This window comes from Cnephaeus nilssonii (assembly GCF_951640355.1).
Source record: "Cnephaeus nilssonii genome assembly, chromosome: 2".
In the NCBI taxonomy this organism is placed as follows: domain Eukaryota; kingdom Metazoa; phylum Chordata; class Mammalia; order Chiroptera; family Vespertilionidae; genus Cnephaeus; species Cnephaeus nilssonii.
In genome coordinates this window covers 28,404,296-28,461,299 of record NC_137073.1, presented here as the reverse complement: position 1 = coordinate 28,461,299, position 57,004 = coordinate 28,404,296, and the positions used below count along the sequence as shown (strand labels likewise).

The window sequence follows — 57,004 nt, the reverse complement described above, 5'->3', positions numbered from 1 at the left end:
AAGGATGCAGAAATGATGTTCTCCAACTTTGAGCATAGTCCATAAGAAGCCTTGCAGCTTCAACCTGGGCCTCTCGGAATGCTCACTCTGGAGGAAGCCAGTTACCATGTGAGAAGTCTGACAGCCATGCTGTGAGAAGCCCAAGCACCCTGAAGGCCCAGAAGGATGAGACAGCCCACAGAGGTGCTCTCCCGGGGAGTGGAGAAGCTATCTTGCAGGTGGATCCTCCAGCCCCAGCTGCCCCAGTATAGGTTGGGGATGCACCACCCAGCCAAGCCCTCTCCTGCCTCACAAAAGCATGATTAAAATAAAATGCTTATTTTAAGCCACCAAGTTTTGACGTACTTTGTTGCATGATACTAGATAAACAGAAGAGATGCCTTTTCTTGAGACTTGCATTTTGAACCGAATTAAGCAGAAAGACAGTGTCATGCAAGGCTCCTGAGGGGCAGAAGGTTGTTTCCTGTTTGGGTGTCTTGAGGCAGATGTCTGATATGCAGGGCACATTCTTCTTAGGCTTCTACCCTTAGCAGGTGTAAGAGGAGGGCAAGCTCCAGGACAGGGCACTTGGGAACCAAGAGCCATTGCGCTGAGAAAATCCAGAGACTAACACTAAGGACCACCATAAAGCCAACAGAGCCAGAAATGAGCAAGACACAGTGATACCTTCGGACAGCTAACATTTGTTGGACACTTACTATGTGCTGGGAAAGCATCAGCACTCTGTGAACATGATTTCATTTGATCCCCCCAGCTATCCCGGGAGGTAGCTACTATTATTCACATTTTGTAAATGAAGAAATAATTCAAGACACAAAGAAGTTAACTAATTTCAAGGTCCCACAGCCTATAAATGGCAGAGCCTGGACTCATCTGACCTAAAGCTTGTGCTCCTATCAACCACTTGCACTGGCGTGGCTTCCAAAAGCAAGGGCCAAGTCAATCAAATGAGGTTGAAACCAGAGCAAGCACGAAAGGGCATGTGAGGTGGGTGTATGTTCTTGCACAAAAGCACAGACGGGATTCGGCCACACGGAACAGCCCTATTGCAGTTGTTCTTTACTCAAGTTAACTCCTGGGGGTGCTGCCACCCTTCATTCTCTAAGACATATGATATGTAGCCTCCATCACTGTTCCCACACTATGAGTGCCAGGAAAGTTCCTGTTGGGACCCTAAGGCTCCTCCATTCATGGTGGCCAGAGACTGAGTTAGCCTTGGCATTGCTCAGAGCCCCAGACAGTTCAGACTGCTTATCCGGGGCTGGTCAGGACAACTGCTAGGAGGGCTGGGACTTTTAAGATGGCCCCTATAACCTTAGTCCCCTGGTGTTACTCCCATGATTATGCTATGTTATATGGCAAAAGGGAAATTATCCAGGTGGGTCTAGCCACACTCCTCTGAGCCTCTTATCAAGCGGACATTAATCTCGGCCTGTAAAGACTTGAACAAACACTAACATAATTTCTAACTGCTCAAGGCCACATTTGTAGGATTACCCTAGCCCCCTAAAAGTACCTGCCCAAGAAAGCTCAAGACTGCCAAAGAATTAACTATTTGTTCCTGTCAATACCAGAGAGAAGGGCCTCTTTCTCCCAGTCTTTCGGGGGAGGATAGAATCTTAACTTCAATAATTGCTGGCTAGCAAACAGAGCTGGCCTAATTGCATTTACATTAACTGGCCCTTTACAATTTGTCACTTCCCTGACTCTACTTGAACCCCGCTTACTCCCTCCCCTCCCATCACTCCACCTCATTCTCCCTTTAAAAACCCAGTCAACTCTGTACAAATCGAAGTTGAGTTCAGTTCACGTTGGACTCTTTTCCCTATTGCAATAGTTGTTAATGATTAAACTCTGTCCTTAACACTTCAACTAGTGCCCACCTCTGTTTATCTTTGACAGATGTTGGAGAGATTCCAAGCGAGAATGATTTCACCCACTATGGCTGTTTTGAAGATGGAGGGGGCCATGTAGCAAGGAATAGGGGGCAGCCACTAGAAGTTGAGAGCCCACAACAAAATGGGGACCTCAGTCCTAGGGACTGAATTCTGCCACTGAATTTCCTTGGAAGTGAATTCTTTCCAGAGCCTCCAGGTAAGAGCTCAGCCAACATCTTAATGTTGGCCTTGTGATAATTTCACCAGAGAACTTGATCTCTATCCTTCACCACTAAACGGAATCAGGCTCCTTAAAGGAATGGCTGAGTCTAGGGCTGGTGCAAGATATGCTTGGAATCCCTTGTTATACCAGAAAGTAAGGAAGTGCTAAAAATAAGAATAATGCCCTGGCCAGTTTTGCTCAGTGGATAGAGCGTCAGCCTGCTGACTGCAGGGTCCTGGGTTTGATGCTGGTCAAGGGCACATACCTTGGTTGCAGGCTCAATCCCCGGCTCATGTGAGAGACAACCAATTGATGTGTCTTTCTCACATCAATGTTTCTCTCTCTGTCTCTCCCCAACCCTTCCACTCTCTCTAAAAATCAATGGGGAAAATGTCCTTGGGTGAGGATTAACAAAATGAGAATGAGAATAAGAAGAATCAGAATCAGAATCAGAATAGGAGGAGGAGGAGGAACTGGAAGAAGGAGGAGGAGGAGAAAAAAAAAAGAAGAAGAGGAAGAGGAGGAGGAGGAGGAGGAGGAGGAAGGAGGAGGAGGAGGAAGGAGGAGGAGGAAGAGGAGGAGGAGGAGGAGGAGGAGGAGGAGGAGGAGGAGGAGGAGGAGGAGGAGGAGGAGGAGGAGGAGAGTCGTCAAAGGAGTTCCCACTAGCAAATCAGGGACAATTTGAATGCCAAAATAATTAAGAATTAAATTGTAAACCATGGAAAAAATTTGAATTCATGAGTCCATACCATGAGTTCATCAATACATAAATGAGAGAACATCTCTCGTTCACAGAAGAATGCTGAGGGCAGAATGGAAAGCATGGAAGGATTGTTGGAGTTAGCAAATCACTATTTTGCAACTATCATGGTAAGGACTGGCATAGGCAAGAATCATCAGTGGATGCTCAATCTAGGAGGCAATTTTGATAAAGAACATGATATTTGCATGGTCTCCCCACACTGCTTATTAGTTGCAAAGAAGAGAAAAAACAGCAGTAATTATACAGTGAAGTACTAAAGGGTAAATAAAGGGCCAAGATGTACTTAACTCACCTTAAGATGGTTCAGGAGGGAAATGAGTATTTTTATATTGTGCTGCTTTTAATTTTGCAACTTTTAAACGTTTTAAATTATTTCCAGATAGTTTAAAGACTAAAGAGCCACTATACGGAAAGTCTCTGAGAGTAAAGCTCTTGAAGAATGCAGTTTTCATCCAAAGAGAGGGTGGAGGCCTGACTGAGTAATCATAGCAGATGAGGCACGGAGCTGGGTGACTCCAGCTGTTAGGACACAGAGCTGCACCCCAGGTAGCAGAGGTGGGTCTAGGCCTGAGGGGCCCGTTAGAGATGTTCTATTGTAACTGAAGAGGTGGATGTCTACCATGAAGCCTGATCCAGGAGGGCATCACAACTAGTGCACACTCCTGGCTTGATACCTCCCCAGCCGGGGCCAGTCTACCAGACTTAGGCCACTGTCAGGCGTGGGGAGCCGGCCTCCAGCACTGGAGATCTCTGGGCACAGGGTCAGGATCTCCTATAGCAGCCCTGAGTAACCCTGACCTGCTGGAGCTTGTTCCTGGCTCTGGTTCTGACTCAGTCCCCTCCTGTGATCTTGCCTGCATCTGGTGACTTCTCCCTCCTCCCAGCATTCAAACCATGGCATTACTCCAGGTTTTCTGGCTCAGCATGTCTTGCCCTGGCCCTGACTCTTTGGTCTCCCTATGACTCAGGGCTCTGGCTCCCAGCCCTAGGACCCACCCTGCCTATGTTCTGGTCCTCTCAGCTAAGGCCCCACAAGAGGGAAGAATGGGGATATTTAACCCAGAACCTGCCAGGTTACCAGGACCTGCCATCCCGTGTCCTGTGAAAGGACAGCTTGGGGCTTCTGGTTCTGTGAACCCAGCCATGCCTGCAGGGCACTGTAGATACAGTGACACATGAGGCTGCAAACTGGGGGTCAGTCTGAATGGCTCTATTTGGGGAACTGCCTACCGACTGCAGAACACACCCAGCAAGTTATAGCCCACAGCCCAGAAGTCCGCCTGCCCTACCCGCTCTAAGTCAGGGAGTGTATGGGAAGCACAAGGGAGGGACATCAGAAACAGGCTTGCTCCATAGACCTGATGCTTGGAGTCCCAAGATTCCGCTAACACTTGCTTCCCAACTTGGAGCATGTGAGCTTGGAGCAGATGGTCCTGGAGTCTACCCCCATTTCCACGCTTGCTACTTGAGTCCTTGTGCCATTGTTTCACCTCTTCAGCTTCAGTCTCCTGATCTGTGACATAGAAATGATATATGTTAAGCAGTACCTGGAACATGGTTGGTGCTCAAAAATAGTAGCTGTTGATTTGAGAAAGAATCATCAATAAATGCTTAAACTAATAAGTGAAAATTTGATGAGGAAGAGGATATTTATATAACCTTAAAGATTATTTTTATGATCTCCCTATAAATTGCTAATTAATTGGGGGAGGAGGGGAATAACCAAAGGGTACCCTCTAGTGAGTGAAAACACAACCCACAAATGGGAGTAAATATTTTCAAATTGTATATCTGATAAGGAATTAATATACAAAATATAAAAAGAACTGACTTTCTGCAACTAAACAACAAAAACAATGCAATTCAAAGTAACTGAATAGACATTTCTCCAAAGAAGATATACAAATGCTCAATAGGCACATGAAAGGATGCTCATTATTAATCATTAATCATTAGGGATATGCAAATCAAAACCACAAAGAGATACCACCACACACCCATTATGTCAGCTATTATGAAAATAAAACAAAAAAACAGCCCAGCTAGTGTGGGTGAGTGGTTGAGCATGGATCTATCAATCAAGAGGTCACCGGTTCAATTCTGGTCAGGGCACATGCCCAGGTTTCAGGCTCAATCCCCAGTGTGGGGCGTGCAGGAGGCAGCCAATCAATAATTCTCTCTCATCGTTGACGTTTCTATCTCTCTCCTTCTCCCTTCCTCTCTGAATTCAATTAAAAACAATTTTTTTAAACGTTGGCAAGGGTGTGGAGAAATTGGAACCCACATGCACTGCTGATGGGAATACAGAATAGAACAGCCATTGTGGAAAAATGGAAAAGCCATTGTAGCAGTTCCTCAAAAAGTTAAAAATAAAATTACCATATGATCCAGTAATTCCACACTGAGATATATACTCAAAATAATTGAAAGCAGAGACTCAAACAGATATTTGTATACCAATGTTCTTAGCAGCATTATTAAGTAGCCAAAACATGGAAATAACCCAAGTGTTCATCAACAGATAAATGGATTAGCAAAATGTGGTATATACATACAGTGGAATATTATTCTGCCATAAAAAGAAATGAAATTCTGATAATGCTACAGCATGGATGATCTTGAAAACATGTTTAGTGAAATAAGGCAGACACTGAAGGACAAGTACTGTGATTCCACTTACGTGAGGTCCTAGAATAGGCAAATTCATAGAGATAGAAAGTAGAGGAGGGGTTATGGGAGAGGGGGAAAACAGGGAGTAATTGTTTAATGAGTACAAGTTCCAGCTTGAGATATTTTTAAAGTTCTGGATATATATACTGAAGATGATTATACAACATTCTGAATATTCTTAATGCCACTGAATTGTTGATTTTGAAATGCTTGAAATGATAAAGTTTAGGTTATGTATATTTTACTACAATTTTTAAAATATGAGCAAGGGGTGCTAAGGTCTGAAACAGTATGATTCCTTGTGAACTTCCCAAACTCACTGGTGCGGGTTCACTTATACAATAGTGTCCCTCACTGAAAAGACACTGCTAGGAGTAAAATCACAATTGAGCAGAATAGAAAATAGAAACAAAGACAAGAATACAGATAGATAGTCCTAACTGGTTTGGCTCAATGGATAGAGCATCGGCCTGCGGACTGAAGGGTACCAGGTTTGATTCCGATCAAGGGCATGTACCTTGGTTGCAGGCACATCCCCAGTGCGGGTGTGCAGGAGGCAGCTGGTCGATATTTCTCTCTCATCGATGTTCCTAACTCTCTATCCCTCTCCCTTCCTCTCTGTGAAAAATCAATAAAATATGTTAAAAAAAATAAAATAAAATAGTCAATATTTAAATTTAAAAAAAAGAATACAGACAAAGGAAAAAAGGTCTAAATCAGGAATCTTAAAGGGCTACACAGTAAATATGTTGCAATTTCTCAACTTGCTGATTTGGCCCAAAAGAAACTATAAGTAATATGTAAATGAATGGGCAATGCTGTGTTCCAGTAAAACTTTATTTATAAAAACAGGCAGCCATTGGTCTAATTCTTGGTCTAACTAAAAGTATGGAAGGGGACCAGAGTCATTAAGTCACCATATATATTTTTTTAATTTCTTTATTGATTAAGGTGTCACATATTTGTCCTCATCCCCCCATTCCCATCCCACACCCCTCCCCATGGATGCCCCAACCCCCTGTTGAACTTAACCATTGGTTAGGCTCTTATGCATGCACACAAGACCTTTGGTTGATCTCTCCCTTCTCCCCCCACCCTCCCCTATCCTCCCTCTGAGGCCCGATAGTCCGATCGGTGCCTCCTTGTTTCTGGTTCTGTTCTTGTTCATCAGTCCATGTTGTTCATCATTTCCCCTAGATGAGCGAAATCATGTGTCACTAGAGATGTACTTATAAGAATTGAATGTGCGACGGGCAATAATAGTTATGCTGACAGGCAAAAAATCAGTCTGTAGTGAGTTTCTTTCTGGACCAACAGTTCTTTTGAGACCCAATATCAATGTCCACCAGTTCCTTATGAGTACATGTCGGCACTGACCCCTCAGCTCTGGATGGTGGACAAATGGTGATAATGCAGGTCCGACTCCCTCTGGTTTGGTCTCGGCCGGACCCAGGGGGGGCACGGCTTCACCCGGACCCGGGACCCAGGCTCACCCGGATCCAGGGGCCCGCGGCCTCGCCCGGACCCGGGGCCCAGGCTCACCCGGGTCCAGGGGCCCGCGGCCTCGCCCGGACCCGGGGCCCAGGCTCACCCGGGTCCAGGGGCCCGCGGCCTCGCCCGGACCCGGGGCCCAGGCTCACCCGGGTCCAGGGGCCCGCGGCCTCGCCCGGACCCGGGGCCCAGGCTCACCCGGGTCCAGGGGCCCGCGGCCTCGCCCGGACCCGGGACCCAGACTCACCCTGACCCAGTTCCCAGCCTCACCCGGACCCAGGGGCGCGCAGCTTCACCCGGATCCGGGACCCAGCGGGGTTTCGTGTTCTTGATCCCATTTCCTGTTGGTCAATTCCATCTCAGTAATTCCTTCGGCCATTTTCTCAGAGCTCCAGGGCAGCCGCTGCAGAACTCGTTGGGCGGCGGGCTCGGCGAAGCTCCGGTGTGCCCGGTGCGCGGCAGCGGGCTGGTCCGGGGTGGCTGCGTCGGCCCTTGGGTCTGCAGCGGTGGCCAGTCACCGAGCGTGCGCACCTGGCCGCTTCCGGGGCGTTGAGATTCTTGAAGGACTCGGAGGTCAGCAAGCGCGGGGTCTCCCACCCCATGTCTCCCAGGGGCTCGTCTGTCCGTGCTCGGCAGCGAGTGGGGCCTTCCCCTCAGCCGGAGACCGCCGGGGGAACTGCGCCGAGCACGTTCCAGGCCGCCACTGTGTCATCTGAGCCGTAGTTCTTAAAGTGTGATCTTTGGGTCACCGGCATCAGCATCATCCCGAGTACCCCTCTCTTTTATTCTAGTTGTAGAGCATCTGCTCAGTCAGCCCTCCGGTGGTTCTGGTTGGTGTCTGCTCCGCTCTCCCGTCGTAGACTCAAAATTGTTGTGGTAGGCAGCAATCAGGCTTCCGCCCTATGCCTCCATCTTGGTCTTCCTTTGTATAGTTAAGTCTTGATTGTTGTTGGTGTCGCTGGGAAGAATTGTCTTCCAGGCCAATTGGCCGTGCAGATCCTCTGTGTCTATAAAGGAAGAGTTGCTGTGTAGGAGACAGATTTATGGGCCGGGTCTTGGTGCAGCAAGGCTTTGGCGCTCATTGATTCTGCCTCTGGAATGTGTCCTTTATGCGAGTGGTTGAAATCTGGTGTCATCTCACACCGACCACTAGATGCCCTCGTTTCTGGGTCTCCAATGGTGTGTAGGTCAGCTACTACCTGAGACCACTCAGCAGGACTTACGGCAAAAACTGCAGTTTCCTCCTCCTGTCTGAGCGTCCCTAGAGCAGTCCAACTAGAACCGCAGTTTATCTGGTCAAGCTGCCATAGGGCAGGCCACCCACATGCAAAAGCCGTTGCTTGGAGCCCAGGTGTGCCTGCAAGACGTGCGGGGCGGACCTGCAAAACGAGCGGGGCGGGTCCCAGGGCGGGGCGGGTCTCAGGGCGGGGCGGGGCGGGGCCTCAGGGCGCCACCAGGCCATGGCGAGGCGAACCGCACTGGCTGCAAGTCTGCTTTTTCTGTTTTCCACGTTTCCAAGCCCCCTCATTCCGCACTCCAGCGCAGCAAACACTGATTGCTGGGCGCACCTCCACAAGGAAGTCACTCCCACTCTCCGACAGGAAGGCCGAGAGTCCAGCCTCTTCCCGCAGGCGTCTGGGGAGCTAATCTCCCCTAGGGTTGGAACAAAAGCCACAAGTCCCTTCCCCCGACCCACGCGCCTCCGCACCTCAGCTTCTCCAGAGTTCGCTCTTTCCTCTTCTCTCTTAGCTGTAAATCCACCATTCAGCCAGCTCTCCTGTGGTTCTGGGTGGCAGACGCTCTGTGCGCGGCGAAGTTCCTTTGTTTAACTTTGAAATTGCTGTGCGCGAAGTTCCTTTGTTTGACTCTGCTGCCTTCTTGGTCCTCCTCTCTCAAAATGGCTAGAGGACTTGAGTGTAAGACAGGAAGTCTTAAGAATCCTCTAAGTCAGTGTTGGCGGTCTCCGGGGCCCCGAGGATCTCAGTGGGGAGCTGGGCCAGGTCGGTGACGCGGGTGGGCCCGTCTCGCAGAAAGATGGTCTCTTCCTTCACCGAGAGCCGCTGCGCCGAGTCCGCGGCCGCCGCCACAGCAGCAGCCGCGGCGCCCACGAGCTCATGGCCCCGGGTGCGGTGCTGGCTGAGAGGAGCCGCCGCCCGGTCTGGGGAGACGCGAGCAGGAGTCGCCGCGCTCACCAGTCCATCTTTTAGTTGTTTTTCCGAAACTGCCATGCGAGGCAGCAGATCAGCCGTTCACCTCCGCCGCCATCTTCCCAGACCAAGTCACCATATTTTTTGACATTATATGAAAACAACAAAAAAGGGAGCTCTGTGAAGTTAGAGAAACCAACCTTAACTACAAAACTCCTAAAAGTTCCAGAAAACTAATTTCATATAAAAATAAACACTAGAAAAGTATTGAGGTCAAATTCTATATAAAGTTATTAGGAAAAAAAGAGCAGAATAATAGTTCTATAAGATAGCATGCCAGAAATACATGCCCACAAAACAGCTCAAATTACTATTCGTAAAATCAGCTAAAAATAATTCAAAACATGAAAGATGCACAGTAAATGACATTAGAAAAACTCAGAAATAAGTGAAGAATTAGAAATAAAAGGGAAAAAAAAAACCAAGGACTACATTAGAAGACACACAATAAAATGTCTTCAAGGAAATAGGAGGAAGGGAAAAAATTAATGGTACAGATGTCTTTAAAGAGAACAAAAGGATTTGAATGAAAATGACAAATATGGAAGACAAGCAAAGAAGAGCCAATACAGAATATACAAATCTCTGAAGCAAGTAAACAGAATAAACATAAAAATCAAGAAAGTATATTTTAAATCAATGTATATATCTTAATATAAAGTATGTAATATATCAAGAAAATATGTAAAATAAACAATTCAAGAATATGTTCCTGAATTTAGGAAAAAAATATTTGAAACTACATATACACCATGTGCCCAAGAATACTGGACCCAAACAACTACTACCAAGATATAGTCTAGTAAGTTTAGTAGACTATCAGAAGAGAAATCCTTTGGGTATCCTAGGCCAAAAAGAGCAAGTGGCTTATAAGAGAAAATAAAATGAGGATATCACCAGACTTTTTAACAGCGATGCTTGATGCTAGAAGAAATTACAGTAATATATGTAAGATATTCAAGGAAAAGAACTGTATATCCAGCAAAACTGACTTTCAAGTATAAAGAGCACATACTATTATCAATATGCAAGAGCTCAGAGAATATTCCTCCCATGAGCTCTTACTGAAAAACACTAAATAACAGCCTGGCCGGCGTGGCTCAGTGATTGAGCATCAACCTATTACCTGGGAGGTCATGGTTCAATTCCTGGTCAGGGCATATGCCCAGATTTCAGGCTCAATCCCCAGTGTGGGGCATGTGGAAAGCAGCCGATCAATGATTCTCTCTCATTATTGACATGTCTCTCTCTCTCTCCCTCTCCCTTTCTCTCTGAAATTAATAAAAATATGTATTTTTAAAAATACTAAATAACAAGTTTCAGGTAACCAAAATGAGAGATAAGAACATAACATAACCCAAACTAGAGAGATAGGAATTTATATATATGAACTCAGTTGACTGAAAAGGCCTAGAAACAATGTTCCATCAGTAGCAAGGCAGATGTGGTCCTGAAACCAGGGCTTTTTGAAAAAATGGATGATTTCAGGGTAGGAAAGGTACAAGATGGCCTGTACCTCTTCTCATACCAGACCACAAAGTAGCTCTCAAAGCCCTCTACAGTGAATCAAAAGGACACAGGAGCCAACTTTGAAGAGGCTCCCACTGGCCAGTGGACAATTTGAACTGCATTAAGGATAACTGCATAGAGTGAAGCTCATCTATAATGGGTTAAGTACCGGAGTTAATAATGGTATTTAAAACAAACAAACAAAATTTATTGGTCACCTCTGGAGAACTATTAGTTTTTCCCCCACCTTCCTTCTGCCCAGGCTTTCCTTTAGGAAACTTGAAATTACAAATACTTTCTGTCTCTTTGAGATGTATGTAAATCTGTTAAAAAGTTAAATTGACTTCTTGCCAGTTTTTCATGCCAGAAATGTCTTTCCTAAGGCCTACGAGCCATCTCCTTGAAATGTGAACTATTGTGATAAGGGATGCACACTTAATAAAACCATAAGAAACCCAAAGAAGTGGTTACCATAAAAGTCACAATTGAGGATATTTTAAGTGGAAGGAATGTGACTATATCTGGGAATGGGCAAAAGGAGAGTTTCTGGAGTGGCTGGCAAAGTTCTATTTCTTTTTCCTTTTTCTTTAGCAACAGTACTTATACTGTGCTATAAATTCTAAACTATTTCACAATACAGTGGAACCTTGTTTCTCAAACTTAATTCATTCCGGAAGGCCATTTGAAAACCGAATCATTTTTTCCCATTAGAAATAATGTAAATTGAATTAATCTGTTCCAGACCCCCAAATGATTCCATTTTAACCTTTCTTATATACAGTACATGTCTATTGTACTGTTTAATCTATAAACAAACACTTTAAAAACAAACAGGACATGAAATGTAAATGAAAATTTAACAAAAAGGAAATGTACAGTAAAAAATGAAAATGTAACAATTAAAATCAGGAACAAAAGCAAAAAAAAAAAAAACCACACACACAAAAAAAATATTCACAGCACAATAAGCCTGAGATTTTAACAGTGGTACCTTTGTCACCTGAGAGATGCATAACTGATCATACAGGTATCAGCATGAAAGGGTTGTCAGGTTAAGAAGCGAATTGTTCGAGATGGGAGACGTTCGAGAAACAAAGTTCCACTGTAATTAATTAGAATGACATGATAAATGCTAACTACACACTTTCATTTCAAAAAAACTACCATTGGACTAGGACTTAATAGGAATGAAATCAGCCTAGACCTGACCTAATTAGAGAACATTTCTGTATTAATATACAGTTCTGAATACTCAATAATAATTTCCAGTGGATAAGTTTCCACACTATGATCTAATAAAAATCTTACAGCTATTTAAAGTGTTAGAAATATAAATTTGTGACTCAATACTTATACCTTGGAGCATATTTTCATCTAAAAAAATTTTTTTCTTTCCTAATTTATTATTTTCCCTTTTACCCACTCCCCTTCCTCCCCTTTGGCAACCATCAGCGGATTCTCTTTATCTATGGGTCTTTTTCTGTTTGTTCATTTGTTTTGTTGTTCAAATTCCACATATAAGTGAAATCATATGGCATTTGTCTTTCTCTGACTTATTTCACTTAGCGTAATACCCTCTAGGTCCATCCATATTGTCCCAAATGGCAAGATTTCATTCATTTTTATTGCTGAGTAATATTCCATTATTTATATACTAGAGGCCCAGTGCACAAAATTCATGCGGGGGGGGGGGGGTGGTGTCCCTCAGCCCAGCCTGTACCCTCTCCAATCTGGGACCCCTTGAGGGATGTCCAACTGCCCGTTTAGGCCCGATCCCAATAGGATCGGGCCTAAACGGGCAGTTGGACATCCTTCTCACAATCCAGGACTGCTGGCTCCCAACTGCTCACCTGCCTGCCTTCCTGATTGCCCCTAACTGCTTCTGCCTGCCAGCCTGATCACCCCCTAACCACTCCCCTGCCAGCCTGATTGATGCCTAACTGCTCCCCTGCCAGCCTGATTGCCCCTAACTGCCCTCCCCTGCAGGCCTGGTCACCCCTAACTGCCCTCCCCTGCAGGCCTGGTCCCTCCCAACTGCCCTCCCCTGCTGGCCTGATCCCTCTCAACTGCCCTCCCTTGCTGGCCATCTTGTGGCAGCCATCTTGTGTCCACATGGGGGCAGCCATCTTTGACCACATGGGGCAGCCATCTTGTGTGTTGGAGTGATGGTCAATTTGCATATTACTCTTTTATTAGATAGGACTAGAGGCCTGGCACATGAAATTCTTGTGCGAGTATGGTCCCTAGGCCTGGCCTGCGATCAAGGCCATCTTCCCCAGCTGCCTGCGGCCGGCCCCGCCCCCTGCCACAGGTCGCCCTCTGTGTGTGGCGCATCCAGCGGGGCAGGGGCCTTGACCTAAAGCTGCCCATGTCCACCGCCACCCACCCCTGGCTCCCCATTCACCATCGGGTGATTGGAGCCTGCTGGCCGGGGAAAGAAACCAAGAGGTGGTCAGTGCACCTCATAGTGACTGGTCCAGCGGTCATTTTGGTTGTTCCGCTGTGAGGGTCAATTTGCATATTACACTTTTATTATATAGGATATTTTTAAAATTTATCCATTAGTATATCAATGAACACCTAGGTTGCTTCCATATCTTGGCTATGGTAAATAATGCTCCAATTTGGTTTCTTGAATACCCAGAAGTGGTATTGCTGGGTAGTTCTATTTCTTGACCTGAGTAGTGGTTTTAAGGATATTCTCCTTGTAACTCATTAAGCTATGAATCATAATATAAATTCTCTTTACAAACCAGCTCCTGTAATTTATGTTTGATGTGGGGGGTTTTATATCTGTTTTATTTTACAATTTTAAAAAGGTAAAAAGGTTAAGATTATTTAGTCCTTTAATCATTGCTTTCTCAAAAAATTCTGCATGGAACTAAAAGAGATGTGACTTGCTAATGGATTAGATGGAGGTTGGAGATAAGGGTGACTTCTAGATTTATGTAACAGGGCAAGGTGAGGATTGCAAAAATATCATAAGTCCATGCATAGATGGCAGCTAAAAACCAACAAATGTGTCTAGTTTATAGTGAGGAGAGAATACTTCAGCAGAAGATTACTAGGAAGGGCTTTCTAAAGAAGGTGGGATATGAGCCAAATCTTGAGTTAAAATCTGGATACTTGAAAAAGGCATGCAGTACAAACAGATGGCACAGTATACACAAAAGCACAGAGATGGGAAAACACAAAAATATCTTCAAGGAATATTCTTTCATTCACTAACTTCTCCTTATCCATCTACTCATTCTCCCAGACTAGGTCAGGTTTTTTATTTATATACTAGAGGCCCAGTGCATGATTAAATCATGCACGTGTAGGGTCCCCTACACGCTTTCGCTTTCGATCACGGGGGAACTGGGTGCCTGTCCGCTGGTGCACCAGGCCTTTCAGAAGCCTCCGGCGTGGCAAAGGCTTCTGAAAGGCCTGGTGCCTGAGCGGACAGGCACCCAGCTCCCCCGCTTTTAATGGTCCGCTGCGGGACGTGAGCTCGCTGCCCCAGAGGCCCCTTCTGTGCTGCAGCACAGCCATGGTGCAGACGCTGAGCTCGCTCCGCCGCTGGCAACGTGAGCTCAGCGTCCCGCCGGCCCAATCGGCCACCCTGGCCAACCCGAGTCCCGCCCCCCCCCCCCCCCGTGCCTCCTGGCCAATCATGGGCATAGCGAAGGTACGGTCAATTTGCGTATTTGTCTATTATTAGGTAGGACTAGAGGCCCGGTGCACGAGATTCGTGTACTCAGGGGGGTCCCTCAGCCCGGCCTGCACCCTTTTGCAGGCTGGAAACCCCTGGGGAGCAGGCCTAAGCCGTCATTCGGACATCCTTAGTGCTGCCACAGAGGTGGGAGAGGTTCCCGCCACCACCGCTGCGCTCCCCAGCTATGAGGCCAGCTTCTGGGCTTCTGGCTGAGTGGTGCTCCCCCTGTGGGAGCACACTGACAACTAGGGGGCAGCTCCTGCTTTGAGTGTCTGCCCCCTGGTGGTCTGTGCACGTCGCAGTGACCGGTCGTTCCAGCGTTCAGTCGATCTGCATATTACCCTTTTATTATATAGGACTAGTACTCTCTTAGCTCATTCTCATTTCTAACTCTAACTGTAGTTGTAATTAAATAATGAACTATGAAACTGGTCATTTAGCATCTCTCCCCCTAGAATATAAAGCTTCCTGAAAGCAGGGACACTGGATGACAGTCATATCTTATCCTCACTGCCCAGCCCTTGGCTTTGCATGATAGACACTGAATAAAAATTTGTTGATTAATGAATGAGGGAACCCATTTGGCTGGAATGGAGGGTTGTGCAAGACTAATAAAGTTGGAAATTTTACAGGTGGCCAGACTGTGAATGACCGTCCTAGAATACTTAGATTTTCATTGTTTTCTTTTTTTAACTTGAACAACATAAATATATTATCTCACAGTTCTGGAGGCTAGAAGTCCAAAATCAATTATATTCACCAATTACACCTGTCAACAGAGTTGGTTCCTTCCGAGAGCTTTTTTCAGGTCTCTCTCCTTAGCTGTCCATGGCCATCTCCTGCAGGTGTCTCTCCACATTGTCTTCCCTCTGTATCTGTGTCCAAACATCCCTCACCCCTTTTTTTGTTTTGTTAATCTTCACCAGAGGATATCTTTTCCATTGATTTCCAGAATGAGTGGAAGGGAAGAAGGGGGAGAGAGAGGGAAACATTGATGTGAGAGAAACACATCAATTGGTTGCCTCCCGCACGCACTCCAACCGGGGCCAGGGATTGAACCTGCAATCCAGGTACGTGCCCTTGACCAGGAATTGAACCTGAGATCCTTCTGTCCACAGGCCTACACTCTAACCACTGAGCAAAGCTGGCCAGAGCCAAATGTCCCCTTTTTATCAGGACACCAGGCATATTGATTAGGGCCCACCCAAACAACCCCATTTTTTATATCTTTATTGTTGAAAGTATTACAGGCGTCCCATCTTTTTTTTCCATTGACCCCCTCCATCCTGCACCCCCCGGGCCCCATTTTTACTTTGTTTTCTCTGTAAAAAGAATACTATGTCCAAAATAAGGCCACATTCTGAGGTACTGGGGGTTAGAACTCCAACACATCTTTTTTTCTGGAGGAAACAAGTCAATTCATAAAGCATGGCTAATTCACACTCAACATTTAACATTCAGAGGTTTTATTTACTTAACATAGATTTCTGTGAAACTCCCTCTTTTCTTCCTGAGCAGTCTCCTTGTTTCATGCCTCTCCAAATGTGTTTGCACAATATGTTTCCTTCCCTCTCTCTTGGTATTTATTTAGCAGTATTAATAAGGAAGTGCATATTGTCTCTAAGAGGACTCATAAGTGCCTTTAAAAGCAGAGATACTCTGCATTATCTTTGTATTCCATATGCCTAGAACTACTTTTAAAATAAAATATACAACAATTTATACTTTTCTAAATCTTAATTTACCTTGGTCACAATAGCAAAATAAAATACCTTTAATATTTTTCAAATAAATATATTTCATATTAAATAAACATACAAATCTTTTACTTTTTAATTTTTTAAATTACTTTACTTTTGAATATTGCTTAGGCAAATAGTACAGCTTATATTCTAAAAACAAATTAATCAGCCCTAGCTGGTTTGGCTCAGTGGATACAGTGTTGGCCTGCAGACTGAAGGGTCCCAAGTTTGGTTCAGGTCAAGGGCATATGCCCGGGTTGCAGAGTGGATCCCTAGTAGGAGGCGTGCAGGAGGCAGCTGATCAATGATTCTCTCTCATCAATGATGTTTCTATTTCTCTCTTCCTCTCCCTTTCTCTCTGAAATCAATAAAAATATTTTTTAAAAAATAAAAACAAATTAATCAGAATATTGAACTTCATATTCTTAAGTAATAAGATTCCAATTCTTTTTTTTTTTTCAGAGAAGAAGGGAGAGGGGGAGATAGAAACATCAATGGGAGAGAATCATTGATTGGCTGCCTCCTGCACGCCCCCTACTGGGGATTCGAGCCCGCAACCCGGGCATGTGCCCCTGACCGGAATCAAACCTGGGACACACACACACCCCAACCCCGTCTGCAGGCTGATGCTCTATCCACTGAGCAAAACTGGCTAGGGCAAGATTCCAATTCTTAATTCAAAGGTATATTCTATGTATGATAAGTGGTTTTCAAAGTACATGATCCCACAATCAAAGAAAGTCTAAAGCATAATTGGATTGACTATTGGAATGGGTGCCTGTAGCCCTACCCCTTTTCCTGCTCTTGAGACCCAGGAGTAGGCTTCTCAAGTTCTCTCTTAGTAGTTTAAAGGTTGAATAGAATGCAGTGCAAAAATTCCTAATCTATAGCACAGAAAGTAAAGACATTAAATATACAGTAGGTCCTCGGGTTACGTCGGAGATCCATTCCTACGGCGCGACATAACGCGAGTAAGTCGGAACCCATGTATATTGCTTTCTAAAAATCCTTGTTTGCTCTATTAACCAAACAAGTCATAATTTCTGAATTTTAGTCTATGTATCTTTGTATTCTATATTTAACTTTCTACTGTCATGATCTAATATTATATGTATACAATTCAGAATTTCAGCTGCCACAATTTAAACCAGTGCAATAGTTTCCATTAAACTATTAGAACCAATCAACACATTCTTGGCATTGTGTTAAGAGTAACTCTTCTGTTCTAGGAGGGTCAGAGCCAAAGTGGTGCTGAGTTTTAACTACACCAATAATCTGGGTTACTGTATCTACTCCCTCTGCCTTCCATACCACGGTTTTCAAAATTTTTTTATTAGGGTAAAGTATGCATAATTTACCATTTTAACCATTTTTAAGTGTACAGTTCAGTGGCAATAAGTACATTCACACCGTTGTGCAAGCATCGCTACCATCATCTCCAGAACTTTTTCATCTTCCCAAACTGAAATTCTGTACCCATGAAGTAGTAACTCCCCATTTCTCTCCAAGGACTTTGAATCAACATTTCTTCAAAGAAGATATTCAAATGTTCCATATGCTTGTGAAAGGATGCTGAACCACACTAGTCATTAGGGAAATGCAAATCAAAACCATTAAAATCCACGCCCATTAGGATGGCTATTATAAAACAGAAAGTAACAAGTGTTGCTTAGAACTTGGAGAAATTAGAATCCTTGTGCATTGCTTGTGGGAAAGTAAAATGGTAATTATGTAGGTTTTTTTCTTCTTGAGTTGTAGGTGTTCTTAATGTATAAAGAACTCCTAGAGTTCACTCTTCCATTGTCTTGGTTCATAAACTAGTAATTTCACTCCAAGATTGGTTCAGTAAATGGGGAGCTGACCTTACTGCCTGCCTTGTGTCCCCTCCCGCCAATGCAGGCTTCATATTGCAATTAGAGTGATCTCATGTGTGATATAAGCACATTCCTTTACCAAAGAGCTATCTATTCCTAGTTTCCTTTTCCAGTCTCATGTTCTATTACTTCTCACCATCCCAACACATACATATATCCCACCATTCACATGCATACGCCCCATGACAGGATACTTGCCCCTGTATCACTGCCCATGACTATGGAAATAAGTCAGGGTAATTTGGGGATTGCTCATGTCCCTCTAAATAAAAAGGTAAACTGAGGTAAAAAAAATGGTTCCTGGTTCAATTTTTCCTTTTATTACTTTAGATTAAGTTTGAAGATAGTCTTGATACAAAACTTGTTTATTCCAAAAAGAACATATTTACTAGTATAATAAAACTAGAGGCCCGATGCACAAAAATTCATGCAAGAGTAGGCCTTCCTTCCCCGGGCTGCCAGCACCGGCTTCCCTCTGGCACCCAGGACCCGGGCTGGCTTCCCTCTGCCCTGGCTTCGTCAGGAAGGATGTCCAGAAGACGTCCAGTCTAATTAGCATATTATTCTATTATTATAGATCATTGTAGAAGCTCTAAAAAAAGAAAAAATAATTACTTATCAGATGTACTAGTATAATTTGCAAATATTTTCTCCCATTCTGTTGGTTCCTTTTCATTCAGTGTCTTTTGGTGCATGAAAAGTGTTAAATTTTGATGATGGCCAATTTATCTATTTTTTCTTTTGTTGCCTGTGCACATCCAGGAAATCATTGTCAAATCCAATGTCATGCAGCCTTCCCATTTTACAGTTTAAGCTCTTACATTTTGGGATTGATTGGAAACATTCTGGAATTAGGTAATGGTGATGGTTGTACAACCTTATGTGTATACTCAAAAGCACTGAATGGTACATTTTAAAAGGGTAAATTTTATGGTAGGTATATGAAATATATCTTAATTTTAAAAAGATATAAAAGGATCTCCAGGCAGTTTTGCTTCCTTTTATCTCCTTTGTCCACTGTGTAATTAAATAAGGTTGCTGATTCTTTTCAGGGTATGTGATCCAGTTTATAGTTTACTGAGAAATAATCAATTTACACAGTGTTAATTTGGTTTCAGGGGAGAAAATGATTTAGCAAAGAATATACTGGAGCATAAATTTATTCAACTCTGACAAGGGTACAAGCTCTTGAGAGCTGGTATGGTTACATAATGATTGATTTGGGAAATGGTACCCATTATTTTATAAACGAGCCCTGAATAAATGGGAAGTCATCTGAGGTGGCAGTGGGTCATACTGTAACTTAAGCAAAGAGACAAGTTAAATATTTGGGTAAAATCTAACTGGGAATCAACTTAATTTTTAAACAGCTCAGTAGCACCCTCCTGACAGATAACTAAAAAATCTCTCCATGTTAAAAACCAGAACTTTACCCTAAAAGAAAAATAGAGCCCTGGCTGGGTAGCTCAGTTGGTTAGAGCATCATCCAGATACACCAAGGTTTCTAATTCAATCCTAGTCAGGACACATACAAGAATCAACCAATGAATGTATAAATAAGTGGAACAACAGATCAGTGGCTTTTTTTTCTCTCTCTCTCCCTTCTTCTCTAAAATCAATTTTTTTAAAACAAACAAAAAAAAGACATCTGTTTAAGAAAAAAATTTTTGAGAGCCTACCAAAGTCAAATAACAAAGGCTGGTAGACCTAAAAATCTAGTCATTGGGCCAGAGGCTGGCATTAGTTCTCAAAAACCTTACCTTCTTCATATGCTTGTTACACAGTAACCTTTGAGGCCGAAAGTTTTCCTGAAAGGGTTTACTGAGCCAAATGCTAGCCAGAAAAAGCACCAGTTCCTGGTGTGTGTAGCCTAAACCACAAGCAGCAGGGGTCGATGGAGACAAGCACGTCCACCATCCTGGAGCTGACAGTGCTCCTTTACACAGAAAGTTTGGGGAAGAAAGACGTAGGTTGTTTTGAAAGAATTCACATGGCTATAAAGGGATTGCGAGGTAAAACTGAGAAGTTCTGGAATAGGTGCATAGTCCCTAAAAAGAAGTACTTGCTACTTTTGGATTGGTTGTGGGCAACAGCCCAGAAACAAGATGTGGTAGCATATGGTGGTTGTCTATTCTCTCTAGATAAAAGTACAAAGTGCAGCCTGGAAGTTGATTCAAAATTTCAACATAGAGAAAAACCAAGATGGCGGCATAAGGTAAACACCTATACTGCTGCCTCGCACAACAATTTTAAAACTGCAACTGGAAGACAGAGTGGACATCGTCCAGAACCACTGGAAAGCTGGCTGAGTGGAAATTCTACAACTAGAAGGAGAGAGAAAAGGATACAGACTCAGAGGAGCTGTGGAGGTGTGGAGACCCATGCGTGTGGAAAGGGCGGGCGGCTGAATGCGGCTGGCTTATGCGAGGCGCGCGGAGAGGGTGGGCAGCAAACACGCGGCTAGCTTTCTCGTTCGGGAGGAAAACAAAACCTCCCGACTGTACTGAAATCCAGCTCCGGGTGAGACTTTGGGTACCAGACTCATTCGGGGAGAAACTGGACTGTCTGGCAGCGGGCGAAACTCGAGAGCAGCCTTCTCTCAGAGGTGCTCGCAGCCAGTGCCGCAGGACACTGAGACACAGGGCCCTCTTAGGGCGGGGCTGACGGGAAACCAAGGCTGTCAGCTCCACCCTGAGACTCCACCCCATCCAAGCTGAGCACAGAAGCCCTCCCAGCGGAGACACTGCTGATCCTCACAGCCAATTGACCTGGAGGTCAACTCCCCCCAGTGATACCAACAACAATCAAGGCTTAACTACAAGACTGCACACACAGCCCACAAAGGGGTGCACCAAGAGTGTCCACCTCAGGTAACTGGGGAGGCTGAGCTACTGGGCCATATAGGAAACCTAGCACACAAAGCAACTCCATCAACGCAGGGCAGCAGCTAAAATGCGGAGACAAAGAGGCAGGTCACAAATGAAAGAAATGGAGGAAACCAAAAGACTGGATATAGAGTTCAAAACCACGGTTATAAGGATTTTCAAGAATTTCCTAGAAAAGGCCGATAAATTTAACGAGACCCTCGAAGATATGAAAAAGGATCAACTAGAAATTAAGCATACACTGACTGAAATAAAAAATATTATACAGAGACCTAAAAGCAGACTAGAGGATCGCAAGAATCAAGTCAAAGATTTGGAATACCAAGAAGCAAAAAACACTCCTCCAGAAAAGCAAAAAGAAAAAAAAATCCAAAAAGTTGAAGATAGTGTAAGAAGCCTTTGGGACAACTTCAAACGTACCAACATCAGAATTATGGGGGTCCCAGAAGAAGAGAGAGAGCAAGATACTGAAAACCTATTTGAAGAAATAATGATAGAAAACTTCCCCCACCTGGTGAAAGAAATAGACTTACAAGTCCAGGAAGCGCACAGAACCCCAAACAAAAGGAATCCAAAGAGCACCACACCAAGACACATCATAATTAAAATGCCAAGAGCAAAAGACAAAGAGAGAATATTAAAAAGCAGCAAGAGAAAAACAGTTAGTTACCTACAAGGGAGAACCCATAGGATTGTCAGCTGATTTCTCAATAGAAACTATGCAGGCCAGACGGGAATGGCAAGAAATATTCAAAGTGATGAATAGCAAGAAACTACAACCAAGATTACTCTACCCAGCAAAGCTATCATTCAGAATTGAAGGGCAGATAAAGAGCTTCACAGATAAGAAAAAGCTAAAGGAGTTCATCACCGCCAAACCAGAATTATATGAAATGCTGAAAAGTATTCTTTAAGAAGAGGAAGAAGAAGAAAAAGATACAGATAAAAATTATGAACAACAAATACATATCTATCAAGTGAATCTAAAAACCAAGGAATAAAAAATCTGATGAACAGTATTAACTGGTGAATATAATAGAATCAGGGGCATAGAAAGGGAGTGGACTGACAATTCTCGGGGGGAAAAGGGGAGTGGGGGGTGCGGGAAGAGACTGAACAAAAAGCGTATACCTATGGATGAGGACAGTGGCGGGGAGGTAAGGGCAGAGGGTGGGTAGGAACCTGGTGGAGGGGAGCTATGGGGGGGAAAAAGAGGAACAATTGTAATAATCTGAACAATAAAGATTTATTAAATTAATAAAAAAAATTTGCAACATACATTCAGGAATATGAACAGACATTTGTTGGCTTTGGCCCTCGGCTCTGTTAAGTGATTAGCCTCCCTGCTCTCTCGCCCATTCTCTGGCCTGCGGCAATTAATCAGGACATTTCAGAATGTTTCTCTTGCCAGGCTGCAGGGCCTGTACCAGCTTCCCTGAGTGCCGTCTCTCCTAGTGATGGAGCTGGGCTTCCGCCTCCACGTTTGGGACAAGATTTAACTGTCAACTACACATTCAACAACTTTTACATGCAAATGGACATACTTCTTCCTTTTTAAAGAATAAAACTGGTCACATGGTCAAAAACTGAAATCATATTGAATATAAAATGAAAAGTGATTCTCCTAGACTCCTCAGTTCCCTTCCCAGATATTTCTTGTGTAAATTATGACTTTTTCTTTCTAAAATGTTCATTATTAATGTGACAGGAATATTACACAGAATATGGTTCTGATGAAAGATAAGTATTCCAGAGTCTGTGTGGTTTAATCAGAAACTGAGGCTACATTCAGATCTCAAAGGTAGAAACTAAAAATTTTCTGAAATCCAACATATAAGTTAGATCTAAGTAGATTCAATTGTTTTCTTAATCACACTTTTTTAAATTTATTTTATTTTTTTTCTTAATCACACATTTTAAACTCTAAGTCAGATTTCACTTGATTTCTTTCTATCCATGGTGAAACAAACTCTTCAAGATCTATAAAAATAACACAAGTTGACCCTAGCCAGTATGGCTCAGTGGATAGAGCGTTGGTCTTCAGACAGAAGGATCCCAGATTCGATTCTGGTCAGGGGTACACGCCCAGGTTGCGGGCTTGATCCCCAGTGGGGGGCATGCAGGAAGTAGCCAATCAATAATTCTCTCTCCCTCTCTGAAATCAATAAAAAAAAAAAAGTTGGCAGTCACCTGGAAACAATTTATTATTAAATGGATTAAGCCCTAAATCCATCAAGCAAAAGAATCTAATACACTCATGGATAAGATGAAACAATACATAAGCACATGTATGCCTTTACTAACAAAAACAGCCCCTGGTAAAATTCCCAATACTCAAGAAAGATTTAAAAATAAATGTCCTGTTCATTTAATGTTGCCTGTAAGCAGATCTCCCTGATCTTTAGATGATAAGATTAAGACTGAAATTACAACTGGGTGAGGGAAGGAGGTAGAGAAAATAAAAACCTAGAAATCACAGGGAATAAGAAGCAATCCAATTAACAGCAGCATTGAAAATATGTAATCTTACAACAAATGAGTGCCAATTTGGAAAATTAATGTCTATGGGCATTTTCTTCTCCAAATAGGGAGAAGAATGAATGTGGGAAATTAGATTTACTTTCAATATTCCTAGGACCAAAAGCAACCACATATCTGGGAGCTACTAAACTCTCTAATGCTTGAATATTTACAAGCTCTTCACATAATTATCAAAATATTTTAAAAATTTAAAAACTGAAAGAAAAAAAAAAACTGAAACCCTGCAATAGCCAATAAATTCAAATTCTCATTAATCAACCTCTATTTCTTACATATTCTATTAAAAGAGTGCATAATTGTACCCTTTTTAAAGATGCAAATAATTTGCCTGTTGTACATATGAAGCTCACCCAGTCTCCAAGGAGGCACCTGCCCAGGGCAGTCAGAAAGGCAACCAACACTGCATTTCTGTTGCCAGTCACTCAGTTTGAAGTGCCTTTTCAGTTGGAATGAGCTGTGCCTGAACATTTAAGACTAACTAGTGGGCCGGTAAACAAAGCCCATGCCATAGAGGAAAAGGGCCTTTAGACCCGATGAAGGGTTGGCAGACCTGTTCTTTTCTTATCTCTGCTGTTCTCGAGGAAAAGATTCCCCTAAGGTGAGCCAAGTTCAGCGGCTCACTTTAACCTAGAGCTGCTCTAGGAGTGATTAGCCATCTGACTGGATTCTGCTAACTCGGTTCTCATCCCAACAACACTCTACGCCCCCGCTTGGGAAGTCCCTAAGGAAGTAGATGAAGCTAATTAGTATGACAGTCCATCAAAGGCAACACCGTATTGTACTAGCGGCGTATAAAGGACTTTCCCACAATTGTGGCAAAGGCCACAAAAGAAATATTTTTCCCACAGAGGGTAACCCAGTCATTGTCCTCTTTGACTAGGCCCTCCTTTCTTTAGCTCTCTGCCCTGACAACCTCAGCCTGTCTTCACCATGTTTCTTCTCCCGAATGCAAAGTTATTTCTCTCTTCAGCTTATTTTTGAGAAAGGATTGTTTTTGTGATTTACCCAGCTAACCATGAAATCAGGTCTGTTGGGATAGAGGGTAAAACTAAATAGTCTTCTATGTCTGAAAAACAGCTGCTGGCCTTTCAAGTTCATGCGATGCTTGGCCCAGGTGTGCTCTTCTATGCCGGGTCCTCTTCATCCATTGTCACGTCATGGCCGGTAGTTTTCTTCTGCTCAGCCTCTGGCCCTGCAGGCAGAATGCTTGTGACCGTGTGGAGGAGCGCTTCGATCTGCTCCTCTGTGAGCCGTTCTTCACTCTCTTCCACCATCTGCAGAAGAAAACCTCCAGGGTTACAAATGAGCCTGCTAGGCTGGGCCACCCCATGTCATTCCCAGTCCCAGCCCAGCCTCTTAGCACAGAGCTCAGGGCCAGTCCAGAGCCACCTCAGGTCTCTGGGTCCGCTCCACCTTTGCTCCACAGGAGGAAGAAGCTAGCTCAAATTTCAGGGTAAGCCAGTGCTAGTGCTCAAAATGGGTCAGTGAAAAAGGAGAATTGCAGATTAGTATTTTTCTTTAAAAGAAAACCCTAACAATTTTATCCCTATATACACATGTGAATATGTTGTATATGCAAAGAAAAACTCACCTCTGGGGAGTGCATGGTGCTTTATATATTTTTATATTTCACAAGTTCATCTGTAACTTACAAACTGTAGCAACAACTCATCTGATGACTCAGCAGGAGTCTAATGAGTGTCACTGGAAAACAATCCCATACTGCCTCATCAATGGTGCCAAATGGTTTATATATTTTTTCTAATCCTCATTTTTAACCCCACCACCTAAGAACAGCTCTTTAGGGAGCTATGTGCCTGGTGCTGCACCTTAGACTTTATATCCATTATTTCTTTTAACCCTCACAACAATCCTGGCAAGGGGCAAACTAGAAATCCAAGCCAGGCCTATCCAACTCGAACACACACCACTGGGCCTTAGTCTCCTCCTGAGAATGCAGAACAGGAGTCTGATGCGTGATGCTGGAAAACAACCCCACACTGCCTCATCACAGGTCTACTTAAAGCCTGGCTTCCGACACAGTCCTGGAAATCTGAACACACAGCGGACACCCATAATCATGAGCCAGTTTCTAAGCCGCACCTCTGATTCTCAATATGTTATCGAATACAAACATAATGTATAGTCAGCCCCCTTTTAAAAGTATGCAGGCAGTCACATTGTTTAAGTACATTCACTTGGTGGCATTAGCTATCTATTGCAAACAACTTTTTCAGCTAAAGGTGTCCAGGGTCCTATTCTATGGCATTTCCCAATCTCTGACATTTGGCAAGTAAGACCAAAAGGAATTCTAGAAAGAAATCCGGCAGATTTAAGTAAAGAAAGATGGCAAGCTAGACTTACAATCCTGAAATCAGTCCACTGCCTCACTTTACAAATAACAGTATAGAAACAAAAGTCCGGTGACACATCCAAGATCATACTGCAAACTCCTGACAAAACATTAGTCTCTTCATTCATCTTAGTCCAAAAATGTTTCCACAACTAGAGAATAACCTCGGGTGGGGAAGATACCAAGTGAACCAATGAAGTTAATTCCCATCACACTGTGAAATAAAATGTCCATTGTCTAATGATTCAAAGGCTCAATAAAATGAACAAGGAACAATCCCCAAAGCCCATTTTTAAAATCAGACATGCAAAACTGGGGTCTATGAAAGGACTGACATAGACTGCCTCCAAAGAATGAAGGAAGAGGAAGGAGGGATATATCCAATCTGATTTAATCCTGAGAAAAGATGATCTCCATTTGAGAAGAATGTCTCCAAGTTTATAAATAACTGGCATATGCAGTTGATGGTGAACTACTTCCTGCCTCAGGTGAGAGGGTGAAGGAGCTCGGAACTACTGTTAAAAGAGTGACAGCTTCCACTAGTATCTGTGCAGTGCCCACAGATTGTGAGGGGCTGTCACAGAATCACTGCCCCCAGAGCTTCTCAAGAACACTGCACATCAAGGCAGGACAAATTTAAAAGTAAGTGGATGCTCAGCGTTACAAGGAAACTTGACCTGGGTCTCAAAGCAATTGGGGGCAAGGTTTTTGACTTTGCATCCCAGCTCTTTCTAGAACACCATGCCTTCCACTAGGAGGTTCTATCATTTCCTCTCTCAGAGATGCTATGCTGTACGGCAGACTACTATAGAGTCCACTGGTGAAGAGTTTGGTTATGTGACCTCTAAGAGACCTTCCCTTTCAGAAAACCAAACAGAGAGAACCTCAATAGGCCACCTTCTTGCATCCCAATCTCTGGGTTTGGTAGATGCAACACTAAGATCAGGTGTCAGGGAGGTGTGTTCTTGGCAAAAGGGCTGATGAGCTTTCCATTTAGCCAAATTTGTCAGAAGCAGCTTTGATTCGCAAATGATACTCAGGGATAATTATAGTCAGGAAGTTTTCTTTTCAACCCAAGGTTCTCAGGCCCAAATAAAGAAGTGCAAAGCATCATCTCAACATTCTGATATCAAAGGTTTCAAGTTATTCAGAATATAAAGGCAAATGAAATTTTAAAATCCAATATATTTGCAGATGGGTCAACATAAATGCCCAATGTCTTTAATCATATACAAAGATTAAATCAATGGCCAGGAGCTGTCAAATTGAGCTGATGAACTGTTTCTCATTTTAAGCTGCCAGGCCTAACCTCCTACTTTCCTCAAACATCTCAAAATCTAATAGTCACTGACACTTTTAGCTATTTGACCCAGGAACAGTTCACCCAACCTGTTAATTTCAATTTTCTCTATTATAAAATGAAAGTAATGTGTCTAGTCAGGACCAAACAAGAACAAATACTATAGTCTTTTGTAAGCCATAAAACTCTATATAATTCAAGACATTTTATAGTCACTACATTATAACAGGCATAGATGGCAGTGCTGTTCGGGGCCATGGCCGGTGAGGTCATGGGTTCACTGTCCTATCTTCAGACCAGAGGGCTCAAAGGGGAGGCAGAGTCCCAGAAGCTGGGTGGCTTCCTCTTCTTCAGACAGATCTGAGGGCTGCAACAAATCATGGCTGAGGTGCAATTGAAAAAGAGAAGCTTCAGCCCCTAAACCTGAATACTAACAAATGTTAGATGCTGGGATTACTTCTAAATGGTTGTAAGCTTTAAATGAGGAAAGTCTCAAGTCCTCTGCAGTTTCCACTCTCTGTGAAAACCCAACTTCTTATTCCACTCTGGTGAGAAGAGATACTACTACAAGCCTTGGTAAATGATTTGCTATCTTTTACAGCCAAATCCCAGGCTGGGAAAACTCTGGATATAAAATGGCCCAACTACTGGGAAACAACACACATAATTTTCACCAAGGAAAGGAGAAGAGAACGAACAGTCTGAGGGGATCCAAAAGTACATGCTTGGAGGAACACAGTAAGACCTGTGAATTAGACCCGAATCAGCCACTCACTAGCCAAGATTATGGTGGAGGCATTAAAGGTGACATTTACAAAGCCCCTAGCACCACGTCTGGCATACAATAGGTATTCTTAATAGCAGCTAATTTTACAAGTAATGATAGAGCTTTCTACAGGCTCTGGGATGAGGTCACACTAATCCTCGTCTCTTCTCCATCTGTTCTTAAGCCATGAATAACATATGTTGCTGATTAAAGTTGGAGGAGACATGACATGTGATCTTTAACCCAGAGGGAAAGGAATTAGTTTCTTGCTGTTTTGTTTGTTTTTTCTCTTTTCCAAGTTGAATCTCCAACATACACACAGTCAAAAGCATAAGAATAATGAGGGTTTAAAATGGAATCTTTGTGTATCCTTAACACCAGTTACCCACAAAGGCACCCTTTGTGGAAGGAACTTTTCTAAATTTTGAGTACATTCTGAAGGGCAGAAGCAACACTACAAAGACAATAAGTTTTAGTCAAAAATTAAATACCCCATGACCCTTTAAGGAAAGAGTATTTTTGTTTTGTTTGTTTTTTTAAACAATTCTAGAGATCATAGGTATTATTGGCCATTTTCTTCCACACTTTTCTGAAGGAAATTTGACAAAGTGTTAAATACTTCTAAAACTGACTTTGGAAACAGTTTTATTCTCATTTTGTTAATTCTCCAGCCAAAGTTTTTCACTGGCAGTTGAATGGCCTGCCTAATATTTGTAGCTTAATGATGCTCTTTGCTCTGTACAACTGAAGGAAATAGCACGCCAATACAGCAACCACTCATCTGTATCACTGGACCTCATTTTCACATTCTCCTTATACCACGCTCAGCTTTCTTCTCCAGCTGCCTCCCACAATTCCGAAGCTTTATGCTGTGACTGCAATTTAGACTTTCCACGTGATCAGGCTCCTCTGAATGGTTTTATGCAGGGAAGTCAGATCATCAAATTTATGGTTTTAGAAAATGAACTATATAGTGCTGTGGAACATAGACTGAAGGGGCCAGACTGGAACAGGGAGAATGGTGAGGGGATAACTGCAAAAGCCGAGTTGAGATATGATGACAGAGAGTAATGCAGTGCAGTAGGGAAAGGAAGAATAAGAGATAGAAGCAATAGAACCTGAGGACTAACTGAATGTGATAAAAAGAAGAGAATGACTTCCAGGTTTCTGGCTTAGGAGACTGAGCCAGGAGGGTAAGAAAGAGAATATGTGGGAAAGTGCACATATGCTCCATTAACCAAGAAAAGAAATTCAGGAAGAGCAGGTCAAAGGGTAGGCATGGGGGAAATGAATTCCAGCAATCATGTTGAGTCTAATGTTTGTATGCAACATCTGGGTTGGCAATAACCCTACAGGGAGCAATGGCCAGAATCATGTAGGACATCAGGTGAGACAAAGAGCTACCAAATCATAGTCCTAAACCCTGTAGAAGGAATTAAATTTCGTCTTCTACTTTATCTAAGTCCATACTAACTAGGATCAAATTTCACTTATAAAATGGAGTGGCCTGACAGTCTCTTCAAGTTATGTCAGTTCCTGGCTTGTCTATTGTCAGCCTTTATATCACCCTTTCTACATCTCATACCCATAAATCAACCCACCCACCCCCATTCCCGACACACACACACACACACCAGCCTCCTTCACTCACCAGCTGGATCTCAACAGCAGTCATAGGCCTGTGATTCAGCAGCTGAAGTTTTTCAGCTCTGTCAAAAAAATAAATAAAAATAAATTACAAAGCATTTAAAACTCTCATACCCCTAAGGATCTTGATTCTTTACCAAGTTGTTTAGAGAACAGTTTGCAAGACAAGTGGGAGAACCACTTGGAACATGGCTCTGAGCTTCCTCAACTGTAAAATGAAACTCAAGCGTACAAATGTGTATTAGAATCCTACAGGTCATAGAGGTTTAGTCTGTAATAAATGTAACAAATATTAGAGATGAAAGTTTAATAAATTTTATTTGGAAAATGTAAAAGAAGTTTTCTTAATTCAGATAATAGAAAGTAAAGATTAACAAAATAATCTTGGTTGGTCACTGCTTGAGAATTCCTTTTTGAGATTAAAATTAACTCTTACTCAAGTTTGACCTATTATTTTAGTAAACAAAACGACTTTAAAGGAGCAGGAGTTAATATACATAGTAGTACACAGTACGGTCTTCTGCCCTCAAAGAGCTTATAAACCAGTTGGGGAAAGAAGACAAATACAAACAAATTTTAAAAAAGATTTAATAACAGTTGAAGATCACTGCCATCTGTCACATGGCACTATGTAGCTCACTGCTGAAGTGGTGGTTGAAATGTGTGGACTCTCAACAGGACTTAAGAGAACCACTTAAAATTACCACTCTGTGCAGGTAACAATTTCTAAATTTTTCTATCAATCTGACCCTGGAGCTCCAGATACATCTTTAAATTCAATAAATACTTACTGAGTGTAAAGATACTATAGAATAAAAAGATGAGTAAGCCACAAATCCCACAGCCATGTGTTTGGGGAAGCAGTACAAGTCACCCAGACTCCCTCAGCCTCAGTCTCATCATTTGTAAAACATGCATGATGATATATTTACTATCTCACAAGGGGTGCGGAGGGATGGAAACCTTACCATTTATGGTGGCAGCAACAACCATTTATTTCTTACTTTCCATTAAGAGAAGCACATTTAACTGTCAGACTTAACTGATGCTGAGATTATAAATAACTTGTCCAAGGTTACACAGCTAGTAAAAAGCAGAGCTGGGACTCTACCACCAAAGCTCATGTTCTTAATCATCTGCTTTTAGTGTTCGCAGAGTTCATAATGGTGACTGTCACACAGTAATTTCTCCTTAAATAGTCATTGCTATTAAAGTTGTAGTACAGTTCTATTCCTCATAACCCCCCAAACATTGACTCTAAACTTGAAGACGACTTCACAGAGAAGACCCTTGCACTGGACTCTGCAGGAGACTCTCTGAACCTTGTGTCCCACAATCGCTCTAGGAGCCATTTCCTAAAGCTCCATGAATGTTTGTACTTCTGGGCATTTACTTGTGTGTTCCTGCCTTGACTGCCCGTTCTGTTTATCCTTTCTGCTTAGAGAGTCCTGCAGAGTCCAGTGCAAGGGTCTTCTGGGACAAGACTGCTAAGGGTCCCGACTACTAAGAGGCTGGATGTTACTCTGTACTCACGGAGAGCAACCAAGGAAAGGACTAACACGCTCAAGTTGATACTGAAGCAATTCTGGAAGATCTGAGAAAATGGAGGCAAAGACACTGTAATACTCCCAGGTGAGAGAAAACAAAGTCGTGAACTTGGGCAGCAGCAGCAGCAGGGATGGCAAAGAGTCTGGACATGTGAAATGCTCTTGGTCACCCCCAGGTCTATCAGTCAACAGACCTGACAACTGCCTAAGTTTGGTGAGGCTGGGGGATGGCAAGGGAAGAGTTTAAGTTTATTGTCATGTTTTTAGCCTGTTTGGAAAACATATATTAACTGAAATTTAAGTTTGTGGTACTTTTATTGACTGACTGATTGAGCCTCTCCCGCCTCCATGGTAGCGCTAAGGAACAGCGAGCCAAGCGGTAAGGAGCAGTGAGCAGGCGGGCGGTAAGGAGCGAGGGGTCCTGGACTGTGAGAGAGTGCAGGCCAGGCTGAGGGACCACCCTCCCACCCCAGTGCTTGAATGTCATACACCGGGCGGGCCTCTAGTATAAGGACAAATTTAAAAAAAGGCTAGGGTAGCACTGACTTACAGAAGAAGTTCAAGGGAGAGACAGCTATTGAACACTGGGGAGACATGAATCAGGATTCCATACTCTGAAAGCTGTCATGGTAACCACACTCGATACTAGGGAAACCTGACAACCACTCTGAGCTTTGCTGGCCCCAGAGGTCATGTCCCAAATATGGTGGCAAATCCCAAGAGTAATCTGTGCACAGAAGAGTCCCTTTTAGGGACCCAAAGTTATTTACAGACCTGCCTAGGCTGGATCTTGAAGGCAAGTCCTTCCTCTATGCCTGGTAGTCATAGCTGTACATCTTAGAGAAACCTAAGGAAGAGACCTGGGCTGTAAGCCAGAGTGTAGTTTTTGAGAATTAAATACCTTAAGCAAAAAATTAAAATAATTAAAGAACCAAATGCTTTGAAGAATTCACATGCTAAAGAAAATATGACACGGGACATAGTGTCAAAGTGAGTTCAAGTTGAGTCTCAACACTACCATTTTGCTGAATAAAGTTGTGATATGAAATAAAGAATAGTTCCTACAATACCCTCAGGGACTCTAGTAATGGGAGTACTTAACCAAATTAATGAAACTCCAGTTTGCACTACTAGATCTGGACCAGTTAAGGGCTAGTACCTTTCATTTCCTTCCCATGAAAGAATGGTAGAGAAAAACTCTATTGAGATATCCTATCCTATATAATAAAAAGATAATATATAAATTGACCGTCACGCCCTTGCACAAGATGGCCACCACAACATGGCCGGCAGGGAAGGGCAGTTGTGGGTGATCAGGCCAGCAGGGGAGGGCAGTTGGGGGGGGACCAGGCCCGCAGGGGAGGACAGTTGGGGGGCAACCAGGCCTGCAGGGAAGGGCAGTTGGGGGAGACCAGGCCGGCAGGGGAGGGCAGTTAAGGGCGACCGGGCCAGCAGGGGAGGGCAATTAGGGGTAATCTGACCAGCAGGGGAGAGCAGTTCGGGGTGATTGAGCCAGCAAGGGAGGGCAGTTGGGGGCGATCGGGCCGGCAGGGGAGCAGTTAGGCGTCGATCAGACCAGCAGGCGAGTTGTTAGGGGATGATCAGGCTGGCAGGCAGAAGCGGTTAGGGGCAACCAGGCAGGCAGACAGCCGAGCAGTTAGGAGCCAGCAGTCCCGGATTGTGAGAGGGATGCCCGAATGCCAGTTTAGGCCCAGCAGTCGGACATCCCCCGAGGAGTCCCAGATTGGAGATGGTGCAGGCTGGGCTGAGGGACACCCCCTCCAGTGCACGAATTTTGTGCACCGGGCCTCTAGTTCAGATATAAGAATTAAAGAGCACTTCAATAGTTTCTGTTATAAATGTGATTCCTGCCTTGAACTGCACTAGCTAGCAAAAGATGGTTCAGACCCTGACCAGTTTGGCTCAGTGGATAGAGCGTCGGCCTGCAGACTGAAGGGTCCCAGGTTCAATTCCAGTCAAAGGCATGTACTTTGGTTGTGGGCACATCCCCAGGAGCAGGTGTGCAGGAGGCAGCTGATCGATGTTTCCCTCTCATTGATGTTTCTAACTCTCTATCCCTCTCCCTTCCTCTCTGTAAAAAGTCAATAAAATATATTAAAAATAATAAAAAGATGGTTCTGGTCTTGATGATATATGGCAAGCAGCCACCTGGATCACCAGGCACTGAGGCCAATTAATTCCAATGGACTGCAATGGTTGGCTACCTCCTAGAGGAGCCAGGCCCCAGCCACAGTGAAAGAAGCCTGCCTGTCCCCTCTAGTGGTTGGTTTTAGAAAAACACTGCCTGTAGCTTTTGCTTCTGACAGTCATGAATAACTTATATACATGTTAATCTGATCCAGGAATCAACTATTTAACTAAAAGTAGACATGAAACTGTTAAAGACTTTGATTACTTTGGTTCAGTCATCAATTCAAATGGAGACTACAGCGTTGGTGGTATAGTGGTGAGCATAACTGCCTTCCCAATGGAGACTACAGCCATGAAATCGAGAGAAGGTTGAAACTTGGAAGGGCAGCAATGGAAAAATTAGGAAAGGCTTCTGGACAAGACTGCAGAGTAGATAACTGCTGTACTTGCCTTCTCCCATGATCACATCAAAATTACAATTAAACTACAGAACCACCATCATTGAGAACCACCTGAAGTCTAGCTGACCAGAAGTCCTATAACTAAGGATATAAAAAAACAGCCATGCAAAGACTGGTAGGAAGGGCAGAGACATGGAACAAACAAGCTGGTCCCACACCTTCCTGTTGCAGTTAAAAATGGGGAAGGGCATCTCAGCTGTGGAGGTCCCCTTTGAAGAATGAGGAATCCCAGCTCCAAACCATGCCCTCCAGCCCAGGATTCCAGAGCCAGAAAGAGAAGTCCCCATAACTTCTGGCTATGAAAACAAGCAGGGATTATGGCTGAGTAAGATAGAGAGCTACTGGAGTTCCAGGGGTTCCTCTTAAAGGGCCCACAGAGACTCACTTGCTCTGAGCTCCAGTGCTGGGGCACCAACTCAAAAGGCAACATGAACATACAGGAAGGAATTGAATTGTCTGGTTTTGGGGCAAGGGCTGCCATAAAACTTTAGAATCATTCAGCAAAGGATTTGTAAAGGGCACTTGAATTCTGCATATGGCTGTGAGATGAAGTCAATCAAAACAAGGTATTATAAATGGCACTGTTCAACATGTCAGCAACTGATTATATATGGCTATTAATACTTAAATTTGCCCAGCCGGTGTGGCACAGTGGTTGAGCGGCGACCTATGAGCAAGGAGGTCACGTTTTAATTCCCGGTCAGGGCACATGCCTGGGTTTCAGGCTCAAGACCCAGTGGGGGCCATGTAAGATGCAGCTGATCAATGATTCTCCATCATCATTGATGTTTCTATCTCTCTCTCCCTCTCCCTTTCTCTCTGAAATCAATAAAATTTTTTATTAAAATACTTAAATTTAATTAAAATTAAATAAAACTAAAAATACAATTCCTCTATAGCCACATTTAAAATGACTGAGCCGGTGTGGCTTAGTGGTTGAGCATCCACCCAGGAACCAAGAGATCCTGGTTGGATTCCAGGTCAGGGCACATGCCTGGGTTGCAGGCTCAATCCCCAGAAGGGGACATGCAGGAGGCAGCCAATCAATGATGCTTTTCTCATCGATGTTTCTATCTCTTCATCTCTCTCCCTTCCTCTCTAAATAAAACAAACAAAAACATATTTTAAAAAAATAAAATAAAATGATCAACAGTTACAAGTGGCTAGAAGCTACTGTGTAGGATAGAGCAGAGAAATATTGCCATTATCACAGAAAGTTCTACTGGATAGGACTGCTCTGTAGTCTCTAATGATAGTCTACAGAAGAACCGCAGATTGAAAGAAAATACTGTCACATGAGAAAACGCAGTCCAGCTGAAACTACATGCAACCTCTGTAGTCTGAGATCTCTATCTTTGCGACAAAGTAAATCTAGAAGAAAGGTGATGCATCATTTTCTTCCTCCCTGCTCCTTCCCCAAGTTCTGATCCCCGCCTTGTGTTTCTATTATCCAAAGCTTTTTGTGTCAATGTGGTCACACATGCTCCAACTAAGAAATGAGTGATAAGCATATAGATGGTTTGGAAAACATTAATAAAAAGTTTCCTTGTCTATAAAAAAGAAAGAGAGAGCCCAGTTGGGTGTGGCTCAGCAGTTGAGAGTCGACCCAGGAACCAGGAGGTCACTGGTTCAATTCCAGTCGGGGCATATGCCCAGGTTGCAGGCTCGATCCCCAGTATAGGACGTGCAGAAGAAAGCCAATCAATGGTTCATTCTCATCATTGATGTTTCTATCTCTCTCCCTCTCTTCTCCTCTCTGAAATCAATAAAAATATATATTTAAAGAAAGAGAGCCCTGACTGGTTTGGCTCAGTGGATAGAGCATCGGCCTGCGGACTGAAGGGTCCCAGGTTCAATTCCGGTCAAGGGCATGTACCTTGGTTGCAGGCAATTCCCCAGTAGAGGGTGTGCAGGAGGCAGCTGATCGATGTTTCTCTCTCATCGATGATGTTTCTAACTCTCTATTCCTCGCCCTTCCTCTGTAAAAAAAATCAATAAAATATATATATTAAAAAAAAAAGAAGAAGAAAGAGAGAGAACAGAGCCTTGGGGACCTGTAGAACAATTATCAAAGTTCAACCACCTTTGGAGCTTGGAAAGAAAGGAGAATGAGATTAAAGCAGAACAAATATTTCAAGAAATAATGGACCCAGCCGAAACCAGTTTGGCTCAGTGGATAGAGCGTCGGCCTATGGACTGAAAGGTCCCAGGTTCGATTCCGGTCAAGGGCATGTACCTTGGTTGCGGGCACATCCCCAGTGGGGGGTGTGCAGGAGGCAGCTGATCGATGTTTCTAACTCTCTATCCCTCTCCCTTCCTCTCTGTAAAAAATCAATAAAATATATTTTTAAAAAAGAAAGAAATAATGGACCCAGACTTCACAAATTTGGTAAGAAATAGAAACTTATATACTTAAGAAGTTCAGCAAAAATAAAATTTTTTAAAAAATCAAATTTCAAAAGACCAAAGACAAGAAAAAATATTAAAAGCAGTCCAAGGAAAACAACACATTACATATTTGCATGATTACAGATTACTCATCAGAAACCATGGCAGTCAGAAGCCACTTTATAACATCATTAAAGCACTGAAAGAAAGACCCTCAACACACTGAAATTATCCTTCAGCAATTAAAGAAAATAACAACATTCTCAGTTGAAAGAAAATTTGCAGCCATGTTCTAAAAGAAGTGCTCAAGGAATTTCTTCAGGCTGAATGAAGTACGTAGTAAAAAGTAAACATGAAACTTCAGGAATAAATGAAGAGCAAAAGAAATGGTAAAATTCTGGGGAAACTTTATATTTTTGTACTCTTAAATTCTTTGAAATATATAAAATTATAGAATGTAAATGTTAAAACACCGCTAAATACTATTTCAATGTATGAGCTACCCAGCTAGGGCTGAGATGATAAATTTAATATTCTATGTATTTTACAACTGAAAACAAAACAACTATACACACACACATTCATACACACACATATATGTACACACATTTGAAATATATTTGTCTTCGGAGTTCATTTGGAAAAGAGAGACAAGGGGAAAAGTGCACTTAGTTTACTGATAGTTTATCAACTGTGAGCCAAATGGTTCCTCCAAAAGAAAATGTTTTATTATCCTAAGTGAAATAACACACTTTTGGAATGTATCAGCTCTGATATTAATTCTAAAAGACTAAGGGTAGTTTTCTTCTCATGTAAAATCTTGATCTAATTCTTTTTTAATTTTTTTAAAATATATTTTTATTGATTTCAGAGAGGAAAGGAGAGGGAGAGAGAGATAGAAACATCATCGATTGGCTGCCTCCTGCACACCCCCAACTAGGGATCAAGCCCACAACCCGGGCATGTGCCCCAATCGGTAATTGAGCCATGACCTCCTAGTTCATAGGTCGATGCTCAATCACTGAGCAACACCAGTGGGGCTTGATCTAATTATTATTACTTTTTAAATATATTTCTATTGATTTCAGAGAGGAAGGACGAGGGAGAGAGATAGAAACATCAATGATGAGAGAGAATCATTGATCGGCTGCCTCCTGCATGCCCCCTACCGGGAATTGAGCCCCCAACCTAGGCATGTGCCCTTGACCGGGATGGAACCTGGGACCCTGGGACCCTTTAGTCCACAGGCCAACGCTCTATCCACAGAGCCAAACCAGCTAGGGCCTAATTATTGTTTTTAAGTCCTATAAGCCTATCTTATTCAAGAAAGCCACCAAGAAAAATAACTGGGCACTAGAAGAGCAGACTGAATATTATTAAGCCATTTTTGCCCCAAGCCAAAAAACAAATGTCAAATGCCTTAATTGATAAACTTTATAAAAAGCAGTTTAATTTGTGAACCCCATTTTTTAATCAATTTGGTCTGAATACTGACAGGGGCAATGGGACAGATCATAGAACTGGGACTCCAAAAAAAATTTTTTGAGATTAAAAAACCCCACTATGTTCTATTGCTGGCTCTAGAAGGATCCCTATATTGAATTCTCAGTTGTCTCATCTCCAATACCATAATACTACTTTAAAAGAGCATATTGAGGCCCTGACTGGGTAGCTCAGTTGGTTAGGATGTCATCCCGATACGCTAAGGTTGCAGTTTTGATCTCTGGTCAGGGCACATGTAAGAATCAACCAATGAGCCCTATCCAGTTGCTTGAAACCCAGCCCCAGTCAGGGCATGTGCAAGAGGCAACCAATTAATGTATCTCTCTCACATTGATGTTTCTCTCTGTCTCCCTCCCTTCTACCCTCTCTAGAAAGCAATGGAAAAATATCCTCAGGTGAGGATTAACACACACACACACACACACACACACACACACACACACACACAAGAATCAACCAATGAACGCATAAATAAGTGGTATAATAAATCAATGTTTCTCTTTCTCTCAAATCATTTTTTTTTTAAAAAAAGAACACACTGCCGTGACTGGTTTGGCTCAGTGGATAGAGCGTCGGCCTGAGGACTCAAGGGTCCCAGGTTCGATTCCCGGTCAAGGGCATGTACCTTGGTTGTGGGCACATCCCCAGTAGGGGGTGTGCAGGAGGCAGCTGATTGATGTTTCTAACTCTCTATCTCTCTCCCTTTCTCTCTGTAAAATATCAATAAAATATATAAAAAATAAAATAAAAAGAACACACTGAGTGTTAATTAGAATTCAAGACCCAACTAAATATAAATAGTTTCTGAGGGGGCTTTTGAAAGTTATTTTCATTGTGAATCATTCTTCCTCCTTAAGATAATTTTTACTTACTTGGTCAACTTGTGGCTTTTCATTGCTGTGAGAAATTCCCTGACAATCTCAGGACTCTGGTGACTGCATGGTGTTTTTGATATGTATTTTAATGTCTACAAAAAAAAAGAAAGGAAAAAGCAAATCCGAATGAGAAATAATTTAGTATTCTACAATTTTGTTTCAAAAATCTTCTGTAAAACAAATGCCTTCAGAAGAGTCCATCTTCATATAATAGGAATTCCTCAAAAAGTAAACCAGTAGCTAGAACAGAAAGAATAGTAAAATTTCAGAAGAAAACTTTTCTGATCTTAAAAAGCAAGAAGAAAAAATTTAATCTGTCAATTGCATTATCATATTTCAGACAATTTTTTAAATACAGGAAACTCAAAGAATAAAATAAATAGCCAATAATCCATATGGATATAAATGACTAAATAAATAAATTGATGAGAAGTATCAACCATTTCTTATAGAAGAATTCTAACCATTAAACATAAAAGAAATAGGGAAACAAATCAGTATTAGACAGCTCCACCATAGTAATAATTACTGCAGTGAAGACCCACCAATGAATGCTAAAATTAATAGGCAAAAGATTAAGGAGAGCCCTGGCCCATGTCGCTCAGTGGTTAGTGTGTGAGTCTATGCACCAAAGGGTCTCAGGTTCGATGCCTGGTCAAGGGTACATTCATGGGTTGCAGGTTCAATCCCTGGCCCCTGTTGGGATTGCAGGAGGCAACCAATCAACATGTCTCTCTCACATCGATGTTTCTTTCTCTCCCCCTCCCTCCTTCCCTTCCACTCTCTCTAAAAACCAATGGAAAAAATATCATCAGGTGGGGATTAACAACAACAAAAAGTGCAAACATCAGGTTAGTCACACACTCCTGCATAACAACAAATACTAATAGATCAAGTAATTTGTATAGAAACCTACAAAATAATAGTTGAACCCAAGAGCTCCATATTCAAATGAGTTGTCATTCACATTAAGAACTCCCTCCTTTGAGCACACCCATCCATGCCTTTCTTCCCTCTCAGGCAAAACTCTAAGAGCCCCCATGAGATTTGCAACCAGTGGAACAATGGGGAGGGCAGCTGTCCTGGGCTAACTCGCTGACTCTGTTTCCAAGGCCTCTTTTTCAGTGAGCCAAAGTAGCCCCCCACCTAGGCTTTCTCCTGTTGCTTCTTCTATCCTGAGCCCTTCCTGTGTTTCACTATTCCCAGTTTTAATAAACATACTCTCAAAATAAAATATTTTTTAAAAAACACACTAGAAATATATTCTCAGGTATAAAAAGTCTCAAAACATTTAGTCCCACAAAAAGTTTTCTTAAGGCATCACGTATTAAAAGCAAGAACTTAAGGAGTGGCAATGAGCTTAAACTGCTTAAATGTGTAGTTAAAAGTACATAGTAGTTGCCCTTGCCAGTTTTGCTCAGTGGATAGAGCGTCGGCCTGCAGACCCAGGGTCCCAGGTTCCATTCTGGCCAAGGGCACTACCTCAGTTGCAGGCTCCTCCCTGGCCTGGGCCCTGGTCAGGGTGTGTGCAGGAGGCAACCTATCCATGTGTTTCTCTCACATCAATGTTTCTGTCTTTCCCTCTCTCTTCCACTCTCTCTCAAAATCAATGGAAAAATATCCACGAAGACAGGTGGATTAAAAAAAAAAAAAAGTACTTAGCAGGGTTTTTTTTAATTAGTTTATAAAACAAACTGCCAACAAGTATTTTTTTTCTTCTTTGAAAGGTATGAACTAAAAGAACATGAATGAATGATAGGATTTTAAATACATGATTAAATGAACAAAAGTGAATGAGGAGGAATAGTGACAAAAGTGCTAAACTCCTTATTTTCCTTAAAAGGAATTATGATAAGCTTAATTCAAATTTAATATCTTTGAAAAGAAAAATTAAAGAAATTAAAACCAAATCCTTTATCGACAAAATCAGAACTAGAAGGAAATAGCAAGAAAACAAATTAAAATGACAGATACAAAATCAAACATCACCGCCCTAGCCGGTTTGGCTCAGTGGATAGAGCGTTGGCCTGCGGACCGAAGGGTCCCAGGTTCGATTCCAGTCAAGGGCATGTACCTTGGCTGCATGTTCCTCCCCAGCCTGGGCAGTGGTTGGCACTTGTACAGGAGGCAACCAATCGATGTGTTTCTCTCACATCGATGTTTCTCTCTGTCTTTCCCTCTCTTCCACTCTCTAAAAATCAATGGAAAAATATCCTTAGGTGAGGATTAAAAAAAGAAAAAAATCAAACATCACCTATAACAAATACAATGGCTTAAACTTTCTTTTTTAAAGACAAAGCATAAGGCTGGGAGAGAATGTAGCAAAATGTCCACTAGATCGAGATTATGAATTACTTTTTCTGTCTTCTTTATGCTTTTTGGTACATTCTAAATTTTCTAGAATAGTATTACTTTGTTTATAATAAAGAATTTGACATTGCCCAAATCTGGCCTTTGACCTCAGCTTCTGGGAGGTCATCTCCAGACTCTTTGGAATGCTATAGCTAATAGAAGTATCTTTGTCTCGGGCCTTAGATCATAATGGATAGTCTCAACAATGCGACTTAGGATAGGAGCTTTGGGTCATACAGTATCATTCAGCCTGGAGGCTGAGATGAGCTACATGGGCAATTAATTATTCAATCATGCCTAGGTAATAGAGCCCCAATAAAATCTTCAGACACTGTAGCTCAGCTGAGCTTCCCTGGTTTACTGGTACAATATTCTGTGCATATTGTCACACACAACCACATTAAGAGAACAACATTCTGTATTAAATATTTCTCTTGTAATCTGCCTTATTTGCTTCTTCCCTTGACCAATTTTACTCTGCACCCTTTCCCTGTCATAAACAGTAACCTAGAATATGACAGCGTTCAATGAGTTGTGAATACTTCTAGACAATTACTGAATCTGAGGGTGGTCTTGGATCCCTGAATTAAAACTGGTATTAGAAGTGAGTGCGATCTTATAGACTATTCCTCTAATTTTATAGTTGGCTAACCCTGGCAACTGGCCAAACTCTTTGCACTTTTATAAACAGAATAACAACAGGATTATAGTACAACTATTCAAATCAAATAATAGGCATTCTTGATTTGGTGGCTAGTCATCAGAAGAATAAACAAACCCTCCTCAAAGATAGTTCAGGTAGACCCTCCAGAAGCCTAGGCTTACTTCATAGGTGATAGTATTCAAGTTCTGTTGTCCAGTACTGTGTTTATTCTTTCCACTCTCTTTACGCTGTTCTTTCAGATCAGTTAGTAACTGGAACACCTAGGAAGAAATATACAAAAGATTTTGTAAAAATATATTTTATTGATTTTTTACAGAGAGGAAGGAAAAGGGATAGAGAGCTAGAAACATCGATGAGAGAGAAACATCGATCAGCTGCCTCCTGCACACCCCCCACTGGGGATGTGCCCACAACCAAGGTACATGCCCTTGACCGGAATCGAACCTGGGACCTTTCAGTCCGCAAGCTGACTGAGCCAAAACGGTTTCGGCTACAAAAGATTTTTAAATTAGAGAACTTTGAGAAATAAATCTATTCCAAGGTCATTGATTTTGAAGATAAACAAAATAGTACGCCCCAACTCTTGCATTAGAGCAAATATGAATCCAAGAAATATGTGACCTTTTAAAAATATTTTTATCTAAGTCAAATAATTCAAATTCATTAGTTTACTTAAAATATTTCAAATGTTTCCTACCAATATATACCATACTTCTGATCTCAAAAATATTTTGAGTATTTAAAAGTAAATTTTGCTAAAATAAATAATTTTTAAAAAAAAACAGATTCTAGCCCAGCCGGCATGGCTCAGTGGTTGAGCGTCAACCTATAAACCAGTAGGTCACGGCTCAATTCCCAGTCAGGGCACATGCCTGGGTTGTGGGCTTGATCCCCAGTGTGGGACATGCAGGAGGCAGCCAATCAATGATTCTCTCTTATCACTGATGTTTCTATCTCTCGCTTCCTCTCCCTTCCTCTCTAAAATCAATTTAAAAAAAAATAAAAAATAAATGGATTCTACTTCTCTAATATGAAAATCTAGTATACTTTATTTTGGGCAAGTGCCAAAATATAGTTTACAAAAAGGAGGGGAGGGGGGCCCTGGCTGGTGTTGCTTGGTGGTTAGAGTGTGAGCCTGCACACTGAAGGGTCTTAGGTTCTATTTCTGATCAAGGGCACGTGCCTGGGTTACAGATTTGATTCCTGGCTCCATATGGGAGGCAACCAAATTGATGTGTCTCTCCCACGTCGCTGTTTCCCTCCCTCCCGCCCTTCCTCCCTCTCTCTGTCTTCCTCTTTCCCTTCCTTTTTCTCTCTCCCTCTCTCCCTCCCTCTAACTCTCTCCTCTCCCTCCCAGTTTCTCTCTCTCTCTCTCTCTCTCTCTCTCTCTTATTCTCTTCCTCCCTCCCTCCCTCCCATTCCACTCTCTGTAAAAATCAATGGGAAAAATATCCTCAGATGAGGATTAACAAAAAAAAAGGGGGGGAGGGAAAATGCTATAGAACTTAATAAGTACACTTTCCCCACAAGGGGAAAAACATGTGTATTAGTGTTAAGAAGGGTGTGGGAAGTATATCTCTCTCCTGTTTTAGAGATTATACAGAAAATTCAGGGAAGTATTATAGGTTCACAGATTCATAGACCATTACTAGATACAATGCAACTCCTTGCCTGCCTGTCATTTTCAGAAATAGTGGCATGAGACCCAATTAAGGCAATCAATATTTCTCCAATGGATAAAACACCCAAACACATAGCAGAGTCCAAACTGGAAAAGGAAATTCCTAAAAGCCAATGGCTTAACCAACAACCATTTCTTCCTGTTATGAGCAGCAACCATTAAAGATGAATCTTTGGAAAGAGAGGAATATGGCCAACTGTGTTAACTCAACTACCTTCTATATACTAATATATCACACAGTGGAGACCCAAGTCTCCTACAAGTCTTTATGAGTTTAGACTCTGACATATGAAAAATAGACAATGAATGTACGTATGAATGGCTCTTTCTACACCGGGAATTAACCTATCAGATGATTTTACTAGTACCAAACAAGATCCAGGCAAAATGGAAGGTAGGCAAAATAATGTTATATCCCCCCTCTCACCAACCTCTTTCCTTCTTTCCTCCCTTTCCCCAACAATCCAACCCTTCAGCTCCAAAATCCCCAATCTGTTAGTTCTTACTAAAGTATTGATGATAATGGTGAATCAACTAAGCTCTCACTTTCAAAATGAAAATTTTAATATTTATGAGACCATTATGAGGATCAAAATAATGACATAGAAGTATTTTATAAGTAAAGAGTGGTAATTAAGAAAAAGCATACATATTTTAATAGAAACTTTTGCTGACAGAGTTCCAAAATAGATGCTTCCACTCTTCATGAAGCCTTCCATATAAAGATCTAAAATTTTCAGATTTGGGGAAGATTGCCTACTATACACTAAAGTCTTCCCAGTTTTCCTGAATTAATGTAATTTACCAAGCTTAGGATATCACAAGGTCCACCAGATAGTGCCATCTGTCATATTTTAAAGCGGAAAATCCAAATTAATTCAGTAATTTCTAACTACAGTTAATTCAATAATCTTCAAAAGCAAAGAACAAAACTATCAAAGAGGAAAATACTTCAAAGCTATTTACCTCATAGTTACTGAGCAGCGCAGAATTGGCATCCTTCCTGCAAAAGAAAAGTAAATTATCATAGTCTGGGTTCAAATCATTTTGTGTGAATTAAATATCTATGTAATAATTCCTCTGCCAAAATTCAGTAGTCAGCCCTGACGGGTATGACTCAATGGTTAGAGCATTGGCCCAAGGACCAAAGGGTCGCAGGTTTAATTCCCAGTCAAGGGCATGTACCTCGGTTGCAGGTTTGATCCCCAGCCTCAGTTGGGTGTGGGAGACAACCAGTAGATGTATTTCTCTCACACTGATGTTCTTCTCTCTCTCTCTCTCTCTCCTCTCCCCCCATTCCCTCCTCCCTTTCACTCTAAAAAAAAAAAAAAAAGATCAATGAAAAAAATATCCTAGGGTGAGGATTTAAAAAATTAATTAATTTTTTAAAAATTCAGTAGTCCAGCTCAGGAATTTAGGGACTACAACTTTTAGGAGAAATGCCCTAAGTCCCACTGGTTTAACTGATAATGGACAATTTTAGAGCATACCTTCCTTTTTACAGCCTTTGTATACCACACATCCATCACCAGGTAGGTGATTAAAATACTCTACTTATCCCTAGTCTATGTGCTTCTCATCCCACAGCCATGGCCTCTTCCCAGTACCATCTGCCTTCCATCAGCTATTGACATCTTCCATCAGCTATTGACCCAAGTCCTCCTGCTGAATCGCCAGAAATGGGACCCTTAACACTAGCATCACCACTGGGAATTCCAGCAATGTCAGAAATCTTGACAGATATCAACAAAACTACAACAAAGATGTTCATCTTCTATATCAGGTCAACAGGTGCAGTTCATGTGTCAAGCAGAGGTCAAAAGCCTGGCACCCCTGTGTAACAGTCAAGGCAAAATGTCATCTTTCATTTATGAATGAGCACAGCAATGTGACTTGCATTAAATTGATCCATTCTATGATACAACAACAAAGAATTTATTGTTTTTGATAATCTAAAGAAAGTCTAGTATAATAATTATAAACACAGTTTTTAAATCAGACAAATCTGGGTTCATATTATGGCCCAGCTACTTATCAGGTATAAGAGTTTTAGTGAGTTAATCAACCCCTCTAAGCTTCCTCATCTAAAACAAATAGACAAAAAAAAATGGTGATAAACTGGTACCTAAAAGTGCAGCTCCATTGTACATTCATTATGTACGTTATAAACTTAGGCAAGTTATTGAGCCTCTCTGTGCTTAAATTTCCTCATCTATAAAATAGCAATTATAGTACCAATCTCATAAGATTGTTTAACAGGACTAAATAGAAATATGTAAAGTACCTGGAACAGAGGTACTTTATGCCATCTATTATCACCGCTACCTGTGCTACTACCACCACCACAACTTCATCCTACCCCATAAAGCTATGATAAGGATGCAGAGACAACAAATTTTAGAAGTATAGCATACTTCGGATACTTATTAAGATCTCCCTAAATGGAGGCTATTATTTTAAAAATACAAATGTTATTTCACTTAATTCTCATTAAAAACCCTGTGATACAGGAGCTATTATTTCTTCTTTATAGATTCAATTGAGGCTCAAAGATTTTAAAACTTGCTTAAGGTCACACAGTAGTAAGCTTAACTGAAGTGGACAATAATTATGGAATTGTGAAAAGTAAGACTGGACTGTACAAATGGAAACCAGTAATGCAGAATCCTAAAACTTCAGGAAGGAGTTTGGGCTTGACATAATGTGCAACAAAGACTACTGTATGTTCTTAAACCAGAAGTGAGGCTTTATAATGAAAATGATGATACAAATTTCAAAAACATGGGTCAAACATATGGGTGATTTCCCCAGTCAGTAAGTAAAGCAAAACTAGGAGGCAGTTAACACAAGGATCTGACTTAGGCCTTGGTCATCAGCACAATGATGTCAGCACTGTAATCAAATAAGCATGCGAAGCTTACCAAATGCTACTAGTCATTCAACAAATAGCTGAGATTTCACAAAAGTGTGCTTGGCCCAAATGACCACTACTGCACTGAGGACACAAATATCATATTTAAAAGGAATGGAACACAGGAAGGACAATGCATAATCAATATATGTGATATGTTTCTTTTATTGAAAATGACAAATCAAATCATATGTCATCATTGCCTACTTAGTCAGGAAGTCAGCCCTATCTTTGCTTGAAATTGAATTACTACTCCCTGTGTGCCCTAAAATACACAGCAACTATGATATCACTGCCTGGCACAAACTGGACTGGGGAAAAATACAACTGTTATTTTCCTCAAGGGTAATGGATCCATTCCAGGTGCCACTGTTACAACTTCATTTCCAAATCATGTCCCCTCCTGTTATGCAAAATAGTCCATGCCCTTGGAAATCTGTTCCTGGCTCTTCCAAGTTACTGCCTCATTGCCCAAATCAATATTGTAATGCAAGAATCCAAAAAACATCATCAGCCTATTCTAGAACCAATATCCAAAGGATAGAAACCCTCTCTCATGTTTTTTAACGAACCTCTGGTTTTGGTGGTACCAGTAGCACAATGATGCGTAAACAGATACTGTATCCTGCAGACTCTGGCTGGCAGAAGCTGATTTACTTATTAATTCTTTAATAGTAAGATAATGTTTTTAAACTCAGCTAATAGAGTAAACGCTAATATATGTTAAGCACTCCTTTATTCAATAAATTGTCAATGGCCGAAACCGGTTTGGCTCAGTGGATAGAGCGTCAGCCTTCAGACTGAAAGGTCCCAGGTTCAATTCCGGTCAAGGGCACGTACGTTGGTTGCGGGCACATCCCCAGTAGGGGGCGTGCAGGAGGCAGCTGATCGATGTTTCTCTCTCATCGATGTTTCTGGCTCTCTATCTCTCTCCCTTCCTCTCTGTAGAAAATCAATAAAATATATTTAAAAAAAATAATAAATTGTCAATGAGTGTATAATATCTACCTTTTATGAAGTCCTAAATGAACTATTTACCGAGAAAAATTTTTAAGGCATTTTTTTTTCTGAAGAAGTTATTGTAACCACCACTAAGTGGCAGGTTGTAGGAAAGAGGATATAGTGAGATTTAACAAACATTAACTTACCAAGTTGTCCTATTTAACAGCACCAATAATGATGACGTGATACACTGAGAAAGACACATCCCTATAGCAATCCTGTCAAAAATTGTTTAAGTTGAGCCCTAACCAGTTTGGCTCAATGGATAGAGCGGGGCCTGCGAACTCAAGGGTCCCAGGTTCGATTCCGGTCAAGGGCATGTACCTTAGTTGCGGGCACATCCCCAGTAGGGGGTGTGCAGGAGGCAGCTGATTGATGTTTCTCTCATCGATGTTTCTAACTCTCTCTCCCTTTCCCTTCCTCTCTGTAAAAAAATCAATAAAATATATATTTTTTAAAATTGTTTAAGCTGAATCTAGCCATGAAGATATATTTAAACAAATCCAAACTGAAAAATAGACTTCAAAACAATAGGCCAGTGTGGCTCAGTGGTTGATCAATGATTCTCTCTCATCATTGATGTTTCTATCTCTCTCTCCCTTCCTCTCTGAAATCAATAAAAATATATATATTTCTAAAAGTTTCAAATATCAATGTCATTTGTCACAATGCCAATACCACACCAAAAAAGGCTAGAAAACTATTTTTAGAGTAAATAAGATTAAAGAAACATGACAACAAAACACAATGTGATTCTTGAGTGGATACTTAATTGGTTTTTAAAAAAACAGCTAGCCCTAGCTGGTTTGGCTTAGTGGATAGAGCATCGGCCTGCGGACTGAAGGGTCCCAGGTTTGATTTTTTTTTTTTTAAATACAGCTAAAACAAACATTATTGGGACAACTAGAGAAATGTGAATAGAGAATGTATTTTTTTTTTATATATTTTTATTGCAGAGAGGAAGGGAGAGGGAGAAAGAGATAGAAACATCATCGATGAGAATCATTGATTGGTTGCCTCTTGCACACCCCATACTGGGGATCGAACCCACAACCCAGGCATGTGCCCTGACCGGGAATCGAACCGTGACCTCCCAGTTCATAGGTCAACACTGAACCACTTAACCACTGCAGCCAGGCATATAGGTTGTATTTTAATAATAGTAATTATATCAGTGCTCAATTCCCTGCGTATGATAATGGTATTATATTTACATAGGAGAATGAGGGAGAGAGAGAGTGAGGGAAAGAGAAAGCATCCTATATAATAAATCCTATATAATAAAAGCCTAATATGCAAATCTACTGAACGGCAGAACAACTGGTCATTATGACGCACATTGACCACCAGGAGGCAGACACTCAACACAGGAGCTGCCCCCTGGTAGTCAGTGCGCTCCCATAGGGGAAGTGCCACTCAGCCAGAAGCCAGGCTCACAGCTGGCAAGCACAGCGGCGGTGGCAGGAGCCTCTCCCGCCTCCACGGCAGTGCTAAAGAGCAGCGAGCCGAGCGGTAAGGAGCAATGAGGAGGCAGGCAGTAAGGAGCCAGTGGTCCCGGACTGCAAGAGAATGCAGGCCAGGCTAAGGGACCACACACACAATCCCTTCCCCTAGTGCACAAATTTCATGCACCGGGCCTCTAGTGCTCACATACAGAGATAAAGTAAATGTATCAAATTGTTAACAAATGATGACTATGTAAAGAATATAAAAGTGGTGCTCTTTTTGCAACTGTTCTATGGGTTTGAAATTTTTCAAGTTAACATGTTGAGAAAAGTGGAAATGTAAAACTAAAGAATTCCATGTGGTTAAAAAAAAGACATTAATATAACTTATAACTGAGGATATAAAATGCATTTTGCCCCAATGTTTTTAGGGTAACTAGAATCCATCAATTGGCATACCTGTCAATCATATTTACAAGCTGTTGATCTCTACTGAGCAGGAATTGTCTACTCCATAGCTAACATTTCAGTATTATGTAATATATTCACAAGCATACAGACTTCTAGAAACTGCCCATCTACACAAAATTTCATATTCTCTTATCAGACTTGGAATATTACTGAATTTATTTACAGGTGTTTAAAGCAAATATTCCAAGTGAATTTTAAAGACTGTCTAAATCTATACTTACAGGCAGGCAGTCACTTAATTTCCTTAAGTAATGAATTAACTGACTGAAGTTGACTTGCTGTTTGAAATTTAACCTGTACAATTTGCTTAACTTGCTGAGTCAATTTAATGGATGTAAACAACTACTTTGTAAAACCAAATTCTGAAAAACAGAACAAAATGATCTATTAGCAGACTTTCCTTAGAAACACACACAAAAACCCATGCAAACAGTGCTACTGATTGCCACATAGTTAACTCTTGTGAAAGCAGTGACGAATGGAATTGCTCAAATTCTCTTATGTTCAACCTATGTTATCAATATAAGTCATGTTCTGGAAAACTAAAGTCTGGTACAAGAAAACTGGGTGGCAGTCCATGAACAATTTCACCTGTAGCATTCTCTTGGGAGCTAACAAACAAATATCCTCTTTCCAGTCCTGTTACTGAAGTGTTATAGGACCTACGTTATTAACTAACTTCTTTAAACCTCAGTATTTCCAGCTATAAAATGAAGGAAATTCTGACACTATCTCTTTAAGGTGGTACAGAAATAAATACCATCCATTTTTGTAACTATGTATAATAAATTCAATAATAAAAGAGTGAACACAAAGCTTTCCAGGTACATAAATAACCCCAAGGCCAAGCAAATACCTTATATATAGTATACAAATACTTATTTTGGTATGAAATTTCTGTATCCTTTTACCTGAGAAAAATAAGTTTCCAAATGATGCTCAAGATTTTATTTTTAAATTATATCATTCAAAATGGTGATGGAAGGAGACTTGACTTGGGGTGGTGAACACAATACACAAATGATGTATTATAGAATTGTACACCTGAAACCTATATAATTTTATTAACCAATATCACCCCAATAAATTCAATAAAAATTAAAAAGTAGTTAGCAATTTTACAGATATTTAATCGTTACTGATGTCTTATTTAATTTCTTTGTGATCAGAGAACATAGTGTATATTATTTCAATTCTTTGAAATGTACTGGGAATTATTTGATGTTCCAGAAAATTGTAGATCTTTGTGACTATTCCGTGTGCACTAAAAAGAATGTGTATAGTGTAGTAACTGGATATAGTATCCCATAGACCTCAACCAGGTCAAATGATTTACACTGTAACACAAATCTGTATTTTTGTCTATTAATTCTATTAAGTATGAGAGAGATATTAAATTCTCTAACAATGAAAAAAAATCTGTCATTCAACCAAATAAAAGCATAAATATTCCTCACCTTTAAAAAATTTCTAATGTATGTCTATTATGTATTATTCACTCAGTAGGTATTTACTCAGTGACTGAAGAAAAAAATAGTAGTAATAACTCAGGGGAGTTTTCCATTTGTGACTTCTTGCTCCAGATCCTAGAAGTATAGTATGTTTGCCCTCTCAGAGACTTAGGGTTCTACTGAAGATCCCAAGGACCACACTGCCAGAAGTCATACCTCATGCTGGAGGCCAGACAGCTACTAGAAGTTAGGCCCTTAGACCTTTCCATTTCATGGACCCTTTTATTCCCAAATCATATGTCTACCTCAGAAAAACTCAGCTTTCCCATAAACTGCTAGCTTCAAAATTCTTGATTAGCCTCATAAGTCAAAGACTCCTTGGGAAGAGCAGATGCTTATAAGAGAAAAAACCCTTGAATCAAACAATTTCACTTAGAAAAAGAAAATTGATATGCTAGCAATTAGAAATCTAGCTAATTAATTTATACTTATTAAATTAATGAAGTATTATCATATTACTTCAGTCAACTAGAATTTGCTGAATGCCTACTCTGTGCCAGATGCCATGCTAAGCATTAAGTGAATAGATATTGGCCCCTGACTTCATAGACTTGCACTCTCATGAGGGAGACACAGCATTAACCTTTTGCACTCGGATGTCGAGTGTGACTCGACACGGTTAGCATTAGAATAAAGGAATCAAGAAAAAAGCAAGCGAGTGCAAAGGGTTAAACAAGTCAACAAACATACAACTACTAGAGGCCCAGTACACAAAATTCGTGCACGGGTAGGGGCCCTAGTGGCTGCCGGCTGCCAGCCAGGACCTTCTTCATTCTGCGCCACCACCTGGTGGTCAGCGCACATCATAGCAAGAGATAGAACTCCCAGTCAGTCAAACTCCCGAAGAGACACTTTGCATATTAGGCTTTTATATATATAGCCTAGAGGCCCGGTGCACGAAATTCGTGCAAGGGGGGGTGTCCCTTGGCCCAGCCTGCACCCTCTCCAATCTGGGACCCCTTGAGGGATGTCCAACCGCCCATTTAGGCCCAATCCAGGACTGCTGGCTCCCAACTGCCCTCCCCTGCAGGCCTGGTCCCCCCCACAACTGCCCTCCCCTGCTGGCCTGGGTCCCCCCCAACTGTCCTCCCCTGCAGGCCTTGTGCCCCCCAACTGTCCTCCCCTGCAATCCTGGTCCCCCCCCAACTGCTCTCCCCTGCAGGCCTGGTCCCCCCCAACTGCCCTCCCCTGCTGGCCTGGTCCCCCCCAATTGCCCTCCCCTGCTGGCCTGGTCCCCCCTAACTGCTCTCCCCTGCAGGCATGGTCCCCCCAACTGCCCTCACCTGCTGGCCTGGTCCCCCCCACAACTGCCCTCCCCTGCTGGCCTGGTCTCCCCCAACTGCCCTCCCCTGCACGCCTGGGTGCCCCCCAACTGTCCTCCCCTGCAGGCCTTGTGCCCCCCAACTGTCCTCCCCTGCAGACCTGGTCCCCCACAACTGCCCTCCCCTGCAGTCCTGGTACGCCCCCGCTGCCCTCCCCTGCAGGCCTGATCCCCCCCAGCTGCCCTCCTTTGCTGGCCTGGTCCCCCCCCAACTGCCCTCCCCTGCTGGCCTGGTCCCCCCCAACTGCCCTCCCCTGCAGGCCTTGTGCCCCTCCAACTGCCCTCCCCTGCAGGCCTTGTGCCCCCCCCCCAACTGCCCCCCCCTGCAGGCCTGGTCCCCCACAACTGCCCTCCTTTGCTGGCCTGGTCTCCCCCAACTGCCCTCCTCTGCTGGCCTGGTCACCCCTAACTTCCCACAACTGCCTTCCCCTACAGGCCATCTTGTAGCAGTCATCTTGTGGCGGCCATCTTGTGTCCTCATGGGGGCAGCCATCTTTGACCAAATGGGGGCGGCCATCTTGTGTCTTGGTGTGATGGTCAATTTGCATATAACTTTTATTAGATTGGACTAGAGGCCTGGTGCACAAAATTCATGCACGAAGGGGGGGTTCCCTCAGCCCAGCCTGCACCCACTCCAATCAGGGACCCCTTGGGGGATGTCCGACTGCCGGTTTAGGCCCACTCCCACAGATCGGACACCCCTCTCACAATCTGGGACCACTGGCTCCTAACCACTCACCTGCCTGCCTGCCTGATCGCCCTAACCTCTCTGCCTGCCTGCCTGATCACCCCTAACTGCCTCTGCCTGCCTGCCTGATCGCCCCTAACCTCTCTGCCTGCCTGATCACCCCTAACTGCCCTCCCTTGCTGGCCTGATCTCACTCCCAACTGCCCTCCCCTGCTGTCCACATCTTGCCCCCAATTGCCCTCCCTTGCCAGCCTGGTTGCCCCCAATTGCCCTCCCCTGCCAGCCTAATCTCGCCCCCAACGGCCCTCGCCTGCCAGCCTGATTGCCCCTAACTGCCTCTGCCTGCCTGATCACCCCTAACTGCCCTCCTTTGCCAGCCTGATCTTGCCCCAACTGACCTCCTCTGCCAGCCAATTTCGTTCTGATTGGTCAGTTTCTATGCCAGTCAGCGTCAAAAACTCTGTCTCCTAGGCAGCCATTGGCTCCTCACAGTTGACCCAGATTTGGTTCTGATTGGTCAGTTTCTCTGCCAGTCAGCGTCAAAAGTTCCACCTCCTAGGCAGCCATTGGCTCCTTACATTCACCCAGATTTGGTTCTGATTGGTCAGTTTCTATGCCAGTCAGCATCTCTGGGCCTATCATCGGGGCCTGATCAGAAAGGCGGGGCTGATCAGCAGCCCCAGTGGAGGCCTGGAGAGAAATGGAGGCGCAGCTGTTGGCCAGGCTAGGAGAGAAAGAGAGGCAAGTTCTGATCAACAGCTGACACAGAGGCTATGGATCAGACCCTGCCTCTCTCTCTGCAGGCCTCTCTCCAGGCCTGATCCGCAGCCACCTAGGCAGTCAGTGCTGGGTCGTGGCACTGGCAGTGGCCCCAGTCAGTGCTGGGTCCCCACGGCAACCCAGCACTGACTTCCAGTCTGGTCGAGCCTTCGGTCGTAATGGTTGTTATGACCCTGGCTCTTTATTATGTAGAGGCCCGGTGCACGAATTCGTGCACTGCTGGGGTCCAGCTGGCCCGCCCCGATGGGGGCCATTGGGGACAGGCTGGCTGGGGTGGAGGGGCAGAGAGCCGATCGGGGGTGAGGGCGGGGCTGGATGGGGGAAGGAGCCTCGGGCAGTTTGCCGGCCAGCCCTGCCCCCAATAGGGGTGGGGGTGCCCACTGGGGGGTGGGGCCGGCCAGGGCAAGGAACTGCGGGCAGTTTGCTGGCTGACCCCACCCCTAATTAGGGTGTGGGGGCCTGCTGGGGGGCTGGGCCAGCCGGGGAAAGGGGCCATAGGCATTCCGGTCATTCTGCTGTTCAGTCTATTTGCATATTTTTTTATTATATAGGATTATAACTGGTGACTATTTAAGGGAAAAGTAAACCAAAGTGGTATGAGAGACAAAAAAGAGGATTATTTTGGATTGAATGAAAGGAAACACAACATCAAAAAGGGACATTCAACATCAGCTATCAAAGGGATAAGAAGAAAGCTGGACAAGGGGGAAAGTACACCAGGCCAAGGAAACAGCAATGTAAAGGTCCTGAGGTAGAAAAGGGCTTAGAAGGTTACAGAAACTACGTGACTGTCAATGGAAGGTGTGTGTGTTTGGGGGGTGAGGACAGTGGCAAGAGATATGGTTAATGAGTATGTGAGGTTATACAGGATCACTCTGGCTGCTGTGTGGAGAACAGAATAAATTGGGATGGGCAAGAGTGAAAGCTAAAGGCTATTGCTTAATCCAGACCAGAGATGGTGGACTAGAAAATTTAACAGTGGAGATGGTGAAAAGTAACTGCATTTCAAATATATTCTGAAGGTGGAAATGACAGGACTGGCTGATGGACAGGCTTTAGGGGTGAGGAAAGAAGGCTAGATTTTTAGTCTACGCAAGTGGATGGATAAGGAAAGAAAAAGGAATCATCAGCATAGAGATAGGTAATGAGAATGTGGAGAAAAGGAGTCCCAGTACTGAGCCCAAAAGACATTAATATTTAGAAGCAAAGAAAGGAAGAGGAGCTAGGAAAGGAGACTGAGAAGTAGTCTCAGTGACAAGATGGAGCGCTCAGGGAATCTTCCAGACCCCTTTCTGTAGATTAGTGAGGATGAAAGCCCAACAGAATGACTGAGGGAATGAGGGGATAAACAACATTTCTAAGAAGTTCTGTTGTCATAGGAAGCAGAAATGAAGCAGTAGGTGGACAGGAATGCAGGGACAAGGAAGTTTTTAATATCGATAAATTAAAGCAGGTTTGTATGCGGACAGGAAATGCTTTAGTCAAGAGGGGGAAACTGCCCTAGCCAGTTTGGCTCTGTGAACAGAACGTCGGCCTGCGGACCAAAGGGTCCCAGGTTCAATTCTGGTCAAGGGCACGTACCTTGATTGCAGGCTCCTCCCCACCCTAGGCCCCAACCAGGGCATGTGCAGGAGGCAACCAATCGATGTGTTTCTCTCATATTGATGTTTCTCTGTCTTTCCCTCACTTTTCTACTCTCTCTAAAAAAAAAAAAAATCAATGGAAAAATACCCTCTGGTGAGGATTAACAACAACAATAAAACAAACAAACAAAAAAAGAGGGAAAACTGATCACAATGGCTTGGGCTAGAGTAATATGAATATTTTTCAAGTGGCAGATTAAATTCCATCAGAGGATTGCAAAATCAATTTAGTGGGTCAACAATCAGTGAGCTTAAATAAATAAATGAGAAGAGACTGAGGAAACAGTGGAGGGAAAAAATAAAATGACGTCATTTTAACCAGACCTCTAAATTATTAACATTATGAAGGTTGAGGCATGAAGAAACGATTCTTTTTTGGCTTAACTAGACTCAGAACTTCAACTTGGGAACTTTCCAGTCTTGCATCAATACTTTTATAGACACCAGTTTTTTGAACATATATCAAACCAGCAGATAACCCTCTGACTACCCCCAGGACTCAGGACCAGACCTCCTGGCAACCATTCTCGGACCACGTGACATCTGGATAACAGTGCAGGACCAATCCCAGGGCTAAGAATGCAGGACTTGATTATTCTCAAGGATATGACTTTTACTATAAGAATTCAACTTTTCTCTCTTCTTGGGAACACTTCTAGGTTTTCCAGTTAGCAACCTCTAAAAACCTTAAGTAAATCGTTGTCATTTCTTTCTAGCCAAAGCCTCCTCTTTTTGAGTAGGTTTGACACGATAGCATCAGAGTGTTCAGTAAGTATTGTTTCATGAAGCTTTCACTTCAGGCACATATACATCTTGTATGTGTATTTTTCAAGTGTGAAAAAATAGTAGTACATATAACCATTAAGTATGAGGCAAAAGAACGTAAAATATGAGTATTCAATTATCAGTGCCAAAGACAAACACAATATCGGTTATGCCTATGAATTCCTATCAGCCATGTAAAAACTTCCATTTGCATGCGGTACGACGAGCAAACATGGAAAAACCATGTGGAGTTTAACTGTTGGAACGACTGTTACTCCCCCTGCACACACTCAGCCTCCGGGTCTGCGGTCACAATCCGGGCTCAAGCACCGTCTTCTTCCCAGAAAACCCGCCCCTTCCCTTAGAGAGCTCACTGCTCCTCCTCACACTCGGAGAGCACCTCCTCCGAGTCAGGGCTCCCCAGGAGCCCCGGCAAAGCGTATTCTCTCCAGGAACCTCCAGGGCCCAAGGCCCGGATACGGGCTGGGGTCACCACTGCGACCTCGGAACGCGAGCAGATGAATGAGGGGGCAGCAGGCACACTGAAAGGCACGCGGCCCGGGCACCGGGCACCGGGCACCGGGCACCGGGCACCGGAGGGGCGTGCGGGCGGCGGTTCAGAGGGGCCGAGCGAGTGTCCTTCTGCCCCGCCTCCCGGCTCGAGGCCCTCCCCACCCGCCGTACGCGAGGTCGCCCAGCCCACGCCTCTCAGCCCCCAGCACCTAGCCGTCCCCCGCTGTGAGGCTCGGCGGACAGCCGGAACGCGCACCGGGTGACTTACACTTCCATGCCGACCCCGCCTCGCCCCCTCCGGCCGTCAGCAAGCCAAGAGCCTCGCTCCCGCCGTCCGCGCCACACACCGGGCCGCCGCCTCCGGGCGCCGCGGTGCACGCCGGGATCGCCGCGCTGCACGCCGGGAGTCTGGAGGACCCCGCGGGATCGCGGTGGTGCTCGCCGCTCCCTCACCGTCTGTGCCCTGTGCTTGCTCTTCGCCCAGCGGGACTTCAGCTTGACTAGCGTTTGCAGGCAGGACTTAGCCTATGTTTCCGTGGTCTAGGTTATACCAAAATATTAATAAACTAAGGTTCCAAAGACGTCATCTTAATAGTCCTTTGCGACGTGAAAGTCCAACCCCTCTGAGAGCGGTGATGCCCTGGAAGTGAGGCGGCTTAAGGCTGCTGAAAATGTTCTATTTCATTATCTGGGTGCTGGGTACTCGGTGTGTTCACTGCTGCAAATTCAGTGAGCTGTACACATGTCCACTTTTATGTGTGTGTGTGTGTGTGTGTGTGTGTGTGTG

The 57,004-nt window shown here is 43.0% G+C and overlaps 1 protein-coding gene across 1 annotated transcript; it reads right to left on the bottom strand.

Moving 5' to 3' along the window:
- Positions 1-22,165: 22,165 nt before the first annotated feature.
- On the bottom strand, positions 22,166-56,717 carry CRCP (CGRP receptor component). Its single transcript, XM_079799849.1, has 6 exons — positions 56,486-56,717; positions 44,134-44,170; positions 41,648-41,746; positions 38,468-38,562; positions 29,550-29,607; positions 22,166-24,753 (listed from the first exon to the last, which is right to left on the bottom strand). Exons 1-6 carry the CDS (start codon positions 56,491-56,493, stop codon positions 24,604-24,606), a joined length of 447 nt encoding a protein of 148 aa, XP_079655975.1. The 5' UTR covers positions 56,494-56,717; the 3' UTR covers positions 22,166-24,603.
- Between the last annotated feature and the right edge of the window lie 287 nt (positions 56,718-57,004).

Excerpts from the sequence above, each read along its gene's own strand:
- CRCP (XM_079799849.1), bottom strand. Across the intron at positions 41,747-44,133 it reads CGCTGCTCAGTAACTATGAG|GTGTTCCAGTTACTAACTGA; the intron begins GTAAATAGCTTT and ends ATTTCTTCCTAG. Across the intron at positions 24,754-29,549 it reads CTGCTGTTGAGATCCAGCTG|ATGGTGGAAGAGAGTGAAGA; the intron begins GTGAGTGAAGGA and ends TTTCTTCTGCAG.